We start from the raw sequence: 72,089 nt of genomic DNA on the forward strand, positions 1-72,089 counted from the left end.
CTTCTTTACTGAAGAGCGTTAGTCCGTGCAGTTTTACCGCCAATGTATCTGTAGTTTGCAGTCAGGTCACAAATGTAAGTTTACAAATTATTTGCTGTTTTAATCAAAGTTTACTAATTATTATATCAATTCTCATTTGTAATAACATTTAAGTCTTTTCTAAGATACCGTAGTATTTACATCTTAAGTGAAGTTTTTATAAGTCTCGATAAAGTTGCATAGTATTGTAACGAGTAAACACACATAATAGTTATTTGTGTATTGCATTAATGTTAAACATTTATAGTATTTTCTGTGTTTGCGGAACATGCTTTTTGGGTAATGATATATGTACTGATATTTTTCCTTTGTAATATTGTAGCTTCTTACCTACATACACAAGTACGCACGAATAAAGTTGATAGAAAAGTGCTCGTGTTTCGGGTTAACTATGCACAAGGCATTAAAGTAAGAAGATTTCGTATACCATGGCATCAAACCCTGATCCAGGAGAAACAGATACTGTACGGGAACCTGATTTGTTGGAGGAAAAGAAACCTGCTCCAGGACAAAACGAACAGCCTGATCCAGGACAAAACGAACACTCGGAACAGCCTGATCCAGGTAACGTCAAAGACCCTGATCCAGGGATAACTGAAATTCAGCAGAATCCTAATATAGGACAGTTAGACCATAAAAAAGATCAACAATCTCTTCATGAAGCAGATGAGAAAATTATCGATGCCATCCCGAAATCACTCGGAGCAAGAGCACGAACAAAAACGGCAGCAGGTAAAGGATTTTACCAAAGTCAACTTCATGATTTTCAAAAAAAGTTACAAAAACATTGGACAAAGATGGAAGATTTATTGATAAATCTGGACAGAGCTGAAGTTGGTGATTTACAGAGACTTAGGAAGATAGAAGATGAGTTGAAGAGAGTTCGTACCAAGCACAATGCTGTGTTCAAAGATTTTATGTTATTTCTTACTCGAAATAGTGACAAAGAAATGATCCGAAAAAGTGAAATTGAGTTTGAAAGAAAAGAGACTGTAGTTACCTCAGTATTAACTCGCCTTCAAGCATTGAAATTAGAAGCCGCTGAAGTTTTATCACAGAGAATTTCAGACAGTGAATCATCTAGTGCATCCTCTCAACGATCCTTTGTTAACAAAAAGGACTTAACAGAACAATATGTGTCGCAACATTTTAGTGATCCAAAACCAATTGAAGATCTCTATTTGAAAACAAAATTGAATAAAGAACAATATTGTGAATACAAAATCCCACAAGAAAAGGAACCATTTTATGCTGAATCATTATGTTTAGAAAAACCTAGAGAAAAACTGAAAGTTCAGGCAACACCAAAGCCAAATAGATTTTATGATCAGGATCCTCCTGTTCCAAACAATCCAAACTCTCAACTACACAGCACAGTACAAGACGACTCGGTTCTAGGAGGACTTGTGCAATTTCTCCTCAAGAAAGACTTACTATTAACCAGATTTTCCAAGTTCAATGATAGTCCTGAAACATTTATTGTGTGGAAAACTAGTTTTAAGAGCATTGTGAATGAACTTAATGTTTCACCATTTGAAGAAATGGACTTGCTTGTAAAGTGGCTGGGGCCAACCTCCAGCACATTTGCTGCTAGTATCTGTGCTTCCAATGTTCATGCACCTGAAAGAGGACTTCAGAGGATATGGGAACGTCTACACGACAGATACGGGCGCCCAGAGATGGTTGAAGCAACTATAAAGAAAAAGTTAGACAGCTTTCCAAAACTTTCAAGTAAAGAAATGAACAGACTTTATGATTTATTGGACATATTGTCAGAGTTAGAATCTACAAAATCTGATGTTCATTATTCGCAACTGTTGTCATATTTTGACACTTCCTCCGGGATCAATCCTATCGTCAACAAACTACCCTACGGTCTTCAGGAAAAATGGACAACTCGTGCCTCAACGTACAAGAAACAGTATAAAGTACCATTTCCACCACTGTCTGTGTTTATTGACTTCATTAGAGATATGAGTGAAGTGAAAAATGATCCAGCATTTGTGTATGACAACCCGCGTATCGCCCCAAGTTCAACACCTGCACGTGGAAATAGACGAGACAGTATTCTGAACCGGAAAACATATGTTCAACAAGAAACGATGAAACGCTGTCCTATTCATAAAGCTGAACATTCATTGTTGTGTTGTAGACAGTTTCTATCAAAGCCACTTGAAGAACGACGAAAGTTTTTGAAAGAAAAGCGCATTTGTTTCAAGTGTTGCGAATCAACAAATCATATGTCCAGAGACTGCAACGTTAAAGTGAAATGTGAAAAATGTGGCAGTAATAATCACAGAACATTGATGCATGTTGATAGATTAATGAACTCTTTTGAAAACCAACATTCAACTGTCAGAGAGAATGGCGGGGAGGATGACGCATCAGAAAATGTTGCCTCAAAATGTACCGTGTTGTGTGACAAAGCCTCTTTAGGACGTTCTTGTGGGAAAATAGTGTTAGTGAATGTGTTTCTACGTCAAAATCCTAACAAAGCCATAAAAGTCTACGCTATACTGGATGATCAAAGCAATAGAACACTCATTTCTCCTAGACTTTGCGATCGTCTGGATGTTCAGGGCCCTTCCACCCAATATTCTCTGTCATCGTGTTCAGGAACTACAACTATGACAGGAAGAAGAATCGAAGGACTGTGTGTTCAATCAGTGCATGAAGATTGTCAATATGAACTTCCAATAACTATTGAATGTGATGATATACCAAATGAAAGATCGGAAATTCCTACTCCAGATGTTGCTCGTTTTCATTATCATTTGAATTCAATTGTCAATGAGCTTCCACCAATAGAAAAAGATGTAAACATTGAACTATTGATTGGTAGAGATGTTCCAGAAGCACATCATGTGTTTCATCAGATTACTGGACCAAAGAAAACTCCATTCGCTCAAAAGCTAGGATTAGGATGGGTCATAATCGGAGATGTATGTCTCGGAAAAGTTCATCGCCCAGACCTTGTTCGTGTGATGAAAACCTCCGTTCTTAACAATGGACGTACGACACAATTCAATCCATGTGAAAATCATTTTCAAGTGAAAGAACATCAAGCTTTAGACACATATGACACTTTGTTTCAAAAGTCCCCTGATGATGACAAAATTGGTTTGTCTGTAGAAGACCGTAAATTTCTTTCACTTATGGATGAAGAATTTCAGAAGGATGAAAATGGAAAATGGATTGCTCCGCTTCCTTTTCGTTCTCCGAAACCCATGATGCCAAACAACCGATCTCAAGCATGGAGAAGAGCTCAAATTTTGGATGCTAGCTTAAAGAAAAATGAAGTGAAAAAGACTCATTTTATTGAATTTATGAAGAAAGTGTTTGATAGTGGTGCTGCAGAAATAGCTCCTGTTCTCGATCATGAAAGCAACAATGAAATGTGGTATTTACCCATTTTTGGTGTATACAATTCTAAAAAACCAAATCAAGTGAGAGGAGTGTTCGATTCGTCCGCAGTCTATGAAGGACATTCTCTGAACAAAGTGTTGATGACTGGACCTGATCTTACAAACAGTCTTATAGGAATATTATTGCGTTTTCGCCAAGATCGATATGCTGTGATTGCTGATATTGAACAGATGTTCTACCAGTTTTACGTGAAAAAAGAACACAGGGACTTTCTTCGTTTTTTCTGGTATAAAAACAATAATCCAGATCTTCCTCTTATTGAATACCGAATGTGCGTTCACGTGTTCGGAAATGCACCGTCTCCTGCCATAGCAACATATGGATTACGAAAAACTGTAGAGAATTGTGAAAACACTTATGGGTCTGATGTTAAAGACTTTGTAAATAGAAACTTTTACGTAGATGATGGTTTAGTGTCCTCACCATCCCGTGAAAAAGTTATAGATTTGATTAAAAGAACCAAAACAGTGTTTAAAGAAAATGGCAATTTACGGTTACACAAGATTGCCTCGAACGATAGAGAGATTTTGAATAGTTTCGGTGAAGAGGACTTGAACAAGAACCTTAGAGATGTACACTTTGGACAAAACTCAGTCTTACCCCTACAGCATAGTCTCGGTTTATCATGGGACTTAAATCATGACAGTTTCTTGTTTGAGATTCAAGACAGTGAAAAACCAAACACTCGGAGAGGGTTACTTTCATTCCTGAATAGCATTTTTGATCCGTTGGGCTTTTTGTCACCTATTACTTTGTCTGGGAAAATCCTTCTTCGACAATCAGTTGGTGCCGATTGGGATCAACCATTATCAACCACAATAGATCACAAATGGAAAGAGTGGAAATCATCTCTACAGTGTTTACAAGACTTGAGAATTCCTAGGATGTACTTACCTGTTTCATTAAATTGTGTTAACAACATTGAATTACATGTCTTCTGTGATGCGTCAGAAACAGCGATTGCAGCAACTGCATATTTGAAAATCACTGGTGATGACAACACAAGCCATTTGGGATTTATATTGGGAAAAGCCAAACTAGCTCCAATGAAAGGACATACAATACCGCGGTTAGAACTTTGTGGAGCCGTCCTTGCTTCAGATATTGGACAAACTGTTTTAGAACAATTGGATGTAAAACCGAATGTTGTGAAATATTACACCGACAGTAAAGTTGTCCTTGGATACATTTACAACCAATCGAAAAGATTCTATACATATGTGACAAATCGTGTGAGCAAAATCTTAAAAGTGAGTTCTACTGACCAGTGGAATTATGTACCGACCCATAAAAATCCTGCTGACTGTGCGACACGAGGAAACTTTTCGAGTGAACAGCTACAGAATAGTGAATGGTTACAAGGACCTCAATGGCTTTTAGAACAACATGAAGAAAATGAGGTTAATAAGAACTATGACTTCCCATTAATAGATCCACAGGATGACAAGGAAATTCGTCCAGATGTACAAGTCATGAAAACCACCACTAAGATGTCAAAGAACTGTATAACTGAACTTGCAGAGAAATTTTCTAAATGGAAAACCTTTATCAAATTTGTCGCCTGTTTAAGACATGTCACCAAGTCTTTCAAGCACAGAACTCATTCTTGTTCTGGATGGCATATGTGTGAAAACAGTATCAGTGTACAATCCTGTCAGGATGCTGAAAAATTTGTGTTGAAAGAAATACAGAAAGAGTGTTTTAGCAAAGAAATACTCTCTCTACAAAATGGAAAAACTGTTTCAAAGGATAGTCGGATTTCAACCCTTTCCCCATTCATTGACAGTGAAGGTTTACTTCGCGTAGGTGGGAGACTTAATAATGTGAAGAATGTGTTACCTACTGGAGAAATCAATCCTATAATATTGCCAAATAAACATCATGTTTCAACACTCCTGATTCGATTCTACCATGATTCAGTTAGACACCAAGGAAGACATTTTACCGAGGGAGCGCTTAGAAAGAATGGCCTCTGGATTATTGGTGCAAAACGTGAGGTGTCTTCATTTATTCACAATTGTGTCACGTGTAGAAAACTTCGTGGAAAATTCGAATTACAGAAAATGGCTGATTTACCCTCTGACAGAATTACTCCGGGTCCTCCATTCACCACAGTAGGAGTGGATACATTCGGTCCATGGACAGTTTTAGCAAGGAAGACACGTGGTGGAGTAATAAACAATAAACGGTGGGCAATCATGTTCAGCTGTTTAACCACACGAGCCATACATATCGAAGTAATAGAAGAAATGTCTAGTTCTTCCTTTATCAACGCCTTACGACGCTTTGAAGCAATACGTGGACCGGTCAAAGTATTTAGATCAGACAAGGGTACAAATTTTGTAGGAGCAGCAGATGAATTAGGAATACAAACTCTGAATGTTGAAGATGGTCCGATTAAAAAACATCTACGTGAAAATGGAACAGTTTGGATATTTAACTCTCCTCATTCTTCGCATATGGGTGGCTCCTGGGAGAGGATGATTGGTCTGACAAGAAGAATCCTTGATGCGATATTACTTGATCTGAATTCCAAACAATTAACACATGAAACTTTGACAACGTTTATGGCAGAAGTGTGTTCTATTATTAATTCAAGACCTTTAGTGCAGATTTCATCTGACCCGGATTCAACTTTAGTTCTTAGCCCTATGATGCTGTTAACTGGAAAAGTGAATTACTTACCTGTGATACCAGAAAGTGATAACATCAAAGATATGTACCGCGCCCAGTGGAAACATGTACAAGTTCTCTCCGAAATATTTTGGAAACACTGGAGACAAGATTACTTACAGAACCTTCAACCCAGACAGAAATGGAGAGATGATCGACCAAACTTAAAAGTCGGTGACGTTATTCTTTTAAAAGACAGTGCAGTACATCGAACAGACTGGCCTATTGGTGTTATAACAGAAACATACCAAAGCAGTGATGGTAAAGTTCGTAAAGCTCGCGTTCGCGTCCATAAAGATGGACAAAATGTGATGTACATGCGTCCTATTAGTGAAATGGTGATGCTGAATTGTTGATCGTGAAATTTGTGTTCCACAAAATTATAATGAACCTCCACATCTGATGACTGGTAACTATGTTCCATAGTGTATCTTTGATTGTGTTCCACAATGAATGATTGTTCTTAAACCATGTGAAATTTCATATGATCATTGCAAGTGTCCATAACTTAAGTTTTTAACCATGTTCCATGGTGAAGATATAAAATTTCTGCACTATCTTTGTTTGAAAGCGTTCCGCTATGAATTCTATCAGTTTATACAATTTTTTATTGGTAATATTTATTAAATATTAGGCGGGGAGTGTGCTGTTACGATAGGCAATATTGTTTTTTCCATCGGGTTCGAAATTCAATTAATTTCTAGGGTATATATATTTGACTTCTTTACTGAAGAGCGTTAGTCCGTGCAGTTTTACCGCCAATGTATCTGTAGTTTGCAGTCAGGTCACAAATGTAAGTTTACAAATTATTTGCTGTTTTAATCAAAGTTTACTAATTATTATATCAATTCTCATTTGTAATAACATTTAAGTCTTTTCTAAGATACCGTAGTATTTACATCTTAAGTGAAGTTTTTATAAGTCTCGATAAAGTTGCATAGTATTGTAACGAGTAAACACACATAATAGTTATTTGTGTATTGCATTAATGTTAAACATTTATAGTATTTTCTGTGTTTGCGGAACATGCTTTTTGGGTAATGATATATGTACTGATATTTTTCCTTTGTAATATTGTAGCTTCTTACCTACATACACAAGTACGCACGAATAAAGTTGATAGAAAAGTGCTCGTGTTTCGGGTTAACTATGCACAAGGCATTATATGAAGCATTAGGTTGAACACTTTAACCTAATATTATGAAACTTGTGGCAGTTTCCTTGAGTCATTTCTTACACATAATTGAAAACAACCATCACTGATATTTAAAATTGATCTTTTTTGGTAAATGGATGATTTGTAGCATTTTTATTCACAAAAAGTCATGTCGCCCTACATGTGATTTACTAGGATTTGGAGACTCACTCCTACTTGTAAACTGAATGAAGAAATTTTAATGCATGTAAAACCAGCTTGGTACGAAAGCCGAAAAGGATCATTCGAGATACGAGATTCGAAATACGAGATTCGAAATTCGAGATTCAATATCTAATTAACCAATCAAATCAAGGATCTGAAAACACGTATCCTAGCGACATCAAACTGTTTTAAATAAAGATTATTAGTATATGCTCTTATATACAAATAAATGCTATGTTCACTTCTCCCTAGCTAACTAAATAATTGTTTGTATTTATTTTTACACAGAATATTCAAGTAGAATAGTAATAATGCAGTGTGTTTCGCAGATCTATGTGATTTTGTTTGCCTTTGTGCATTTCCACCTGATGCGTTTGAACCCTGGGGTATTTCACCACCAATAGTTTAAACCCCGGCTTTATTCACCCTTTTTGTGTATAAATGCGGTTATGGTAGAGAGCTTCATAAGCGGAGTCAATTTTTTTTCGGTAGGGGTGTCCTAGGCCAATTTTTAATAATTTTGCTATGTATATGAAGCTTCAATTTTCCCGAGGAAAGTCCAGACCCCCTGACCCCCTCCTTTATAGACCTCCTCCGCGCATGAAGATTAGTATCTAAAATACGTTTTAATCTAAATATAAATAATCAGTCCAGGTTTCACCAATAAATATAAGCATTACTTATCGTTTTTATGTATACAGGCATACACTAGTACTATGATTATAAACTAATGCATTGAAATATTATCACATCATACGGAATTATTAATATATACAATTTTTTTCCCTTTTCCTGAGTAAACAACCTCTTAAGAGTCTTACTTTTGGCATTGTTTTCAAAATAGAAGGATACTAAAGGTAGGGATGATAGTGTGCCAATTTGTTCACATTGCCTATTTCTTGTGCAGAGAACAGTAAAATTTTAAAAATTTGATTGTGCATGAATTTTTCAAAATCTATTGTTGTAGTTTGTTATAATTCATTCATTGATATATCAACAAGAAAGAATAGAAGGTATAGACAGGCATATGTATCACACCCAAGTTGAGTGTCTCTGTAGTTTCCTACCCCCCCCCCCCCCCTCAACGCATCAAAATTGACAATAATTGCATATAAATCATACAAAAGTAACTCTCTAAAAATGTAAATAAGCACTGCAAAGATGTGTGTACTTAATATACTACTACATTACACTTAGCCAGATAAAATGTAATCAGGGTGATAGCTACAAGGGGCAAGAAGTGCAAATTTACCAATTTGTCGCCATACACACAGAACACCAAATAAAGAAACTGTGTGTGGTGTGGGGAATGCATAGAAGATGGCGGCAAATTATCTCAAATAACCAGTGCGAAAATCAACAAATAGGCTGTTATTTGTTACCTGTCCTGCAAAAACATTGATAAAAAATGTTATCGTCACATAACAAAGCCGATTAAGTTAATGTTTACATATTATGGTCAACGTACATGTAATTCTAATGTACATGGAAGCGGACGTATCAGGCGGGGATCAAGAATTTTTTTCTTCTAAAAATGATCGGTTGAATTACATTAAATGCTTTGAAAATTGTCTTAAAGTATCGCGCGGGTCACAATGCATGATAGAAGCTATGTACAGTGTAATTGGAAACTTTCATTTTATATCAATATGTAGTAATACCTATTATAACAAATGAGAGTATAGCCCAACTGCCACAAACAATACATGTCTTTTACCGGCACCACCCCCTCCCCATAAAAAAATGAAACAATTGTCGTTTTATTTGCTAAACATGTGTGTGGTTCAAGATTTTCCTAAAGGACATACCCGATTAGAGTTTAAAACTAATTTTGTCAAATTTTTTAGATTCATTTAGATTCATTTAGTTATATTTTGGTCCATTTGGGTAAATAGATGCACCAGCGCAGCTCTAATTTATATATAATCAGGCCATAAATTCGAAATATTTTCAAAAATTCATAGCTTTAAAACCAGTGGATAAAAAAATAAAAGTCGAACTCGATGAGTGCTAATACCTGTGTTGAATGAATGGTACAGTAGGATATGCGCAAAAAAGTCCCGTCTACTCTTTCCTACCCTATATTTATTGGAACATTAAATCCGATTATAAGAGTCAAATTTAATTAAGTACGGATATATTTTGCCGAGCCAAATAAAAAAAAAAAGCCTGGAAAACGAAGAGAGAACGAAGTGGGGACAGAATAACTGACAAATTAAATTAGGACTATATAGCCCCCCCCCCCCCCCGAAATTTATATACTGAAAACAGATTATTGAGTACAACATCCGCACACAATTTAAAGAAAATTCCATGGTTTTTTTTTTTATCACTTTTGCTAGCTAATGTAAGAAATCACAATTACCCCAAACCCCTCCACGGAAAAGGAAATGCTAGGTGATGAGAGAGAGAGAGAGAGAGAGAGAGAGAGAGAGAGAGAGAGAGAGAGAGTCGATGTAAATCACACGTGCGTTAACACCGTTCAAATTAAAGCTTGCTAGTTGGTCTGCCCTATCCTAGCTACCTCCTTAACTGTCTGTATATGCTTGTATCAAATCAAACAATTTCAAATTCTAAGTCAAAATTGAATATGACACTACAAAACTCTCTCTCTCTCCCTCTCTCTCTCTCTCTCTCTCTCTCTCTCTCTCTCTCATATCGACAATGACATTGATACCCTACAATACACTATTCCTATCTGGATTGTTGTCGTTGAGGTTGTAAATCATTATATCTCCTATGGTTTAAAACTTTATCATAACCTATATTTTGACATGTCGATTATTTCATTGAATTTCGTTTCATAGCTAAAACCACATTCAGTTTTAATTATTTAGATCAAACAGATCTTTTTTCGCGAGCCGATTTTTACACAGTTGGGGCGAATACACTATGGGTTAAAATGGTTCGGGGGAAAAATACATACAGGACAAACAAAATCACATAGATTCGCAAAGCCAACAGTGTTATCACTCATTTAATTGTTTATATTGTGTGGGGTTAATTCATTAATGTTAATTTAACCATTTTATAACCATTACATAAGAGCTATTAAGACATTTATTTGTAGGAAAGACCATGTACGAATGATCTTTATTTAGAACAGTTTGATGTTGCTAGGATACAGGTTTCGGATCCATGATTTGATTGGTTAATTTAGATATTGAATCTCGAATTTCAAATCTCGAATCTCGTATTTCGAATCTCGAATCTCGTATTTCGAATCTTGAATGATCCTTCTCGGCTTTCGTAGCTTGGCGCAGGTGAAAGATAAGTACAATTTTTTTTTTTTTACGTAAAATTGGTAGAGAATATAAGTACCAATCCAGTATGTGAATCGTGCTTGGGAAACCTACGGATTTACCCCAATTTTTTGTAAATCGCTTTTGATTAGTAAAAATGTGCATTGTTTTGACGATTTCGTGGAATGTTTCAACAATATCTTCCATAAACGAAATATCTTTTTCTTTCCTAAGCAAGAAAGTATATGACTTAACAAAGGATTTTTCTTATGTATGATTTAATGTCATTAATCACCTGCGCCGATGCGATTTAAATAGATCATTTGCAATATTAGGATTGGCCCGTCACGTGATTACTAAGAACATATGACGTCACAAAAATGCATCAAATATAATGTAATAAATGTAACAGATTTTAAGAAATACTCCCGATCAAATTATTTTTGCGATGATTCAAATATTATTGTTTTCCAGTCGTATTTTAGCATCGGGGCGCCTTAACATTCCTGCGGAATGAAAACGATGAAATACATCGTATAACATAAAACTAAATTCATTCCTTATAATTTAATACTTAAACAAAACTAACTTTCCGTAAAATTTTCTTGCTTTTGATTTAACCGTAAATGACATTTTAAACTACCCGCGCATTAGTACAACGTCCTTAGTAACAGGTGACCAAGATTAGAACGAAACAAGGGGTGGCGGCCATATTTTAAATTTTGTGTTTGGACGCTGGTTTGCGTCTTCACAGCTTACTTCTCAAATTTAAAGGTACAGTTGTCAAAATTTGAATTAGACATCAAGTGTGAAAGTGTGGAGATTGCAGGGGCAGACCTCTTGGGGCCGCTGATGAAGCACGCGTCAAGTTCATGTTCAGAGATCGACTCGGATACTGGGAGCGGTGAGTGAAATGACTGAGCATGCTGAAAATGGATTGTTTGTATTTTTCCGCTTTACAGTAAGTACATGTACACTAAAAGTTTCGCTCATTTGTTTTCTCTGAGCCATCGAGATTGTAACTGTTTACAGAGGATTCATATTTACAGTTTATGATTTATATCCCGACATCGATTATTTAACCTGTTAACAGTCTATAGTAATGGGGGGGGGGGGCTACCTCAATCAGATGGAAATCTGCTCGCTAAATGTATTTACGAAAAGATGCATCAGAATATTAAAATCACACCAAAATACCACGATAAACCTAGATAGCTTAAAAGTAAAGAACTCTGGAAAGAGATATATGGGTGCATTTCCCATTCTGGTTTAAAATTTAGTGTTTTGGTAATTAAGGCGCTTATTTTTACTATGGTATAAAATTTATTGATATTTGTTTATTCATCCTTTTCATACCTTGAAAAAAATTCAACTCCCCCTCAAGTGTTGTGCTCCTTTTCGTAGAAATTCAATTTTTTATTTGTCTTGAAGTTGTTTCAGTTCCATTTGTAAGATATTTTTAAATCATTTTTAATTTTCTTTAATTTGGAAAGATTGGAGCGTTTTAAAAAAATTATACATGTGTAATATGCAAAAGAAAAGAGATAAACTTTGTCCTATTCTATTTATTGATTATTATATACATATGCATGCAAGTGTACATGTTATTTTTACATGTAAAAGAGAAGTAATTCCGGATAGATGTTGTCAAGTGGATGTGTCCTCATACCAAGGTATGTTATACAATATAATACATGTCCCTCCATCTGTATCAGGAAATCAAATAAGGCGTTGCAACCAAAATTAAATTATATATATATATATATATATATATATATATATATATATATATATATAAATATATATATATATATATATATATATATATATATATATATATATATATATATATGTGTGTGTGTGTGTGTGTGTGTGTGTGTGTGTGTGTGTGTGTGTGTGTGTGTGTGTGTATTCCACCTGTGTCTCAAACGACCGTGAAGTGCGCGACCAGCGCGTTAGGTTCCGTTCGTCATCGAAAGCAAGATTTTTTGTCTTGCCTAGATGGCCGAGTGGCCAGGGGAGTGCGGTGGCCACTTACTGCTAGGAGAATGGGTTCCAGAGGTCTTGAGTTCAAGCCTCGGTCGGGGCGGAAGTGGAGCTCCAACAAAAGTGAAATTCCCTGTGCTTTATATATATCTATATCATTCACTATGGGCAGGTATATGTTAATTTGAGAGTTATTGCAAAGTTTGTGCTTATTATATATGTGTGTATATATGCAATGTGTATCGTTCCGATCCTCTCAAATTGTCGTTTAACTGTATTCCACCTGTATCTCAAGCGACTGTGTAGTGCGCGACCAGCGCGCTAGGTTCCGTTCGTCATCGAGAGCAAGATATTTGTCTTGCCTAGATGGCCGAGCGGGGAGCGCGGTGGCCGCTCACTGCTAGGAGAATGAGTTCCAGAGGCCCTGATTTCAAGCCTCGGTCGGGGCGGAGGTGGAGCTCCAACAAAAGTGAAATTCCCTGTGGTTTATATATATATATATATATATATATATATATATATATATATATATATATATATATATATATATATATATATATATAAATATATATATATAATGCCAATGCATTATAAACAAAATCTAGATTTTACACTTTGCGTGATAAATACTTCAAACAGTATATAAAACCTTATCGATTGAAGAACCAAGTTAAATGTTAATGTTCATGTTGTCCAGCTAAAATGGGATATGTATGTATTTTTTTTATGTTATGAGACATAAGTTTACACTTTTTTCCATACTTTATAAAGGACAAAACCAGTCATTCATGATTTTAAAAAAAAATTTCATCAATATCTTATTGTCTATTATCAGAAACTCAGCTGATCTTTCCCCAATCGGTAATTATCTCACACCAATATTAGACCTATAAATTCAGAGATAGTGCATGGTTGTCATGTTTTAAACTTTTAATTTACCGTGTGGTAGTACATATGTAAATAGAAATAATACTTATCTCAGTTTTAAGAATATAAAAACTCGTGGTCTATTTTGTAGTTTTAAAACCTGATTTACAAATCCTTTATGGTAGCTCTTCGAAAAGTTCAAATTAAATTGCTTACAAAATTCAGTTCATTTTTTCCAAAACACGCATGAACATTTGTGCTTAATAGGCGAGGATGTATTGAAAGGACACAGATTCCTGAAATGACAATTTCCTGCAACATTTGTTAACTTTGCTGATAAAATTAACTTTGCATATCTTAGAAATTTTACAATCAAATAATTCTGAATTTATAGCTCAGATTAACAATTGACAATTATCATACAAAAACATTGCTTTATCAATTGTCAGTAAAATATATCAACGCCGTGTGAATATTTTACTAAGACATGACACATTCTCTCCTTCATTAGCACTAAGTGCCATTTTACTTATTTTTTCTAACCAGTTCTTTAATTGACTTATCTCTGTACATTTATCAGTTAATGTCTCTATCATTCTGTTGCTTTATTTTAAACGACAAATGTAACAGCCAATCAGAAAAGGTCTACCCAAAAGGAAAGCGTGATTCATTCACTTTCGGTCTCCATTTTCTTGTTTTATCGATTTGAAAAGCAGTAGTAGGGGTATCATTTGGAGTATCATTTTTTATGAAAGGAACGGTTTGATCGAAATTCGTGTAGATGATGCGCAATTTTACACAAAACCTAGTAAGTTGCAAACAGATATAATTTTCAACGGGGTCACGTGACCCCGTCTATTAGTTTATGTCAGCCGAAGTCTTAAACCAGAAGGCACGCGTAGAACACATGAATTGAGTCTTCGCGTAAGAAAATAGTGCAGAAAGTTTTCATGCATTTCAGTAAAAATATATTATGAAAACACGCATTAAATCTTTTCAAGTCCTCTGTGTATAAACCAAATTTTATTTAGAAAATAAACAAATGGTTTTATTGATCAGAATATTCTTGCTCGTGTTCAAATGTGGAATGAGTTACGTAACTGAATGCACAACGCCGTTGACGATAAGTAAAGTTACCAAACGCAATGTGCCATTTAAGAAAATTCGTCAATTTTTTTTTGACAATCTTTCACATGAATACTACCGAACTTCATGTGCATCCCGGAGTTAAAATCAGGACGGATTATACAAAGAGGTCTTACATATTAAATAGGTGTTACATTGGCTTCCAGCCTACTTGCGGTATGACTGCTGTTCGTCTCTGAAGAAATTTTGTATATAGAAAATAAAAACAAATTTGAGTTTGCCTTCTCGTTCGTTGGCTCTTTAATTAATTAAACTGGATTTAAATTTTGAAGAATGGACTGTAAGCAAAATCTATATACATGTAGTTTATACATTTTGGGTGACCAATACATCAAATAGAATATGCAATCTTATCGATTGAAGAACCAAGTTAAATGTTAATGCTCATGTTGTCCGGTTTAGTTAGAATCAGGCTTGGGGTGAATTACATTGTAAATTAATGCACTACATTACCATTTTTCATGAATTAGGGCATTAAATTAACATTACCATTACTTCATTTTCTTGAAGTAATGCGTTACATTACCATTACATGAGTAAAGTAATGCATTACCATTAGTTTGTGAAAAGTCAATAAGTTTTTAAAAAGTAATTTAAAAGCTAAATAAAGAGTTTTTGTACATGTTTTATAAATAAAATATGCTTAAACATATTGACAGGTTCATGCTCAAAATCAGGTTCAAATTTAATGACTTATACAAGTATCCCGTTGCACTTGTAGTGCTCAAAGTAAGGTTGGTGACGTAACATTTACACGCTAATTGCGGAGTTGCCAATCTCTTTTATTTATGATTTTTAATGAACGGAGCAGTTGTATCGTAATTCGTGTTGGTGATGTTCGAGTTTACACAAAAAAGTAGTAAGTTGCGAGTGGATTTATTTTTGACTCATTAATTTTGCATTAATTTTGCATGAATCGCTGAAAGAAAATCGTGTCAGATAAGTCGGTCTAAAAAATAAAAATGGCACCGTGACAAGTTAACCTTTCTATTGTTAGAATCTTATTGTAAAAAGAAATATTTCTAACGTCAGGTGCCTGTGTTTGTACAAATATTAACTTTGTTTATTAATTCAGTAGATTGAGAGTTTTCGAGTTTTCATAAACCTTGTATAACGGATACCGTCCGACTTGTGGATATTCTCTTGGATCACACAATTGAATACATCTAATGATTTAAATACTGTTCCTTGATAGAGTTGTTTTAATTTTCCCGATTAGTAGTAATTTCTAAAATTTTTCCTTGGGGTCTTATTTTACATAAAATACCGTTGTGTCAATTTTCTACAATTATGAAGGCCGTGATTGAGTAAAAATCAGGCAAAGTACAAAGTATCAGACAATTGCAAAAAAGCCGAATTAACATAGATTGAAGTAACTTATTCCAACTCATAATTTTTGGAAGCATATTCAAATCAAGTACAATTACAAATTCAAAACTTTCAAGACCCCGTCTTTCAGTACTCTCAGCACTTTGATTACTTATTAATTTTACATGAATAGCTGCGAGAAAATCGTGTACGATCAGTCGGTCTAAAAAATCAAAATGGCGACTGTGGCAAACCTTGTTATTGTTATAGTATTTTAAATAATCTTATTGCAAAAAGAATATATCAAGTCAGGTGCCTGTGTTTGATATCGGTATACAAATATTAACTTTGTTCGGCAATTCAGCAGTATGAGAGTTTATCGGAGTTTTCATATTCCTTGTATAACGGACACCGACTTCCGGTTAGTTGTAGTTTTTTTTATATTTTTTTCCTTGGGGTCTAACGATTTAGTAAAATTGAGACAAAGTATCAGGCAAATGCAAGAAGACGTGTTTTAACATAGTTTGAAACACCTAATTCAAACTCATAATTTTTGAAAGCATATTCGAGGAAAAAGTGGACAATTACAAAATCAAACTTTCAAGATCCCGTCTTTCAGAACTCTCAGTACTTTGATTTGTTTCTAGTTTTTACTTTATACAGATGGAGGACTCAGGTGGTTGATATTGATGATGGTGATTTTATAATCGTTATTCGGGAACATTATCAGTTATAGATAAAATGTTCACATAATGCATTTATGCAGATTTAAAGAAAAAAAAACCTTTTAACGAATCCGTAACTGGGATGGTATCAAGCAGTGCATCTCCAAAAACTTTCATTTTACTTTCTTCAGTAAATTTTCCTCCGATGATGATAGAACAGTCTTCAAAATTATAATTATAGAATACTGGATCAGGTGGTAAACCTTCCATAAACCAATCTACTAAAGATCTGTGGTATTTGTAGCGCGGAAGGTAATTTACATCAGACAAAACTGAAAAGGATAAATACATTTAATAGTATGCTACAAGTAACGTCTGTTATCCCTTACCAAGCGGCTTAGATATTTCACATATTTAGCATGTACATGTACCTAGAAACCCGTTATCCTTTCTCGTCTTTTCCATAAAACCGAATATCTGTTAAAAAAAACAATGAATCTTTTTTTTATTATTATACTTTGATGTAAGAACTGAAATTCAATAAAGAAACGACATATGTAATTGACAGTGATTTAGAATATAAGTAATTTTTTACATCAAATCAAATGATACATTTTTTTAAACCCATTTATCCGTTATTATACTAGAAAAAAAATAATCCGTTCAAATCTTGTTTTTATAATCTATATTTTTATTCATCACGCATTATATATTTACATCAAAATCAGATTTCTTTGGAACAGAGTCCTCATTTAAATAAAAACACAACAACAGTTTAACAATATACTCAAGACTGGTTCTTTGAGCATCAATTTTTTTGTGAAATGAATTTGTTCAATGAATAAAAAATATTTGATAATTGTGCAAAATTGTTAGTAACGTTTCATTTTAAACATAAAAGATTATTTGTATAAAAATTTAAAAAAATAAAATGCATTTCATTTTTTATAAAAATTAATTTATACATTGTAATTATATACGCATTTACCTGATTAAAAAATATATTACTGTATGTGTCTTCACTTTCACGTGAGCTAGTTAGCTACAATTAAACAAACAGGAAGCCAAAAAAATAATATGCATTCTTTTTGTAATTATGTTTAAACATATTTATAGAATAAACTAGACTTTGACCCGTGCGTGCACGGGTTGACATTGCATTTACGAAATAGATACATCGACACACCGTATTGCTGACATTTACATAACCAAGCTTTAAGCCTACAATGAAGCTATTGATTAATTCTAACTGTGTCCCTCGACAGCCTTCACCACAGTTAAAATGCTTCCTTTATACCGGTAATGTAGCAAAAAATCGCACAATCGCTCCGAAACGATTTTGGAGAAAATTAATGAAGCTGCATTAAAAACAACACTAATATTATTTATAACAAACCATTTTGAGGCTGTAAATACATTTCATCTAAAACTTTAATTCGTATTAATGGAGAATAAAACATTTTTTCACGAACGTTTTTTTCTCGCTTTAAATTTACACATCGTCACTCTCGGGATTTTTCATATTAAATGCACAATATCTCCAGTATTTTCTTTGATGACCAGAATCTATAGCAAATATTCAATGAAAATTTACACGTATTTGTATTATCGTTCTGAGTTTATTCATGTAAATGTGATATTGTGGAAACATAAACTAAAGATCCTCCCGTGATTTAGCGTGATTGTAATGCCCATGCGCAAGATTGTAATATCCAAAATACCCAGACGATTTCCGGATTTTTAAAAGGATTTTTCGTTGATTATTAATTAGCGAAGCTTGATTGAGAAATAATAAAAACAAATCTGTAATCCTCAAGTACCAATTATGTTTAAAATTTATAAAACAAAAGACAGTACTCTTTTGATTTCTCAGTATTAAAGCCCCAAAATTCGAGTCTATTATTTAGACATAGTAGTATACATATAATTAGGATTGGAAAACATGCACAACCTATGTATCTCCTCTCCTTGTATCAGTAGATCAAGTTACAATACATGGGTATACATATTAATATTCAAGTTACAATTAATGAATATGCATTATACTGTTTATATCTATAGTTATGCATAGGTAAATACGTAATTGATAAATAATGAACTAAGTATTAATATTAATTTGTAGAGCTTTAAGAAATATTTTTCAGATATCGATATATGACTAGATACAACAAGATACAACAATGTGTTATTGTAGAAGTAAAGATTTATCTATTATCAAATTAATAAATCCATAAATAAAAGTAATTATTTAACTAGATGCTGTCATTAGACAGTAATACCCGCACCATGTGTTTGCCCCTAAATAACACTGTTTTGTACCAGTTTAATTAAAAATGAAGGCTACATGCAAACTCCGGTAACACATTTAAAAATTATGATTTTCATAACTGAAGGATGAGATCCCTGCCCATATGATAATACACATCGTGACATGAGCAGTACTTTATGTGCAATTTGGGGTAGAACTGTTTGCAGTGAATTTTCAGTTAATCAATAATCTTAACATTTTATGTCATAGGTAGTATAATGATCTATATAATTATTACAAACAAAATTAAAAATTAAATTATGCCCCCTCCCCGTGGCGGTTGCCGGTTTTAGATTTGCTTCTGTGTGCCTACATGAACATCATCGTGTGCACAGATTTAGAGAAGGGGTGGGAGTGAGGGTCCCCCCCCCATGAAAATTCGTAAATTACCAAAAATACACCTTGGACCCCAATGCTCTTATGACATGTAAACGCTCTAACCCATTGCGCTTCAATGTTAGGTAACATTATTTGGGGGGGGGGGGTAAATATTTAATCAATATTCAATATACTTTATTGTTTATCTCAATAGGAAGTATACATGTACATCACAATATGCAGGTGTCCTGCACCACCTTAAAGCTGTTATTTACCTAATAAAATAGTGCAAGTGGATTTGAAGAATAGGTCATAAAAATACATGCATGTTATTAATAACTGATCTTTGTCTGAAGTTACGTACACAACACAGGTTTGCATGTCTCATTAGCGGGTACTAGTTTTACCCAGCTCTTCGATTAGATGGGTTCACGTGTATACATACATGGCTGTTGCTAAAACGCGTAACGGAAAACGGAACGGAAGGAAAATGGAAAATCTTATCTAATGTTATTTACCTCATAGATTTGTTAAGTATGCTAAAACGATATACTTTATGTACCTTTTTAATTTTTTTTTGAAAGATTAGCAATATTAGATTATTTAATCAAGAATATTTTTTCCTCAAAATTAACAGTACATGCATTGACCACTATATTCTGTCCCAAAATATCCTCGATTCACTTTTTGCTGTATATTTATATATACCCCAGGGTTCAAGCGATTCTCTTTTAGAAGCATTAAACATTCTTTCTTTAAAACGTCCTCTCTAGCTTATCAGCTGATATAAATACACGGCTAAAAATGAAGAAGTCCACGGGGTTTTGCATTTTAACAGACCCGGATGATAGTGTTGAAAAATTGTGCAAGGTCTTCTGGGTGACTTCCAAATGGAGAAAAGATGTCAACATTTTCCATTATAAATCGTCCAAATGTGCTGCATGAATATTTTGGGATCGACAGACTATAGTCCCAATATATAACCGGAAAATCAAACCAGGCAACGTCTAGAGCTCTCTATTCGGATCATAAGTATATAGCTGCTGGAATAAACAACTGCATGCTTTGTAATGCAAACGTAAACAAATTTGCATTGCTAAAAATACCAGTTTCACAAAGTACTAGTTTCACAAATTACCGGGTATTTTAATGTTTACTGTATTTTAATTTTTAATGTCGTCAGTCCTACGGTTTCTTCTTCCATCTCAATGATACTGTATCGTCTGTATGATAAAAGATCGTCTAGAACACCGAAAATTCAATTTTGATGTAAGTATATACATGTACATCATATTTGAAAATAATAAAAAAATACTCAAAACACGCATAAAACGCTTTCACTAACTGCATACGTTACGCTAATATGCCAGCAATACCATATAAGAGAAATAAGTAAAAAGTTAATTTGCTCGTTTAATCATGTTAATGTTCCACAATTCGTATACATTTGATTTTTCCGTTTCGTACTCAACTAAAGCCGAACGAATACAATGCTATAATTGATATACATTCATATGAATATTAGTAAGATAGCAACATGTTGATAATCATTCATTAGATATAAATAAAAGATACAAAGTAAATCGTTTCTGGCCAGTCTATACCCTTTTTAAGCGATAAACGTGATGATATTTTCCATTCCGTTCCGCTTTCCGTTCCGCGTTTTAGCAACACCCATACATACATGTCTGTGTTTTCCGTATGCAGAAAAGGATTACGGTAGTTAAGATCAGCTAAAGGAATTCATTATTGTGTTTTAATTGGATTATCATTATGATGTTGATCAATTTAAGTAAGCATAATACATGTAGTAGCAGTAGCACAATATAATGAGATGCCAGCATGGGATTCCTGCCAGCATACATACACATGTAGATAAGTTCTTTTTTCACTTTCTAAATGTAATCTCCCTTTGACAGCATACTGTATCATCATCTTTTAATATTTAAATAAGCTTATCATCGTTACCTATCCTATCGCATTTGTAAAGTTTCTGTCATTTTAGTTGCAAAAGTTATTTTTTTCATTTGTCAGACTGCATGCACTTTTGAGTTGACCCCATATTGACCCTGTATAAAGAATTTCTTATTAAATTTGTGTATTACATATGTAAGTAAGTGTAGACACTTATATTTTTATATGAGTTATAATAGGAAGTAAGGAGTATTTCTTTCTTAATGTATTATAATGCATCAAATACAATGACCTTATGGGACTGTTCTGACCCCACGAAACAGGAAAATACAAAATATCTTCTAAAGTCATTATGATGCATCAACTGGTGTAAAGTACATTAATGACCCCCAGGTGTTGTCTTTACCCCCCCCCCCCCCCGCCTTTATGAAATAGAAAAATGATATGATACACTGTATATTCTGTTAACTTCTGAGATCTGAGATCTGAGATCCTCATCCCTAAACCGTTCAATTTATTTTTGCTCTTTGTGTCTGCCCGTAAAATTGTATTGTAAAATTATGCCCCCTTGGAGACACCCTGACATTTTAGAACTAGAAACAATCATGTATTTTATCTTCTTCATATGTTATACAGTAGTGTTTGATCCATGTGGGTAATTCCTAGCCTAATGATGTCACTGCTTTGTTTAGGAGACTTTACAATTATTGCCCCAAATAGGTGAATACACATGGCAGTGATGCATATAACATTTTGTTTATAAATCTTAAAAATTGAATTAAGCAATTTCCAAAATGTTAATGTGAATCACGAGAGAAAAAGCAATCAAGAAATGATTTAAAATTTGCTACTGTACACATGTAAGAATGTATTAAGAAGACTGAATCTTTATAAGCAGGTTAGATTGGGGGGGGGATGAATGTGGAGTATAAACATTTATAATTTGAATCATTTATTGTTATTAAATAATTTTAACTTGTCAATGAATACTACTTATTGATCCCATTGTAGAAATATGACCTCTGATTGTATCTCAATAGATCATTTGTCAATTATGCAAGGTGTAATGTAATTTTTTTTAAGAATAACATTTTTTACCAGTTTATAAAAGTTTTTAGACACCCAAATTATATTTTGATTTTAATAGATCATTCGACAAGGGAGGGGCGGGGGGGGGGGGGAGAGAGAGAACAGTTTATATTTTAATTTGTTTGGGAGTGGGGGTTCCAAGTCATATATTTGACAATTTTTTAATGTAATTTAAAATAAGACTAAGCCATACTACAGTCATGAACATGAATAGTATAGAACAAAACACAAACTAATAAATGTACATGTATATATACATAGGACATATTACAAAACAGATGATTGATCTATATCTGTGTTCTTAAATTGAATCATATATCATGTACATATTATATTATTGTTTCTTTGTTCAATGCATTTAAGATTGTATGTAGGTCATGATCCCAAGTGCTCTTCCTGAAATTATCAAATATCATAAAAACCATTGAGATCCCCACCTTAATCCAAAGATATTATTCCTCCTTAGGTTATGCAGGCGCGTCAGATCATTATGGCATGTAAGTCATGTCCCTAAGGGGTCATCCTGACCCCCTTATAATCAGAAATTGTCAATTATCTTTAAATTATTGATGTTTGATGATCCTATCTCTATTTAATCTTTATTAATTATTAAGTCTCCTGAATAAAGTTTGGAGACTTATTGTTTTTGTACGGTTCTTAATACATGTATTATTATTCTTCATCTTCTTTTTCTTCTTCCCCGCTCTGAACTTGTTTCTCAGAGATGGCTGAACATAATAGTACACAACTCTGGGATATGATAGGCCTGCAAATCTAGTTGTGCACCCTGGTTTGATTTTTCTCATTTTGAGTTAGACAACCACTTTTCGGGGGGGGGGGGGGTGGGGGTGTCAAAAGGGTGTGGGGTCTAACATTGAACCGTGTAGGAAGAATCGTAGACTCTATTGTAAATGTTAACTTGAAAACGGACAAAGATAATACTATAGGGTTTTCATAATCATATATTGGCTGTTACTGGCAATATATAGGGTTTATTAGATCTGACCCCTGGGGTCATCCCCACCCCTCAGGAATTTGAAATTACCATTTATCTCAGAAACTGTTATAATCATGACCCCTAAACCATATATATTCATGTTTCTGATGTCAAGGGGCATCAAATGTTATGTAGGTCATGGGCCCTGTGAGTGGTCCTGACCCCCTCAAACAGCAAGTCCCTTAATATCTTCAAAACAGTTGAGATCCCCACCCTTAAACCATTTATATTCTTGTTCCTTGTGTCAAGGGGCATCAAACGGTATGTAGGTCATGGGCCCCGGGGGTGGTCATGACCCCCCTTGAACAGGAAGTGCACGAATATTTCGAAAACAGTTGAGATCCCCACCCCTTAACCGTATATATTCTTGATCCTTAAAGGGCATCAAAAGGTATGTACCGGTAGGTAATGGGCCTCAGGGTTAAATTTAATTTTTCAAAACCGTAATGCACATCTATGGAACAGTTCCTATCATATCCCAAGATATGATGTGTCTATCCATTTAATCATAAAAGGAGTTGTAGGATCTATGTTTTTTTTTAAGTGATAAACGTCATTTTTCTGCTACTTTTTGACTCCCTGAATGAAATTTAACTTTTTAAACTTAACTGCACATCTATAGAACAGTTCCTATCATATCCCAAGATATGATTGTCTATCCATTAAATCATAAAAGGAGTTGTAGGATCTATGTTTTTTTTTAAGTGATAAACGTCATTTTTCTGCTACTTTTTGACTCCCTGAATGAAATTTAACTTTTTAAACTTAACTGCACATCTATAGAACAGTTCCTATCATATCCCAAGATATGATTGTCTATCCATTAAATCATAAGAGGAGCTCTTGGATCTATGTTTTTTTTAGTGATAAACGTCAATTTTCTGCTACTTATTGACTCCCTGGATGAAATTTAAATGTTTAAAACCTTATTGCACATCTATAGGACAGCCCCAACTATATCCCAAGAGGTGACGTAGCTACTCCAAAAGTTGTAAGAGGAGTTCTGGGAACCATATTTTTTTTTGCAAAAAAACGTCATTTTTTGTTGCCCACTGATCCCCTTAATAAAAAAAAATTCTGGAACCTGATCACGCCTTTATATGACACCCCCAATCATATTCTTGAAGATCATTTGGCTACTGCCAAAAAAAAAGACGTTTTTGAAACCATTTTTTTGGTAAAAAAAACCGTCATTTTTCAGCCATTAAATGACCCCTAGGACAAAATTGAAAATTCTGGAACCTTATTGCGCATCTATAGGATACCCTAAAACATATTCCAAAAGATGATTTGTCTACTGTTGAAAATGTAGGAGGAGTTCGAAGAAGAAGGTTTTTTGTGAAAAAACGTCATTTTTTACTAATTATTTGACCCCCAGGACTAACAGAGCATTTTTGAAACCTTTTTACAAAACAACATGATACCCCAAATCAAACTTCAAGAGTTCAGTTTGCTGGTTTATAAGATGTAAGAGCAGTTTGAGAAAGTAAAACGTGACAGACGGACGGACGGACGGACGGACAGACGGACGGACGGACGGACGGAACAGGGTAACAACAATATACCCGAACTTTCTTTAGAAAGTGCGGGTATAATTAATAGTTAAATTAATATCATTATGTGGTAACTATTATACAAGTAAATTTAAATAGTAATTTTAAAGTATCTTATCAAATCGTTGATAAACTTAATACTCCGGTCATTATCAGTTATACAGAATAGGCAGCTATTTTGACCATGAAATACATTGGGTGAAAGATACCGTAATTAAGGTTCTGGATCCTTTTTGAAATAAAACCTAAAAAAGTGTTAGAACCGTTTGTCAGAAGTTTATATGTCTACAGATATTCAATTTGATTTGTTTGTGTTCCTTGATTTTATTGGTTAATTGAGATTTTCCTGTAAATTGTCGGACTTTTTTAAAAATAATTCTTTGATCCATCAAAGTGAGTGGTTTACATATTTAAAGCTGATTTTTTTACTTATGACAAACCTTACCTCTTGGTAAGTAAATAATACTAAATCTAATATTTTAATATAATAGTTCAATATTTCAGTAATAGTGAATTCTTCATTTTTGCTAAATTAAAACAATAGCTCATGCACAGTAAGAGTGACAGAATTTGTGGGACAGTTACGTTTTAATAGATTAGACTATTATGAATATATTCAATGTTTTATCCCTTTATATTGTGAACATTCCTAAAAATTTATTCATGTAAACTTTATGATTATTTGTAGGTAATTTACAATAAATTTACAAAATAACAGTGTACTGTATACTGTTTTTAAGGAATTTTGCTGTTGAAATCCTAGCAATCGTCATAAGGTCTAATACAAATATAATAGGCTTTCAAAAAGCTGGAATGATTCAGAGTATAAAGATTATACAACATGCAGATGACTGTACTCTCCCTTTAAAAGACAAATCTTCATTGAAAAATTCCTTAGAGATGATACAAAGTTTTAGTAAAGTATCAGGTATGAAATTAAATATGTCTAAAACAGAATGTCTCTTAACAGGTCCCTGGAAAAATGTTTTACAAGAAATAGAAAATGTAAGAGTAAACAAAACATGTATAAAAACTCTTGGAATCTTTATAGGTCAAAACAAAGAGATGTGTTACAATAAAAATTGGACAAAAATTGTTGACGATTTAGAAAAACTATTTGAGTAATGGAAAACAAGAAAATTAACAATATTGGTAAAGTTTGTGTAATAAATAGTTTGGCAATACCAAAATTCTTATACACTGGATCAATTTTAAACCTCCCAGATGAAGGTATACTGAAAAAAAATACAGAGTCTTTTATATAATTTTATTTGGAATAAAAAAGACAAGATCAAAAGAAATACTCAGATAGGAAAAATTCAAGATGGAGGCATAGGTATTGTTGATATACTGATGAAACTTAAATCAATAAAAGTGTCCTGGATAAATCACATTTCCAGAAAAAACAGTTCATTATCAATTTTTGTAGACAGTCTGTGTAAAGAAATGTTTTTTGACTTTGAGTAACTCTGTAAAACCAATGTAACATGTTTACATGATTATCAAATGATGAAACATTTTCCCCTGTTTTACAAAGAAATATTTGTCTTTTTTAACGAATGTAAAAAATTTAAATCAGACATCAGTCTAAACGCACTATTAAAAAAACCGCTATGGTGTAATAAAATTTTTGCGTTAAAAACAAACCAGTATTTTTTAAAGAGTGGTTAAAAAGTGGCATTAAGTACTTAAACGATATTGTAAACGAAAATGGTTTGAAACCTGCAGAATGGTTTAGTGACCAACTTGTCTGTAAAAGAAACTGGATATGTGAATATGTAAGTATAAAAACGATCTTTTCAAAATGTTTTCAAAAATATGATTTGTCAGATATTCAATATGAAAACATTGTATTCGGAAAAACGTCTTTTGAACTGTGTTTTAAAAACCATGTATACATCTGTGATATTAACTCAAAGCTAGTTTATGACATTTTTTGTCAAAAACAATTTGTAGCACCATTACATCAATTTTACTATAAAAATGTTTTTGATTCCAAGGAATCATGGAAATCTATTTATGAACAAAAAATCTTAGCCATTAAAGACAAAAATATATCTGACTTTAATTACAGACTACTAAATAAATTTATTATGTGATAGAGAAATGATGAAAAGATGGAAAATTGTTGAAAATGATATGTGTGTCTTTTGTAAAGATGTAAAGGAAAACAACGAGCATCTCATTCTGAGATGTAAGAATGTAAGTCAAATATGGGACATTGTTCAAAAATGTTTAAATGTTAATGTATCATGGAAAACAGTAGTAATAGGTTTTTATTTTGAAAAGAATGAGAAAACACTATTTCTTAACAGTTTGATTTCTTTGATTGCCTGTAAGATATATAACTATAAAATGTATTGTAGAATTGAAAACAAAGAGGAAAAACCTCAAGAAATATGTAATCATATAAAATATGTACTAACTTTTTTCTCTGAGGTCTACAAATCGTTGTCACAAAGGAGTTTTGCAATCCTTTTAAAACGTATTAGAAGCAGTTTATAGTTCATATAATAGGTAAATTGATACATAACTTATTTTTATTTTATATATATTTATATATCTTTTCTATATCTGTTGTGTTATATAATTAGGTGCCAACAGGTCAACATACCAGGTGTGGTCGCTGTTTTGCTAACATGGGGCATAAGAGACTTGTAGTTAGTAGATTGTGGCCCTTCATGTTAGCATAGGCAATATCTTGCTGGACTAAAAGTGAAATATACATGTGTGTTTGAACAATTCTGAAACCTTTTTTCATTACCTTTTTGTCAATCTTTTTTTTATGTTGTTTTTTTTTTCAAATATTTTTTTTACTTATAAGATTTATGTCGAATACTCTGTATGAAAATGTGCATGTCTACTTATATTTAAAGATCCTATACATCTTTGTTGAAAAATTATGTAGTGAGTACTTTTGCTATTGTATTTAGAACAAATGTCAATAATAAAAAAACAACAAAAAACAAAAAACAAGGTTAGCTGTAAACATTTTTCGGGGATGTTTACTTTCTAAGCAAATCAGTGCATAATTCAAAAGCCTATCGTGTGAATAGCTGGATCGTCTGCTGGGGAGATTTTATGTTGAACTTCGAAATAACAAAGGGGAGATGTAAAAAAACCCACTCTTTTTGTCAGGTAATCATATTGTCAGGGTATGCAGAGATTTTTGCAATCTATTCGACCAGACGTTGACATTATCAAGGATCCATTATTCCGAGATTCAAATTTTTCAAAGGTAAGACTTCCGATTTCATAAAATTAATACTATCAGCTTATGTTAATTTCACGAATTATCTAGTCATTGAGCATACTCGTTTCAATATTTGATTATTAGATATATATATACAGAGGATTTAAATTTTTTATAATTTTTAAACAACAGATATAGGGATGACAATGGAGTTAAAGAGGCAGGGGCAGGCCAACATTGACCATTACCCTCCAATATCTGATGCTGACTTGAAAAAAATGTATGACTACCTTTCAAGCACTGACTCGGCCGAAGTGTTGCAACATAAGGTAAATTTTAAAACTGATATCAGCAAATGGTCATATGATAGATCACAAGCATTTATTATATAGATACTTTTTGACATATGATAGGTCTTTGTGGACATCATGGTTTGTACAACTTAGTATTAACACCGAGTAGTCTATAATTGCATAGTAATATCATACATTTTAGCATTGTAGTTCTTGAAAAGAAATTTTGAGTCCTCCTCCATTTAAACATCTATATATTGAATTTTGAACCAACACTTGAACCCTGGTAATCAAACTTTATAATTGTTATTATTATACTTCCATGTTAAATACTGAAATCTGTTTGGTTTAAACGCAGTTGATAATCCGTTTTATTCCCCTCAGCGTTAGAAACCACTTGACAGAAGTATTTAGAACAAATATAAATAGTGCCTGTTTGGGAGGGTAACAGTTGAAATAGACACCCCAAGGAAACCATTGTCAACCGACGCGAAGCGGAGGTTGACAATGGTTTTCGAGGGGTGTCAATCATCTGTTACATTGTATCCTCCCAAACAGGCACTATTTATTTTATTTTGTTAAACTTTCATGTTAAATACTGAAATCTGATTGGTTAAGACGCAGTTAATAATATTTACTATTACCCTCAGCGTTAGCAACGCACTTGGCAACGGGTAACATTAAAAAATGTTACATGCGCGAAAATTATGCGCGTACGATTCGCTGTAGAATTCACGTTATTCCTATATAAAAGCAGTAAAATTTTCTTAAAAATTTTAAAAAAGACATTCAGTATAACAAAATAAATAGTGCCTGTTTGGGAGGATAACAGTTGAAATTGACACCCCTCGAAAACCATTGTCAACCTCCGCTTCGCGTCAGTTGACAATGGTTTTCTCGGGGTGTCAATTTCAACTGTTACCCTCCCAAACAGGCACTATTTATATAATACTGAATGTCTTAATTTTAGAGAATTTTTTTTATAGCCATTGATTTTATATAGAAACGACGTGAATTCTACGGCGAACCGTACGCGCATAATTTTCGCGCATGTAACAATTCATTGTGTTACCCGTTGCTAAGTGTGTTGCTAACGCTGAGGGTAATAAAACGGATTAATAAAGTCAGTAAAAAATTATTAAACATAGAATCATCGGAAATACATACAGCGCAAAATAAAAACAACAACATTAGGCATCTTTAAAGTGTCGGACCTGATATGTAGATATTATTGTTATACTTTCATGTTAAATACTGAAATCTGATTGGTTAAGACGCAGTTAATAATATTTTGTATTACCCTCAGCGTTAGCAACGCACTTAGCAATGGGTAACATTAAAAAATGTTACATGCGCGAAAATTATGCGCGTACGGTTCGCTGTAGAATTCACGTTATTCCTATCTAAAAGCAGTAAAATTTTCTTAAAAATTAAGACATTCAGTATAACAAAATAAATAGTGCCTGTTTGGGAGGATAACTGTTAAAATTGACAGCCCTCAAAAACCATTGTCAACCTCCACTTCGCGTCGGTTGACAATGGTTTTCTCGGGGTGTCTATTTCAACTGTTACCCTCCCAAACAGGCACTATTTATATAATATAAGTCCCTTCTTCAGGACAAAAAATATTATATGACATGGAATAGAAAGAAAAGAAAAACAAATCTAGAACTAAAATTACATGTACTGCTACAACAGAACTATTAAACACTAATATATCATAAAGAATTTAGTATTGCGCCGTTTTTGAAAGCGTTGGCTTTGATAGCTCAGAGGTTATCAATGATACAATTTCAATTGTTCGTGTCGTTTGCAATTTTTAGTTACCTACATTTGATTTTTTAACATAAAATGAACTAGGTTTTCTGTTTTTCAATAATAGACGGATTTCATTTTTCAAAAATCATTTTAAATTTAGATCATATATTTTATAATGTCATACATACAAATATACATATGTAAACATATTTCGAGGAAACCAAATAGCACATAAAAACCAATGAAAAATTATACATACATAGGATTCATCAGTGGTCCTTGAAGGTGATTCCTATAAATAATAATATTATAGTTAGGTGAAACAACGGTATAAGAATTAACATCAATAAATTAAATACTTTAATTTTACAGAATTCCTAGGTTATTAAAAAAATCAGTATGCGGAATGCCAAACAACCCATGCTGCATTTCCTGTATATCTTGTTTTACATAAGATCTGGTCTGCTTGGCAACCAAATGCTGATTTTGTAAATACGTTATCAAATCAAAATATAATTAAGTTTAAACAAAACATGGATGACCAAAAATCTCTTAACGGTGAATTTCCATGATTTTATCTGGTCTATTACATTGCTTTGGGGTCAATTATCAGATAAACATTTGCTTGAATATGTTACAATTTGTCTGATTAATGAATTATTCTACATGTTGCACCGTTAATTTGGAATATTATCATTTATATCGAACTATAGCTTCCAACAGCTCATTAAAAATCTTTATATCCACAATTTATTATCGAGTGTGTAGAAATTCAAGATATATATAGCTTTTAAACATTGACGAGCAAGACAAGGATCTGTAATCAACACTCATTTTCTAAAAGAGAGAATAAGAATGAAAAACTAGAGCAAAGCTCGTTGCAAAGCAACGAGTGGGTCTTCCGGTGGTGTTGAGAGTAAAGATAGAAGCTCCTGGACTTAATAGTCCTTCTGGTCCCTAATTTGAGGGGTCAGCCCTTTTTTTTTATATCAAATAAAAAGTCTTGCTAATATAAACATATTTTGTTCTATAAATGTTAACGAATGGTTAACCGTTATAGAGATATCTAAACAACTGTATTTTAGGGGCCGACCCTTTAACTCTTTACCGGGGCCACTAATAACAACATTTATGGTATCATATTGTTCAGAACATGATTTTGTTCTACATTGCTTTTAAAAAATATTTCTGCTTTTTCAGATATTTTAAAATGATCAAAGTTTTGAACTTCTGGCCCCTTGAAACCCCTAATTACGTAATATATGACTAAGGTATGATACTGTATAGATAAACAATTGTACAATGAACATTTTTGCTTCTATAATTAATAACAAATTATTGTTCAGTAAACAGTTCTTGTAAGAAGATTTAAGACCCCTCTTGACCCCTAATTGGAGGGGCCAGCCCCTTTTTCTTGATATCAAATGAAAGGTCTTGCAAATATAAACATATTTTGTTCAACAAGTGTTCACGAAATGTTTACCCTTCTTAGGATATCTTTACAAATGTGCTTTAGGGGCCGGCCCTTTATCTCCTAAATGGAGTCATGAACAAAAAAATTTAAGGTAGCATATTGTACAGAACATTATTTTAAGCAACTTTTGTTCTACAATGCTTTTCAAAATATTTCTCCTTTTTCAGATATTAATGATCGAAATTTTGAAATTCTGGCCCCTTGAACCCCTTATTACGTAACATATGACTTAGGTATGGTACTGTATAGATAAACAGCCGAACAATGAACATTTTTGCTTCTATAATTAATAACAAATTATTATTCAGTAAAGAGTTATTGTAAGAAGACTTTACAGCCCTCTTTGCCCCTAATTTGAGGGGCCAGCCCCTATTTTTTGATATCAAACGAAAGCCCGTGTAATTTGAAACAACTCTTGCATTACATCTTATAACAAAATATTTATACATCAAAAGATATCACAGAAAATGTGCAAAAATTTCGTGAAAAAATTTGGTGCCAATTTTCAGGTTCAGGCGAGCTTGGAGGCCTTTAGCAATTTTCATCATTGGAAGCATGGGGGTACATCTACATACATTCATCTACAATCCCTGAAAATTTCAAGCTTCTATCTTGATTAGTTTCGGAGGAGATGCGTGGACAAAATGACCCTAAAAAATTTACAAAATCGTCAATATTTGAAACCGGAAGTGACGTCATCATTTAAAAATTTGATTAAATGTAGCGCCGATCATGCTTTATTTTTCCTGAAAATTTTGTGCGAATCGGTTGGATAGTTTTTGAGAAATAGCGCTCCAAAAAAGTCAGAAAAAGAAAAAAAAGAATAACTAGAGCAAAGCTCGTTGCAACGAGTGGGTCTTCCGTTAATGTCGGAAGTGAAGCTGGAAGTTCCTGTAAGAAGCAGAGCTCTTGAGCCAATAACAAGGCTAACTAAAATAAAAAGATGAAAAAATCGACTTAACAAAATCCGAATGATTTTAAGTACGACTTAACAAAACCCTTCCTTATTTAAAAAAAAAACGAATGTGTTTAAGTACGACTTAACAATTTTTTTTGGTACGAGTTAACTTTACTTTGAACATAACGCTATTTTTTAAACCAAGGACGCGGAATAAAAATTTCCGGAAAAATTAATTTTTAAACCCTGATATCTCTTTAATGCATTGTCCGATTTTAAAATGGATTTCAGTGTTAGATTCAGCTTGATAAGTTCTATAAAACACATATTCATTTTCGATTTGATCAGAAAATTCATTTTTTCGAAAAATTTGTTTCACTTCCGGTTTCGACCGGAAGTGACAGATATTTATTTCCAGCCTTATTGCACATGTTAATTGCCAAATTCATAACCACAAAAAATTTCAAGACTCTATCTGAAAGCGTTTTTGAGAAATGTCGGGACAAAATGACTTTTTTTAAAGTTTAAAAATGACGTAGCGTCAAAACGGAAGTGATGTTGTAATGGAAACTTTAACATCTTTGAGACATTATAATTGCACATAATCCCTGAAAGTTTCCTTTAAATAAGTTGAATACTCTTTGAGTTATGAAGCCGAAAAGGAGTCAGAAAAAAAAGAAAAAGAAAAAAAATAATAATAACTAGAGCAAAGCTCGTTGCAAAGCAACGAGTGGGTCTTCCGTTAATGTCGAAAGTAAAGCTTGAAGTTCCTGTAAGAAGCAGAGCTCTTAAAACAATAACAAGAGTAACTAAAATAAAAAGATGAAAAAAATCGAATATTCCTGGTACGACTTGACAAAATACGAATGATTTTAAGTACGACTTTACAAAAACCTTTCCGATTTTAAGAACGACTGAACCAAAAAAAAATCCGAATGTGTTCAGGTACGACTTAACAATTATTTTTGGTACGAGTTAATTTTACTTTGAACATTACGCTATTTTTCAAACCAAGGACGCGGAATCAAAATTTCCGGAAAAATCAATTTTTAAACCCCGATATCTCTGTAATGCATCGTCCGATTTTCAAACGGATTTCAGTTTTGTATTCAGCATGACCAACTCTACAAACCTCATAAACATTTGAAATTGAAACGAAAAATTCGAAAATTCGAAAATTTTAAAATACTTCCGGTTTGGACCAGAAGTGACGGAAACTTAATTCCAGCCTTATGTCTAAATAAAAACGATCAATGCTTCAACACAGAAAATTCCAAGTCTCTATCTTAAAGTGTTTTTGAAAAACGCCCTGGACAAAATCACTTTTTTTAAATTTAAAAATTGACGTAACGTAAAAACGGAAGTGACGTTGTAGTTAGAAATTTAACATCTTTAAGGGACGATGATGTTTCATAATCCCTGAAAGTTTCACGTAAATCCGTTGAAAACTTTTTGAGATATTAAGCTTTAAAAAAGTCAGAAAAATAAAGAAAAAGAATAATAATAATAACTAGAGCAAAGCTCGTTGCAAAGCAACGAGTGGGTCTTCCGTTAGCGTCGAGAGTAAAGCTAGAAGTTTCTGTAAGAAGCAGAGTTCTAAAACCAACTACAAGGGAAAATTAAAAAAAATATTTTAAAAATATCGAATAATTCTTAGTACGACTTAACTATATCTGAATGATTTCAAGAACGAATTAACAAAATCCTTTACAATTTCTAGAACTACTTAATAAAAAAAATCCCAAATGTGTTCAAGAACGAATTAACAATTTCCGAATTATTTTAGGTACGAGTTAATTCTACTTTGAACATAACACTATTTTCTTAACCAAGAACGTGGAATCAAAATTTCCGGAAAGCCCTTCTGGCCCCTACTTTGAGGGATCAGCCCCTTTTTCTTGATATCAAATAAAAGGTCTCGCTAATATAAACATATTCTCCTCTACAAGTAATCATGAATTTTAAACCATTATCGAGATATCTAAACAACTGTGTTTTAGGGGCCGACCCTATAACCCCTTACCGGGGCCACCAGGAACAAAATATTTGGCATCATATTGTTTAGAACATTATTTTGAACAACTTTTGTTCTACATTGTTTTTCAAAATATTTCTCCTTTTTCGAATATTAATGATCAAAGTTTTGAATTCTGGCCCCTTGAAACCCCTAATTACGTAATATATGACTTAGGTATTGTAATATATAGATGAACAGACGTACAATGAACATTTTTGCATCTATAATTAATAAATTATTTATCAGTAAAGAGTTATTATAAGAAGATTTTAGACCCCTATTGACCCCTGATTTGAGGGGCCAGCCCCTTTTTCTTGATATCAAATTAAAGGTCTCGCAAATATAAACATATTTTGTTCAACAAATGTTCACGAAATGTTAACCGTTCTTAAGATATCTGTACAAATGTGTTTTAGGGGCCGGCCCTTTATCTTCTAAATGGGGTCATAAACAAAAAAAATTTAAGGTAGCATATTGTACAGAACATTATTTTGAGCAACTTTTGTTCTACAATGCTTTTCAAAATATTTCTCCTTTTTCAGATATTAATCATCAAAGTTCTGAACTTCTGGCCCCTTGAAACCCCTAATTACGTAACATATGACTTCAGTATTGTACTGTATAGATAAACAGCTGTACAATAAACATTTTTGCTTCTATAATTAATAACAAATTATTATTCAGTAAAGCGTTACGGTAAGAAGACTTTACAACCCCCTTGGCCCCTAATTTGAGGGGCCAGCCCCTTTTTCTTGATATCAAATGAAAGCTCGTGAAAATTAAAACAACTCTTGCATTACATGTATTAACAAAATATTTATACATCAAAAGGTATAACGGAAAATGTGCAAAAATTTCGTGAACAAATTTGATGCTAATTTTCAGGTTCAGGCGAGCTTTACGGCCTTGAGCAATTTTCATAATTGAAAGCATGGGGGTACATCTTCAGACATTCATCTACAATCCATGAAAATTTCAAGCTTCTATCTTGAATAGTTTCGGAGGAGATGCGTGGACAAAATGACCCTTAAAAATTATAAAATCGTCAATATCTGAAACCAGAAGTGACGTCAACAAAACATTTAACTAAAAACATTTATCCCCTCCGATGTCCTATAATTCCGGAAAATTTCGTGCAAATCGGACGAATAGTGTTCGATAAATAAAGCTTTAAAGAAGGCAGAAAAAGAATGTTAAGAATAATAATAATAGAAAGAAACAGTAGAAAAACAAGAGGGTCTTCCGTTGGAAACGGAAGACCCTAATAATAATAAAAAGAAACAATAGAATAACAAGAGGGTCTTCCGTTGGAAACGGAAGACCCTAAAAAGAAACCGAAGAAAAACAAGAGGGTCTTCCGTTGAAAACGGAAGACCCTAATAAAGAAAAAGAAACCGTAGAATAACTAGACACGATCTCGTTGCGAGCAACGAGGAGGTCTTCCGTGCGATTTTTTGAAGGTTATATGACCTTGACTTTGATATTTGACCCTTTATCTCCTTATCGGGGCAACAAAAAAAAATTATGGTTGAATTTTGTTAGGACCATCATTCTCAGCATTTTATTCTATATTGATTTTCATACTTTTTAAAATATTTGTTCTGTTTGAGGTATGTTATCAACGTTTTGTACTTCTGGCCCCTTGAAACCCATTAAAAACCCCTTAATACGGAACACATGATAAAATAATTATAATATATTGTTAAATAAATGTGAGATGAACATTATTGCTTCCTAAACATATTACAAAATAATTTTCAGTAAAGTGCTATGGAAGAAAGACTTTAGAGCCTTTTGGTCCCTAAATTGAAGGGCCAGCCCCTTTTTCTTGGCATCATACGAAAGTTCTTTTGATATGAAACATATTTTGTTCAACAAGTGTTTAGAAATTCTTTGCCGTTTTTGAGCTATCTGGGATATGACATTTTAGGGGCCGACCCCTAATCTCCTTATTGGGGCCAGATAACGAATCTTTTATGATTGAATATTGCTTAAAACATCATTCAAAGCATCTTTTATTCTATATTGCTTTTCAAAATATTTGTCCTTTTTGAGATATATTCGATCGAAGTTTTGGACTTCTGGCCCCTTGAAACCCCTAATTACGTAACGCATGATGACAATTTTATAATGTATAGGTTTATTAGTGAAAGATGAACATTTTTGCTTCTTAAACATATTACAAAATATTTCTCAGTAAAGTGCTATAGAAGAAAGACTTTTGAGCCCTTTTGGCCCCTAAATTGAAGGGCCAGCCCATTTTTCTTGGCTTCATACGAAAGTTCTTTTGATATTAAACATATTTTGTTCAACAAGTGTTTAGAAATTCTTTGGCGATTTAGAGCTATCTGGGATATGACATTTTAGGGGCCGACCCCTAATCTCCTTATTGGGGCCAGATAACGAATCTTTTATGATTGAATATTGTTTAAAACATCATTCTAAGCATCTTTTATTCTATATTGCTTTTCAAAATATTTGTCCTTTTTGAGATATATTCGATCGAAGTTTTGGACTTCTGGCCCCTTAAAACCCCTAATTACGTAACGCATAATAAAAATTTTATAATGTATAGGTTTATTAGTGAAAGATGAACATTTTTGCTTCTTAAACATATTACAAAATATTTCTCAGTAAAGTGCTATGGAAGAAAGACTTTAGAGCCCTGTTGGCCCCTAATTTGAGGGACCAGCCCCTTTTTCTTGTATTCAAACGAAAGCTCTTGTAAATATTAATTTTATTTGCTTTATATGTTATGGTAAAATATTTTCAGGAAAGGAGATAAAGAACGAAACTATTAAAAATTACGTCGTTTTTTCAAACTCGATTTTCGGGTCCAGGCGAGCTTCGACGCCTTTGAAGCCAGACAACCATAAATGCCTTTAAACACATCTACAATCTTTTGTCTACAATCCCTAAAAATTTAAATTCAATATCTTTTTTCGTTTAGGAGGAGATAGCCGGACAAAATGACCCTCTAAAAATCACTAAAACGTCAATATCTCCCGAACGGAAATGACGTCATTAAAATAAAAAATTATATATAAGGTTTTTATCAATATCTACAAGATCTGAAATTTTCACGAAAATCGGTCAAGTCGTTTTCAAAAAATCGCTTGTACAAAAAAGCGTAAGAAAAAAAAAATAAAAGGGAAAAAGAAACAAAGCAATAACAATAAGGTCTTCCGTTGGAAACGGAAGACCTTAACAAGAGGGTCTTCCGTTTGAAACGGAAGACCCTTAAAAATTAACACGACTACGTTTTATTCAAGCAGATTTTAACAAATATTCTGAACAGGTAAGGATCATATATTTTTTCAGACAATAGTAATCAATGATAAGACAGTCAGAATGAGCATTTTACATTTGTATTCATATATAGAACTATGTATACATTCACGGAAACTTTAGCATTGATTTGTGGTCACTTTGTTCTATTGTCATAATAATGTGTTAACAAAGTAATTTTGTTTATTCCTGATTCGTTTTACAATGTCATATTGTGACCTAAGCAAAAACTATCTTACATGAAAGAAACACATTTTTTGTTGATCAAACACTACATGATAATACAAAAAAATGTAAATACTTACATGAAGACTTGTACGTTTAGCATACTCTGATATCTGGAAAATTTAATGAATTAATTTTTTTAATTGTCGGATAGAATACACACATTTTATATTTGCAAAACGTATATATTATTCCACATCTAGATTAGAATCAAATAATGTTATAAAACTATAAATACGACAACCATTCAACACCCAGATTATTTTCTGTAATACAATTTAGTGTGCTTTAACAATGAAATGCAAAAAATGAAACAAAACATCACCCTACAAGGATTTCTATGAAACTTTACCAACAATAACGGTTTTTATAGCTTTATCTTATTTTCATCTTTGAAAAACATATCGCTCACCCTTGCAACGAAAGTCAAATCAGCTTTAAGGAGTTGTATAAAAAATATCTTGAAATTTAGTAGCGTATCATGATTTAAAATATTTTTCAATTTTATCCACATATTATATTGTTTCAGTGATTATAAGTATTAAAATATAACGACTGGTGACTAGAAAAAAATGAACTAGGTTTTCTGTTTTTCAATAATAGACGGATTTCATTTTTCAAAAATCATTTTAAATTTAGATCATATATTTTATAATGTCATCATACAAATATACATATGTAAACATATTTCGAGGAAACCAAATAGCACATAAAAACCAATGAAAAATTATACATACATAGGATTCATCAATGGTCCTTGAAGATGATTCCTATAAATAATAATATTATAGTTAGGTGAAACAACGGTATAAGAATAAACATCAATAAATTAAATACTTTAATTTTACAGAAGTCCTAGGTTATTAAAAAAATCCGTATGCGGAATGCCAAACAACCCATGCTGCATTTCCTGTATATCTTGTTTTACATAAGATCTGGTCTGCTTGGCAACCAAATGCTGATTTTGTAAATACGTTATCAAATCAAAATATAATTAAGTTTAAACAAACCATTGATGACCAAAAGTCTCTTTACGGTGATTTTCCATGATTTTATCTGGTCTATTACATTGCTTTTGGGTCAATTATCAGATAAACATTTGCTTGAATATGTTACAATTTGTCTGATTAATGAATTATTCTACATGTTGCACCGTTAATTTGGAATATTATCATTTATATCGAACTATAGCTTCCAACAGCTCATTAAAAATCTTTATATCCACAATTTATTATCGAGTGTGTAGAAATTCAAGATATATATAGCTTTTAAACATTGACGAACAAGACTAGGATCTGTAATCAACACTCATTTTCTAAAAGAGAGAATAAGAATGAAAAAAAAATTAACATGACTACGTTTTATTCAAGCAGATTTTAACAAATATTCTGAACAGGTAAGGATCATATATTTTTTCAGACAATAGTAATCAATGATAAGACAGTCAGAATGAGCAATTTATTATGTAATAGAGAAATGATGAAAAGATGGAAAATTGTTGAAAATGATATGTGTGTCTTTTGTAAAGATGTAAAGGAAAACAACGAGAATCTCATTCTGAGATGTAAGAATGTAAGTCAAATATGGGACATTGTTCAAAAATGTTTAAATGTTAATGTATCATGGAAAACAGTAGTAATAGGTTTTTATTTTGAAAAGAATGAGAAAACACTATTTCTTAACAGTTTGATTTCTTTGATTGCCTGTAAGATATATAACTATAAAATGTATTGTAGAATTGAAAACAAAGAGGAAAAACCTCAAGAAATATGTAATCATATAAAATATGTACTAACTTTTTTCTCTGAGGTCTACAAATCGCTGTCACAAAGGAGCTTTGCAATCCTTTTAAAACGTATTAGAAGCAGTTTATAGTTCATATAATAGGTAAATTGATACATAACTTATTTTTATTTTATATATATTTATATATCTTTTCTATATCTGTTGTGTTATATAAATAGGTGCCAACAGGTCAACATACCAAGTGTGGTCGCTGTTTTGCTAACATGGGGCATAAGAGACTTGTAGTTAGTAGATTGTGGCCCTTCATGTTAGCATAGGCAATATCTTGCTGGACTAAAAGTGAAATATACATGTGTGTTTGAACAATTCTGAAACCTTTTTTCATTACCTTTTTGTCAACCTTTTTTTTATGTTGTTTTTTTTCAAATATTTTTTTTACTTATAAGATTTATGTCGAATACTCTGTATGAAAATGTGCATGTCTACTTATATTTAAAGATCCTATACATCTTTGTTGAAAAATTATGTAGTGAGTACTTTTGTTATTGTATTTAGAACAAATGTCAATAATAAAAAAACAACAAAAAACAAAAAACAAAGTTAGCTGTAAACATTTTTCGGGGATGTTTACTTTCTAAGCAAATCAGTGCATAATTCAAAAGCCTATCGTGTGAAGAGCTGGCTCGTCTGCTGGGGAGATTTTATGTTGAACTTCGAAATAACAAAGGGGAGATGTAAAAAAAAAACCACTCTGATATCATATCGACAGGGTATGCAGAGATTTTTGCAATCTATTCGACCAGACGTTGACATTATTAAGGATCCATTATTCCGAGATTCAAATTTTTCAAAGGTAAGACTTCCGATTTCATAAAATTAATACTATCAGCTTATGTTAATTTCACGAATTATCTAGTCATTGAGCATACTCGTTTCAATATTTGATTATTAGATATATATATACAGAGGATTTAATTTTTTTTATAATTTTTAAACAACAAATATAGGGATGACAATGGAGTTAAAGAGGCAGAGGCAGGCCAACATTGACCATTACCCTCCAATATCTGATGCTGACTTGAAAAAAATGTATGACTATCTTTCAAGCACTGACTCGGCCGAAGTGTTGCAACATAAGGTAAATTTTAAAACTGATATCAGCAAATGGTCATATTATAGATCACAAACATTTATTATATAGATACTTTTTGACATATGATAGGTCTTTGTGGACATCATGGTTTGTACAACTTAGTATTAACACCGAGTAGTCTATAATTTCATAGTAATATCATACATTTTAGCATTGTAGTTCTTGAAAAGAAATTTTGAGTCCTCCTCCATTTAAACATCTATATATTGAATTTTGAACCAACACTTGAGCCCTGGTAATCAAACTTTATAATTGTTATTATTATACTTCCATGTTAAATACTGAAATCTGTTTGGTTTAAACGCAGTTGATAATCCGTTTTATTCCCCTCAGCGTTAGAAACCACTTGACAGAAGGGTTACACTATATAAATAGTGCCTGTTTGGGAGGGTAACAGTTGAAATTGACACCCCAAGGAAACCATTGTCAACCGACGCGAAGCGGAGGTTGACAATGGTTTTCGAGGGGTGTCAATTTCAACTGTTACATTGTATCCTCCCAAACAGGCACTATTTATTTTATTATACTGAATGTCTTAATTTTAGAGAATTTTTTTTATAGCCATTGATTTTATATAGAAACGACGTGAATTCTACGGCGAACCGTACGCGCATAATATCGCGCATGTAACAATTCATTGTGTTACCCGTTGCTAAGTGTGTTGCTAACGCTGAGGGTAATAAAACGGATTAATAAAGTCAGTAAAAAATTATTAAACATAGAATCATCGGAAATACATACAGCGCAAAATAAAAACAACAACATTAGGCATCTTTAAAGTGTCGGACCTGATATGTAGATATTAATATAAGTCCCTTCTTCAGGACTAAAAATATTATATGACATGGAATAGAAAGAAAAAAAAAACAAATCTAGAACTAAAATTACATGTACTGCTACAACAGAACTATTAAACACTAATATATCATGAAGAATTTTGTATCGCGCCGTTTTTGAAAGCGTTGGCTTTGATAGCTCAGAGGTTATCAATGATACAATTTCAATTGTTCGTGTCGTTTGCAATTTTTAGTTATCTACATTTGATTTTTTAACATAAAATGAACTAGGTTTTCTGTTTTTCAATAATAGACGGATTTCATTTTTCAAAAATCATTCTAAAGTTAGATCATATATTTTATAATGTCATACATACAAATATACATATGTAAACATATTTCGAGGAAACCAAATAGCACATAAAAACCAATGAAAAATTATACATACATAGGATTCATCAGTGGTCCTTGAAGGTGATTCCTATAAATAATAATATTATAGTTAGGTGAAACAACGGTATAAGAATTAACATCAATAAATTAAATACTTTAATTTTACAGAAGTCCTAGGTTATTAAAAAAATCCGTATGCGGAATGCCAAACAACCCATGCTGCATTTCCTGTATATCTTGTTTTACATAAGATCTGGTCTGCTTGGCAACCAAATGCTGATTTTGTAAATACGTTATCAAATCAAAATATAATTAAGTTTAAACAAAACATGGATGACCAAAAGTCTCTTTACGGTGAATTTCCATGATTTTATCTGGTCTATTACATTGCTTTTGGGTCAATTATCAGATAAACATTTGCTTGAATATGTTACAATTTGTCTGATTAATGAATTATTCTACATGTTGCACAGTTAATTTGGAATATTATTATTTATATCGAACTATAGCTTCCAACAGCTCATTAAAAATCTTTATATCCACAATTTATTATCGAGTGTGTAGAAATTCAAGATATATATAGCTTTTAAACATTGACGAACAAGACTAGGATCTGTAATCAACACTCATTTTCTAAAAGAGAGAATAAGAATGAAAAAAAAATTAACATGACTACGTTTTATTCAAGCAGATTTTAACAAATATTCTGAACAGGTAAGGATCATATATTTTTTCAGACAATAGTAATCAATGATAAGACAGTCAGAATGAGCATTTTACATTTGTATTCATATATAGAACTATGTATACATTCACGGAAACTTTAGCATTGATTTGTGGTCACTTTGTTCTATTGTCATAATAATGTGTTAACAAAGTAATTTTGTTTATTCCTGATTCGTTTTACAATGTCATATTGTGACCTAAGCAAAAACTATCTTACATGAAAGAAACACATTTTTTGTTGATCAAACACTACATGATAATACAAAAAAATGTAAATACTTACATGAAGACTTGTACGTTTAGCATACTCTGATATCTGGAAAATTTAATGAATTAATTTTTTTAATTGTCGGATAGAATACACACATTTTATATTTGCAAAACGTATATATTATTCCACATCTAGATTAGAATCAAATAATGTTATAAAACTATAAATACGACAACCATTCAACACCCAGATTATTTTCTGTAATACAATTTAGTGTGCTTTAACAATGAAATGCAAAAAATGAAACAAAACATCACCCTACAAGGATTTCTATGAAACTTTACCAACAATAACGGTTTTTATAGCTTTATCTTATTTTCATCTTTGAAAAACTTACAAACAGAAGGTCAAGGGGACATATCGCTCACCCTTGCAACGAAAGTCAAATCAGCTTTAAGGAGTTGTATAAAAAATATCTTGAAATTTAGGAGCGTATCATGATTTAAAATATTTTTCAATTTTATCCACATATTATATTGTTTCAGTGATTATAAGTATTAAAATATAACGACTGGTGACTAGAAAATGACATACTGAATATTTAAAAATCATATTTTTTTATTTAAAGATTTACTTACATGTGATGTCTTTGGTCGCATTAATTTCTACGAAAGAACAGTTTTAATCAAAGGGCATTTTCAAACGTAAAACGATTTCTCTACTGTTTAAATTGTGATAAATGATTTTTTAAAATTTCAGTCGTTGTTTTTACCATTATAGCTATAGCACATACCAAACAAGCGCCGCCCATTTTCTGTAAGGCACCTAAAATGACAATTTCTAAATTAATATTAATCACAAATAACAGTCCAATACTGCAAACTAGACTCTATTTGTCCCTGTTGATATGCAAATGATATTGTCGTGTTTTACCTCGGACTGAAATGTCAGTTTCTTTGGTTCAAACATGACATGTGACTATCTATAACTATATCTCTACGTCCGTCTGGTGAAGAAATATGGCCGACGCTTCGCCACCTCGACACTTCATAATTTGATACACAAATCGCCTTCCGTAAGTTCCTAAAATATTTGGAGTAGCTGCCCTTTGAAATTTCTTTTAAATAAGTGAAGTTGCTATTTGAATTGACGTCATATTGTTGTGTCTGGAGCAGAATAAAATGGCATCTTCGAGATCAGCTCAAATCGACCTCTTTGAAGAAAAAGGGAGAAAACGTTTACATTTAAGTAGGAACAAAACATTGTACGTGACAAGGGTGCAGCGACTATTTGAAAGGTGAGAAAGAGAATTTTGTAAATGTTGACTGTGTTATAATTGACGATATATAAGACCACTTTAATCCTGAATATTGAAGATCATCGCTTGTTTTGAAATAAATCTTACTTGACAGTCCTCGTGAAAACAAAACATGAAGTTTGTTACTGACTGACTACGGAAATATATCGCCTCGCCGTCTATGAGATTGTTCAACCCGATATATTTCCGTAATCAGTCAGTTACAAACCTAATAAGTAATAATAGTTAGCAATGTTGAAAATAATTTTAAAACTGATTTAATTTGTAAATCAATATTACTGTATTCAAACTCTTAAGATTCTTTCCACATACACTTATTTCTTTCCAAACTTTATTTTGACTATTACTTTGAGAAGAGAAGAAACCAAAGTCAATAAGTATTTAAAAAATAATAGTATAATTTTAAAAACTCATTAACGTATTTTGGAGTTTTTTAAAAAGAAAATGGTGAAGGTAATAAGTGACCTGTGTTAGTATGATTCTAAATTTATTTTGAGTATTTGTTTGTTTTTTTAATCTAAAGAGTATCGGAAAAAAGTAAAAACAATTTGCTGTCCTTTAAAAAAGGACTACAATACGTGGACCCTTTGCATGTGTTTCCATCGAAAACGTGAAAGCCTTAATATTATCAGAGATTCCACCGACTCTATCCCTCTGGTTTTAACCACTAAATTTGTATGTTGTATTAAGTTTACATGTATGTATAGCCCTGACTTTTTATCTCAGAATTTAAAGGGTTCACACTAAAATAATTATGATCTATCTTTGAATGAAGTTTGCATGTATAGTATCAGGCATTCGGTGAATTCTACTATTTGCGCACACATTACGATTCGCACTTCTTTGTTAACTATGCAGTGACAGCTTTGTGTAAATTAAAAATTTCAAATTTTGATGCAATTTTCTTGAGATTTAAACTTTTATACAGTGCAATAATTATTAAATCATACTTAAATGCTAAAAAAAAATTAATCGGAAAGTTCTCTAGCCTCGCCTAATATAAAAGTAAAGTTACGTTACATGTGTATTTGATGTATGTTGTAGTTTCGGCATAACATTAACTTATTTTATAATACTGATAGTTCATATCACATGCCAATCATTTCTTTAAAAGGAATATTTTGTTTTTGTACTGTTTACCAACAACTTTACAATTAAAGCGCCTTTGAACTTATGTGTGCATATGGCACGGAATCCCGATCCCGATTCAGATAAACGTGTGCTAGCCTGGTTCCCTGAGCTACCCATTACGCACAGGAACCAGGTTAGCTCATGCACAGGCTGAATTTTCCCCCATAGCATCCGGTTTAACCTCGCTTATATATTTTCTGCGTGGACCTCAGGGTCCACGCAAAAAATCAGCGGTTTATTTATCGGCCGATTTTCTGAAATTAAATTTAAGTAAAAGGAGATGTGCATTTCCAGACCAAAACAAATAAAAACATTTTTAAAAAATATTCGCCAATATTCTGTTTAAATGAATGTTTCTGACCATTTAGCCATAAAGGTTTTGTCAATAAATGCAGGAAAGAAATTATCAACAATAAAACTAATGAATTATCAGAATTAGTGGGCCTTCGAGGGAATAAACTTTGAAGTTTCAGGCCTTTGGACTACTGGCCCTTTGGATTACTTGACCGTGACCATATCATACCAGTTGTCAATTATTGCAAAAGTTATATGAAATCGATATTGGTTAGATAATTCATTAAGTTTACATATATCTAATTATAATATCTTTATTCTTTACATCGAGTAAACACTCAATCCCTGGTTAGAAGCAACAATGTCTTTATAATGAGGGTTTCTACGAGTCAGGTATATAAATACAGTGACTTTTTCTTCTAAGACCAACCGCCAGCAAAGGCTAGGTCGAAATGCATTGTGGACACTACCCGCCTGAATAAGGAAAATTTAGTTTTTATCTGGAGGTACGTGTATTTTGTTTGTTGCAAGACAGACCATAAATTGTGATTTCCCCCTACGTATGGGAAGGACCATATTTTTTATTTGTTACCAAAATCAAAGAGATTTTACTGTTTATTACAGTTTAGATATTTTTGTCTATTTTGTATGTGTATTCAGTTTTTTTTCGTAACTATTGAAACCGATCTACTGAACTACATGTCATTATACTGTAATATATTAGACCGCCGGTCAAAAGACTGCGCTCTATTGGACCGGCAACGTATTTCGGAAAAAAACCTGATATAGGTTTGGAATTTATATATATTATTGCACAGACGTCAGTGGTAAACAATGGCAGCGAGATTTCCTGTGTTAAAAAAAGGAGATTTAACCGAGCCTCTGGATATCAAAGACTCTCGCCTACCGCTTTTCTTCTAATTACGTCTGTGTTAGATAGCCATTTTGGAAGTCATTGTTGTCAAAAAATCTTATCGGGTTTGAAATTAGTACGTGACTTTGAATCGGAGGCATACAAACGTTTTTATTAAGTTGGGGGAATGATAAGTTTTCAAGCGTGTGTATTACATTGAACGATGACAGAAGCCACTTCCAGCGTTTACATTAGTTACATGACATGCCAAATATATCCTCGCCAAGGATAAAGAGGCTTTGCAATTTAACTCGTGGAATTAACAATGCCTGAATATATCTTTTAACTTGGCCATAACAGTAAATTTGACTTCCAGTTTATTGCAACACTGCTTTATTTGTGATATTTAAAGCATGTAAACATCGTTTTTGATATTGAAAAAGAAAGTACTATTTCTTACAAGTTGTTACTTCTCTTATGTGTTAGGATTAACCTATTTTTACCGAACAAACTAAGTCAATTGTTAATGTTTGCACTCAAAGATTTTTTCCACATAAAAATAAGCTTAATCAATTTGATGGTAAATTCATGCATGTGTTGATATTTCTTAATTTTAAAAGTCTTTTATATTGTATTTGATATCGTAAGTTACTTATCAGAAACCTTTACATCTTAGGTAGTATATAAAAATATGTGCTTTGAAATATACACGAACATGATCACGCACAATGCTACCGCTATTTGGTTCGAAATCTACTTTTTTTCACCACTGGAAATTAACATGCATGTATTAACCCACTGGTGTAGGTAACACCTTAAGTAGTTTTGAAGCCCGCATATGTTGGCATCAAGCAATAGAAAACAATGACTTGTTCCCTGCACCTCGTGAAAAATATTCTGAACTATTTACTGCTCAGCCATTATGAAATTCTATAAAATTGTATAATATTTTTATCATGCTGTCGCTTTTCACTAAAATAGTTATGTTGCAATGTGTATACATACGTATAAGAGTAACCCATGATTGATTGTGATACTTACCATATAGTACTTATCAACGCCACAACATGGCCATCTTGTAACACAATGTATTGGGAAAAACAACAGTGTTTTTTTTGAATTAGTTATTCTATCATAACGCTAGTTGTGTAATCCACCCATGTTGTCAATAGAATCGGGGTTTAATAAACTTCCCACTGATTTCAGATTAAAGTTTAAAAAGAAAATATATTTTTTCATAATGAAATTTTGCCTTGGATCAAATAAAAAAAATACATTTAATTATTATATCAGGAAAGTTAAATCACTTATCAGATATCTATATTTTCTAAGTGTAAACACAGTCTTTGATCGGATTCAACAATAATTGCCATAATATATACCATACCCTACGTTATATTTTAAGCAACATACCTTAATATTCTCCTAAATGCCTGTAAATTCATTCGTTGATATTAAGTATTTAAAGATGACATTAAGCAATTGCCTAAAAAGTCTATTGAATAAAATAACAACGTGTGTTCTGAATCGATGGGGATAATCGGTTGAAATTGAAAGGAAGTTATGAAACAACCTCAAAAAAGCTGTTGCGTGAACAAAGTATCTTTTTTTTAATGAATCAGTAATTTGTTCTGTGCTAGAAAAAAACAGTGTAATAAAGCAATGTGACCTGCGAGGTTTGTCACAGGACACATACAGATGGACATTTTAAAGGTGCCTTCTTTGGTGATTTTACGGGATATGAAAGTGGCGACATTGCAGACAAAATACATAACCTGCGTTAGTGACTTTTTTCTGCAATGATCGCTACTTTCATAACCCGCATAAATCATCAAAAAAGGCAATTTATTGTTTATATTTACATTTTCTCTTAATAAAATAATTGTAAAAAATAAGTAAAAATCACTAATTTACTGTTAATGTACATGTACATTAGTACGTTAGCTAAAATCGTCTCTTGTGGGAATTTGAGTCAGTCATCAGTATGATTATTTCGTGAATTCCGTGATTTTTCTTATGTCGCTGAACGTTTCGACCAATCGATAAACGGGGCGTGAAGATTTTACGAGTGTGTAAGCGACATTGTAGAAACCAAAAAATTAGGTAGTCCACCAACTAAGAAACCCATAGATCCTCATCATCCGCCAGTGTTGCAAGTTTTAAGCACTGTTGAACGTATGAAAAATAATCGTTTTTTCAAAAATAGCAGCTTTATACGCCCACTTGCAGACTTAGGAAATAGGAGTCGATTGATTGTTTTGAGTCGATGGAAATAATCGGTTGCAATTGAAAGGAAGTTAACAAAACAATCTCTAAAAAGCTGTTGCGTGAACAAAGTATCTTCTTTCAATGACTCATGTTGTTCTGTGCTAGACACAATATGATGTAAAAATGCAATGTGACCTGCGAGTTTTTCACAGGACACATAAAAAGAGGATTTTTTAAAGGTGACAAAAACGTATTGAAAAAAAAGGAAATAGCTTAGCGAGCCACTAGTGTAGTCGCCCGTGACGCAAATAAGTAGGTTTCTGCTTACATTATGTATGGTAGTATTCAGGATATCCTAGAAAAACGCTTTGAAATTCGTAATTTGAAAGGTCGATATATCTTCCTTATCGAAATGTATCAGCTTTAAGCAGATTAAGTCTGCTTTTAAGTGCAAAGTACTTAATGTATTTTCGAAATTCTAATAAGTTTTGCAACATTCTTAAGCGAGCCTTGCACAACGAATAAAAATCTCATCCTTCACGCTCTTCATATGTGATTGGTCCATCGTCATTTACCCATCTAAACCAGTTTAAACCCGATAATCCAGTGCAATATGGAGTACCGTATTGTTGTTACCATTAAAATAAATATTACGGGAGACAGCAATTAATGCTTAAAATATTGTCAGGTTTTCAGTTATTTAACAATTATTCATATAGCCATGTGCATTTTGAACCTCTTTTAAGATCAAGATCTAGTAAATGAAAGGTACCTACAGGTTTATAAAATTTAAGACATAAATTATTTTAATGATGCTTCATAACAGTAGATTAGTTTGATAGGGTGTACCGGGGCTAAAATATTTGGTAAACAAAATGAAAAATCATGTTTTTACCGTCATTTTCAATAATATAGATAGTTTAAAACATGATTTTTCATTGTGTTTACCAAGTTTTTAGCCCCGGTACACCCTATCAACTGTTGTGCAAGGCTTGCTTAAGAATGTTGTAAAACTTAATTAGAATTTCGAAAAGAAAGAAGGAAATAAGGAACACATTTCTGAGTGTTGTCCATATCTAAATAATTACTTATATCTAAAATAATTACAGTCTTTCCTAAAACTGAATGAAGCAAGCTTTTGACTTCCTCTTTAAAATGATGTCAAATTGAATTTTGGTACCGGGAAAACTTTTCCCATTATTTAACATAAAATATAAAGACATTTTTTAATTTTCTACATATTTCCTTTAGAGCCGTAAAGTACGGGAAAACGATTCTTCAAATCACTTATGACGTCATAATGGTTCTATCAATAAAAAGACACTCTGGAATCATTGACTAGATTTTGGCCTTAAAACCCAAGAAATAAAACCTTGTGACAAAAATATATATAATATCTATCAAGCAGTCAATCAATCGTCCTTCCATCTATTCATCTTTCTCTCAATCCATCCATCCATCCATCCATTTAAGTAAATATTTAAAAAAATATGAGCATATAAATTATAATTGATACAATTAAAGGTCAGCGTTTGTAGTGTTGTGAAGTCATCAGGCGATGCAAAAAAGAAATGAAGAAATGTTTCCAGTGACACACACACACAAAAAGATCTGCTCGCAAGGAATCCAGATCAATCAAACTTTAATTAAAACAGTTGAGTTCACGGACCAATTGCAATCAAAGTAATAAAGTACTGAAAGCCGGCCTCTTTTGGAGTGTCTTTATGCATATAATTGTGTGGTAAAGACTAAATCTCTCTCTCTCTCTCTCTCTCTCTCTCTCTCATAATTATGCTTTTAATGTCGGCAAAGCGTCAGAGGGCGATCAAATTTTGTAAGCGGCTACAAACAAAAATATATATGTCTAGTAGAAAAAAGTTCAACAGTTGCTGCCTTGAATTTTTCAACAAGCGTTATGTATTCAATCCCCATTTCTTCAACGCGCGGCAAAGTAGTTCATAAAAAATCATGCGCATTGTATGTATCCAAAATGCATAGTCTTGTTTTAAAATAAGTTATTAAAAAGAAAACTAAAAAAGATAGACAATTCTCTCGAAATTAGAATAAAAGAAACAAAATGTCAACACTTTTGACAAAACGTGGCTCTTTGTGTAACTATTTTGTATAGCGGAAGCTTTTACTTTGACGCTGTTAGGTTTTTTGTTTACTTTTGAAGTTGTGCTATTTATAGTAACATTGGCGATTTGCCTGCCTCCAGCCAGGACTCTGCTTTCAGCAGAGCCCGGTTAAAAAAAATATTCAACCGTTCGAATATTAACTCCCGGTCTTAAAAAAACTCGGTTGGAAGACATCCAAATGTTTTCAGACCGGAGCCTGTAGACCTGCAGCTAGTCAGATATCAGCTTTTTTAGTTGTGAATGTTACTGTATCAGATAAACTATTCTGTTCACATATGTTGAGATGCTAGAGATTATTTGGGTGTTCTCAGAAGTTTTCAAAATGTTTGGGTCAGCGACCGAGAGAAGCAATGAGAAACATCTTTATATTTTGCCAGGATATTGACAGGTTGTCGGCTATTGGTGTCTCCATGTCCCCAGGATTTTCCATACAAAGCTACACAGTTGGGATGACCACTTGAACTCTGAATTGCTTAAAAAGACTTGGACACGATTTGAGCTCAAAATTTTAAATTTTATTTTTCCCATTTTTAATGTTTAGAATGGGTGATATGGGCATTTTTAATGCTTTGTCAAAATTTAAAAGTCAGATATTGAGTAATAAGCAAGATGCAGAGTTTGGAATTCTTTGTTTTGTAAACAAAGCTCGAGCCTTTTTATTGTTTAAATATGTGTTTTATTGGTTTAATTTTCAATCAAATGTTGCTTCTTCTATTAATAATATATTTTAAACACATTGAATAGGTTTGCCTTGTTTCCCACGAGTAAAAGAAATGGTAATTCCATACTTTACATGTACATTATTTGTAATCAAATATAAGACTCGAGTTCTTACCTCTGTATCTCCCTTAACTTAAATTCTAACATTCAAATTTTGTTCAATCATTCACAATGTTCAAGTAAACCATTTTATATATAAAAAATAAAAACAAAAATTTTGTTCTAAAATCGTATCCAAGTCCCTTTAAAATCAGAAGAAAGTTGAAATGTGGTAAAAATAACCAAAATATCATTTAATAGGGGACAACTGGGAAAAAACTTAGTATCTATCTTATCGAACATCGTATCTGAAAACTCACTTTATCTATTTAAAATAATATGTGTTGTCGTCATATGGTAAATCGTGTTTTTGCAGTCAATAGAAAATTTCTGGCCACAGAATGAACGAGACGGGAAACGGAGACTGGGGCCCACCTATACTATCGACTGACTATTTAAAACTCGCCTGATAAATAAAATTACGCAAATTATACTGTTTTATACTATACTGTATACTTATTTACTTTAAAAGGTTGATGTTCTTAAAATTACACATCTTATATGCTTCTCAAAAGTTTATCTTTGGTTCTCGCGAGAAACCATTGGTACTTTGTATTGTGGGTCAAAATTTACTTACGCCGAAAACATTGTGACGTCACTCAATTATTTTTGAATGAGAGTGTACTGAGGTGAACTTTATAGGTAACAGTGAGTGTATGTCGTATACGTCGTCATTGTTTTTATTGTCTTGCTGATTCTCGTGAGAGTGTAAAGTGATAAAAATTACCATGATTACAGGGAACTACTGGGACGATTAAAACAATACATTACTGGTCCGATTTACTGACGCCAATAATAAAATCCATTGAATGAATGTGCAACTAGCCCGAATTTTCTATTTACACACGCATTGCCGGTAGAGCTCGCTTCGATATAATGATCGATTCTAAATTTTATAGCCTAACACGACTCGTAAAAGGAAGTGTCCGCCTAGTAATATTTTTCTTTTTTAACGACTATCTCGACAACCCTTTAATCCTCGTGGTCTTATCAGTGTTTAGTATTTTGTTGTACAGAGTTTAACAAGAGTAAATAATAAATAAAATGTATGCATTTTTTTCCAAAGCAAGAAAAATAAAATAATCGTATCACATTTTCGTAAAGTAATGATTAAATTTTAAAAGGTTTATGATGTAATTATTAGTAGTATTTCGTTTTTGTTCCATTTTCCACAGAAAAACTCGGTGTTTGATTGCACATATATCTGAATTAAAGGCTAATATTGTATAGAAAATATGGTTTAGAAATAACAAACCGTCAGTACAATATCGTAGTAAATTTATTTGGTTAACATAATAAATTTTCAACGGTTAATCAATTTAAAAGTAAAATTCTTTGAAACGTGGTGTTAATGTAGTGTAATTAAAACCTGTTTGAACAATATTTTGTGGCAAATATTTTAATAACATGAAATAATTTAATTTTAATTTTCTGAAGATGAGTTTTGTTTTCCAAATCTTAATTGCGTACACATATTCAGATACACTGAAATATCATTGGCTTGAGTGTTGAAAAAATCACTTTCAATAGAAATGACAACAAAAAAAGTGAACAGTTAATTCCAAAATAACAAATAAAATAACTTACATTTAAAGTTTTCTGTTGCTTCAATTTAACAAAAACATATCTATTAGTTTAATGCAAATTTTATGTCACAATATACTAACAACTCGATATTTAGAAATGGAAATGTATGTAATTGTCAATAAAGTATTGTACCCCATTTACTATTCTACCAATTATTTTATTATCTTACCATACAAAGTCTTTCATCATAGAATTACACCAGTTGCCCAATCTCTTGCAGATACATCCATTGAAGAAGATATCTATATATTTTAACATGAATGCGTTACAAAATCGTGTTATATAACATGAACACATTGATGTGAAGTTCATAGCATCTAAACAGAACAAATAACTAACTCAATAGCACGCCTTACAACAAAATGTTGACTTCTCTTTTAATTTTAATCTAATATGCTTTGGAATTGATACCATTTGACATTAATTCAATCATAGTGCAAAGAATATTTTTTTGGCCAAATAATTTTGAAAAGATTGAAACATACCCACTTTGGATATTTTTTGTCGTTAATAAATCATCAATTTATTCATGGAAAAGAGAAAATAATGCCCAGAATATTAACCAACAGTTTTTTAGATCTTCAGATGCCAACACTCTTACAATCAATCAAAATCAAAATAAAGTCTCCAAGCAATAATAAGCTGTTAATGGTAGAGTTCTAAATGTTTATTTGTGACATCAAAACTCAGGCAAGCAAGATGAAAATAATTCCACTGAAATTAAATAGGCAAAATACGTAACTTATAAAAGCAATTTGATTTAACAGTTTATACAAAGTTTCCTTAAAATGAAAGGTTTGTAAATAAAGAGAGGAAATTTTTGTCTAAAAAGCTATAAAATCAAAAAACTATACAACGAAGGTATCGTGAAAAGCTACAAAAAACAAGGACTTGATTTGTTCAAATTAAACGACGAAAATAAATATAAGGAAACATATGAGGAAATTATATGTAATTTGCAAAAGGGTACTTTTTTAAAATTAACTTTAAGTATTTAAAAAAACTACAAAAACAAGGACATGATAAGATCAAATTAAACGACGAAAATGAATATAGGGAAACATATACGGAAATTATATGTAATTTGCAAAAGAGTATTTTTTTTATTTTTTTTCAAATTAACTTAAGGTATTTTAAAAAACTACAAAAACAATGACATGATAAGATCAAATTAAACGAATAACATAAATAAAGGGTAAAGATGAGAAAAGAAATATATACTTTGCTAAAAAGGATAATGTTTTAGCTTTTTCAAATTAACTTAAGGTTCTAAACTTAAGGACAGGAAATGTTTACACTCGTAACAAATTTTCGAGAAGAATATTATCTCGTTGATTGCCGATATTGATTTGAGGAATATTTGAGGAATATGTCATCGTTTGAATTGAAAGGATTGAATTGTACACGTCAGAACCAGCATAAGTTTTTATAAAAAAAAGTTTACGAAACGTGTGCTTTTTTAAATTTAATTATAAATAAAAACACAAGTAATCAATTAGGATTTGTTTGAGCTTATCTATGTAGTAAATATATTCCATATCGTATTTTCAGCAAATAAATAGTTATATATTTTTTTATACATCAAATGCAGTACCTGGTATTGCATTTCGATTGAAAATAAAATGAAATGAAATTTTATTGAAATGATGAATTAAAAACAAACAATGGAGAACAGAAATTTTAGACTTTGAAGATTTTGCTAAAGAAAATACGAATGATCTATTTCATTTAATCCTTACCGTTGCAATTTCTGAATTCAATATCTTGCACTCTATATTAGTTGTATGAGAAGGAAAAGTATATTCATATAAAATTAGATAAACTATGAAAATATATGAGATACTGGTACAGATATTTTCTCATCTAGATTGTATAAATATATTAAATACTATTGATTAGGGATGAAAACATTACTCGGAGGCTAGTCGATTAATCAAAGGCTTTAGTCGAGCAATATTACTGAAAATAAACGTTTTAAAAAACAACGAATTAGTATCCACAATTACATATTTTTTTCAGAAGTACTCATGTTCTAAACCATAATCTAATAAACAAAATCAAACCAATATATTAGCAGCTTAAGATATACATCTTGATCACTGATGAAGAAGCTTTATACTAGTATAAGGACAAATAATGCCGAGAAAAGAAAGCTGTTATTTTCATTCGTAGCTAAACCACTGCTACGATATAAAAAAAAGATGTTTCGAATTTCATTCACGATAACAATCGATGAGACCGAGCGATAGTCGAATACTCGTTGACCTTTTTAATATAAATATATAATTCTTACCAGATGTGTTGATAACGGTTCAGTATTTGATATGCTCTAATATAGTTGGCTCGTCTATTTGTATGATGACATCCAACACAGATGAACAAGAGCAAGTAGAATGTGTTTATGATAGGTTGGTTATATATATGCCGCCTGTTGCTATTTATATTATGTAAATGTATTGTAGCAAACAACCTTTTGATGTTTTTTGTTACTGTGTATTTAAACAACCGCTTTTAATAAATGAATTCTAGGTTTTTTTAACAACCGTTGTTGAAGAAAAAAACTTTTATTAGGTTTTTTTCACTCAACCTTACTTTTATTTTATTTTTAATGCTTTTTTTTCAAATCATGTCACTTAAATTGTCCATTGGTGTGTCATATATTGAGACACCAAATTTAAGTCGTTCAATCAAATTTAAAGTATGTTAAATGAACTGTTTAATAAAAATGACAATAACAAACTGTCGACCATCTCAAAAATCCATAAAGCGAAGTACGAATTTAAAGCAGAGCAACACGGACCCCTAAACAGATAGAGGTGGGATCAGTTGTCTGTTCAACACTGCAATATAATGAAAGCATTTTGAAAAACATTAGACATATAGATTTGTAATATCATTTGTATATCTCGTAATGTAATTATATTTCTAAAATTTTCAATCTAGAAAATTGGAAAACCCAAAAATATAAATCACAGTTATTTAGATTGACCCTTATGTATTTTTGGCTAAGTTGAACTGAATGTTAAGTGAGCTCCTCTGATCACATATTCTTTGTCGTCCGTCCGTCTATTTCTCTGTATGTCCGTCCGTCAATATCCGAAAAGTATGTAAACCTTTCATTATTTTACTTCTACTAACGACCTACAGAGCAAAAAATAACCACTTTAAGCAAATTTTTAGAACAATGATTCTAAAGATAAATTTCTATATCTAAGTTCTTTAAAGGGTGATTATCACAAATCTTAAAAACCAACGCTTCAAAACTGTCAATATTTATGCAAAAGTTTGAATATTGCAGAAAGTCTTATTTATGACATGCGATGATAACGAACAGTTTTCAAATTCAAATGCCAAAGAAAAATTACATTACAGGAGCAGAGCAAACACGGACTTCTTTAAAAGAGTGTCATCGACGAGAGAGCATACGTTCATATTTAAATATTTTACTTAAAAAGACATGAAAGGTAACCTTACAGCAAACTTTTATGATTAACGGGATGACTTCAATTTCCTTACTGATGAAGCAATATACCTTCATCAACTGCATATGTATTTTTATCTCGCAATGGGATGTTCATTATTATTATGACTTCGTATCTCAAATTAATGACTTAGTATTTCGCACGTTTGACGTATTATCTCGTTACAACGATTTTTATATCCGACGCACAACATATTATCTCATACTTATCACATATCATCTAGTAATAACGACTGAGTATACCGTACGTATCGTATGTATGAATTAAACACAACTTTATTGTTGATGTTAGAAAACTATTCACGTTAACAGTTGATTTAATCCTATGTATTATAAAGTTTAGATAATCTTGGTGTTAAAGTGGTTATATTTATGTAAACTGATACTCATTTTCGAAAGTCTAGGGAAATGTTATTTAAAGACTTTTTAATGTCATTCTGGTTTTGTTTAAATAGAAAATTACCCCCCCCCCCCCCAAAAAAAAAAAACAAAACAAAAACAAGAACAAACAATCTTATTCAAGCAGTTGATTAAATTGCGGCAATGGCAGTATGATAGCAAGACGTTATCCATCAAATACTTGATTTAAGAATGTTTGTGTTTTGTAAAAGAAACAAAGATTGATGAAATAGACAGTTGTCTATATCAGATTTTTTGTATAAGGGTTGTCCATACAGATACACTATAATGATTTTCTTGCCGATTTCTAACTAGAGGTGTTCATTATTGTTTGTTACATTCGAAATATTTATTTTCCTTTTTTTCTTTTACAGGTCACTCTGTCAGGTTAAGATAACAGTTAAATTTGATAAAAATTGTACGTTAACAAATGCATGAAAAAAAAAATTCAAAACAATTGTCGACATAAACAAGCACTGTATTTAATCATAGGTTTTTCTCCTAATAATTTGTTTAAATTGTAAGTTTGTAAGTTTTAAAGATAAAATGTAAATTATTTTGAGTTTTGTGAAACACCACTTTTGATTTATTGACTTTTTGAAATAGAAATTTGGCAATTCGAAAAAGCCATACATATTGCCAAGAAGATAATTGTGTTGTTTTGTAAACATACAGCTTGGGTATCATGAAGTGAATGTTGATTATTTTGACTGCGTTATGAACAAAGTGCACGTTTTGTAATTCCTATTAAACACTTGAATAGTTACAAGGCACTAGTGTTGAAAGATAACATGCGATAATTGTTGCCGTCAACAGTTTCCTAAAAGAATCCTAATTGGTACTCTTAAAATATTATGGCGGTGTAATGAAGAATAATGACCCCCGTAGAATAATGACCGGGGGTCATTTTTCGACGTAGAATAATGACCCCCCGGTCATTATTCTACGCAGAAAAATGACCCCCCGGTCATTATTCTACGTAGAAAAATGACCCCTTTGCCTAAAGAATAAGTGTCATTTTCATAAAAATGAGCACACTCCACATGAAGAAAAGTGACCCCTGTAGAATAATGACCCCCTTGTAGATTAAAGTTTTTTCGGTATATTTTTTAGTATTTGTGAAATAGTCTTTACACTATTGTAATTGTAACTGCTGCAGCTTACAGAAAGTAACAGAAATTATAATTCATATTCAAATAAACTTAAAGTGAAAGAAGGGGTATAGCTTAGAAATTAAAAATCCTTCCGTAATAACAAGACATTGACGTATTGCATCGGGGTATGGTTGTCATCTTAAACGGGCATGGTCACGAGTTTAGTCAAACAAAAATTTCCGATCTTAATGTTCACAATGCTTTAGTAAGGCATTTTTAATAGGCAACCAAAATTTGAGTGTCATTCGTTACATTTTGAATGTTGAAGTGAAAATTCTAATTTTAGACCTAATGAATGTGTTAAACGTAAGGAACTGTTTATTTATGCTTAAAATGAATAAGAAGATAGACAAATCAGCTTGAAAAAGATTTTTTACTGGTATATTGAACCTATGTAAACAACAACAGGGCACGAGCCTTGTTTACATGACAAAGAATTGTGAGCCCTGTATCTTGCTTATAACTTTACAACTGATCCTCAAATTTCATTTGATCAGTAGAAATGCTTTCCTTAATCATTGTAAATAATGAAAACAGAAAAATAGAATTTGACCAAAATCGTGACCATGCCCCTTTAGCAATTACATTTACATATATCTATGGTGTTCCGATAGGGCAGCTCCGACCTTAATATAGGGCGAAGATGCGAAGTTGCAAAGGCGATAGTGCGAAGGCGAAGGAGCAAAAGTGCGAAGATGCGACGACGAAGTGCGAAGATGTGATGCCTAAAGTGCGAAGGCGAAGGAGCGATACTTCGCACTCTGGCCTTCGCTTCTTCGCACTTTCGCCTTCGCCTTTTTTATTGAATTCAGCAAGTCTCGGTCGATTACATAGAATTTAATGCAGGCACCATACTCGCCAAGGTTTTTAGATTAATCCAGGCTATTATTGGTACGCATGCGCTAGGCCATCGCGCGTACTATGAATGTTTATAAATATTTTAATGTGTTCATGTGACATATATGTTTATCAGTGCTGGTTATGCCTAATCATTATATACTCTATACAAAATTTAATGTCCACCATAATGTGTACATTCATATATGCACTTTCAGACTCCTATCACTTACCAGCCGTCTGTTTACCGTGGACCAAACATAGTAACATTCTAATGTCATTATGCGACACTCCTTGCTCATGCATGGATCTAAAGGGGGAGAGGGGGTCAGTCCCCCGGGAAAATTCAATATTAATAATTTCACGCAGTAAAAGGGGAGAGAGGGTCCGGACCCTATCCCCCTGAATAATTTCTCGGAACCCTTAAACGATAGAGAGCTCTGATTCAGCATCCATGCCTGTCAGGTGCATCTGTATCATAAGACTCACCATCCATTCAGGTTAGGTGAAGTAGTAATAGCTTAAATACAGGACCTGCACCAAAAACTTAAACCAGCTCCGGACGCCAACGCCGGGAGTATAGCATAAGCTCCCCTTGACTTCGTCTCGGTGAGCTAAAAAGGCGAAAGCGCGAAGATTCGAAGTCGAGAGTGCGAAGTTGCAAAGGCAAAGAAGCGATAGTAGTATCACTTCTTCGCCTTCGCAACTTGGCACTTTCGTCTTAGCATCTTCGCGCTTCGCCGTAGCATCTTTTATATTCTTCCTATTGTTCATGAATTATACTTGCATTGAGGATTTCCACTATTACATAATGCTGGGTATGCAAGTGCATCACGCGGAATTAATGAAACCAAAATTATGAAAGGTTTACTCCACTGTTAGGCATTATAACCAAGCTGAAGTTAGTAGGCACTGACAGCAGCCATTACGCCAGTAGAGGTTACCGGTTAACGACCAATAAGGAAAATCGTCAAAGTACTGAGAGTACTCGTACAGAAAATATATTTTACTTTATTGTCGGCATACTTTAGTAAGTTTAGTTAATATCAAGATGATTAATGCATCCATAGTTTGTATGAGCATTGGTAACTTTGGAAACAATAAAGATTGTGTGATCAAAATCAAGGGGGATATAAACCCCTAACATGGACCCTAACCTCTTATCAACGCTTTTAGAAACAATCTTTTCTTATTATAATCGATCAGTGTTTATTATGTATTAAGATTTACTATAGTCAGGTACTCTTCACACATTTGCTCTAAAAGAATAAAGTCTATTCATGATCACAAATACAACATTATAACAAATGTTTAGAATATTGATGTTCATGTATCACGTAGAAGAAAACAAAACTAACACGAAATGATTTTTTAAAAATCACTTTCCTCAAGAAATGTAAATAAGAAGAATTCATATTCCTACGTTACTTGTCCCCTTAGTCTTTTTCCAAAAAGATATATACATGTATCATTCTAAGATTGACAATTCATTCACCAGTGAATATTGCTTATATAGTGAAGGTATGTATTTATAACATGCACAGTGCCCAGTTAGTGAATAACTCACCAGGCTGAGTTGTATTGATCGCAGTGTCGGCGTGAACGTCCGTCTGTAATCAGGGTATGTGTACAACTGTCGATTTCGCGCACCTGATCAGCTGATTGTTATTGAACCCCGAACCCGATGTAAATAAAGCACTACACTTATATTATTACAACAATTATTCTTTCATGATTATTGTTCGTTAATTATCACACAATATCCTCATTGTGTATGAATCTGTCTTTATTTTCGTCATTTCCCGCCGTATGTCGATGAGAGAAGTGACGTAACTGTTAACAATCAATCTGTGGCAATATAAGAGTGTTTTGTGTGTGCCTCCTATGGTTATGAAAAACTGTCTACAGCGATTTATTTACAAATTCGGTGTTTATAACTTCAAAATCAGTTGAACAGAGTGAAAAATTAAGTAAATTTCAAAGTCATATCTTGGATACAGTGTAACCAATTTCTATTCATGTTTACGGGAGGGGGGGGGTCATTTTTCTATTGGGGTCATTTTTCTTCATGTTAAACATGAAGAAAAATAATCCCTGGGTCTTTTTTCTTCAGAAAAATCCAATTATTCTTCAGCGAAGGGGGGTCATTATTCTACGTCGAAAAATGACCCCCTTTTAGCTCATTTGAACTGAAGTAAAATGTTAACAAAAAGAAATACTTTAATTTGTTTATAATTATGTGATCAATGAGTAAATAATAAAGTTTATGGATCATGTCTCTTACGTGAGTAGCAGTTCTAATTTAAGATTTTGTATCTTTTCCAATGGATGAAAAAAAAGTTTCCACATACCAGGAACCTTATGGAAACTCTGCGGAAAACTAAGAAATATTTCGGTTGACGCAAGGTTTCCAAGTAGAAACTTGAAGTTTACATGAATGTACGCACGGCATAAAATTGGGCGGTCACCCTTTCCATGTAATTTACGCAGCAGACACTTGCTGAAACATGAAATTAAATAACTAATCATTTCAGCAGTGCAGAAAACATCAATAAACTCAATGCATAAAATAAAATGGGATGTGTTGCCTCATTTCTCTGCAAAGTTTCCGTTTTCATGATACTGGACATTTCATCCGGTTATTCTTCATACTGGTTTTTTAAATCTGAACTCAGAATTGGAGAAACAATAAGGTAATGAAAAAATATAACATTATAAGTGTTACAAAAGAGAGATTACATAGTAATATTATGACACATCGGTATCTATAAGAAAAGTAAGAACATTTTGTTTTGTAAATGGATTTTGTACCTTATTACTCAAAACTGTTGGTAAAGTGCATATGCATTTTTATACTATGTCATAGGAAAGTAACGAGGAATATAATATAAGCGAGGTTAAACCGGATGCTATGGGGATACTTCAGTTTTCAGATGAACTAGAAATATTCCTGCACAATATTATTGGTCACTCAGTTTGCACATGAACTAGAAATGTTCCTGCACAATATTATTGGTAACTCGGGGAACCAGGCTAGCACAAATCGCAGCTTCTCAAACCTCTCCGACAGTGCTCGGAAAAACACCTCAAATGTATTTACGTTACTGGATGTTAGAGTTTTATACAGAATGGAGTCGCTAGACAGCTTTGTATGTCACTTCTGTGGTATATTTAAGGGTATATCAATGACTTTATTGAAATTAAGCTTACATCTCAACAGATCGTAAAATATATATATATATATATATATATATATATATATATATATATATATATATATATATATATATATATATATATATAAATATATATATATATAAAGATTTGTAAAAAGGTGGTTGTCCTGGACGTCTATGTAATACATTCTAAACGTTTTTACGAGCCTGCCGGAAAGGCCCAAGAAGTTGCGATTGAGTCTAGCATACGTTTTTCTAATCTGGATCTGAATTCGATACTTATGCACTTGTTTACGGGCGCTTTAATTGTAAAGTTGTCGGTAAAGCGTACATAAAAAGTACTCCTGTTAAAGAAAAAAGTCGACATGTGATATGAGCTGTCAGCATCATGGAATTAGTCATTAGTCAATAGGCATTGTTATACAACGCACGTTAAAAAATTACGCAATTTGAAAAAAAAATCAAAATGCATTAATTTTGGGACCATGTCAACGCACTTTGAAAAAAATAATTCAAAGTGCGTTGATATCGTCGATATTTTTTATATACAATAAATGTTTAGCTCAAAGGAATATATTTATCAAAAGAACCCAGGCATTCTCAGCAATCTTGATGAATGGTTCTCCATTAAAATTTTATAATTATATCATAAGCTCACGTAGTTTGGTAATATTCGCACATAAAAAACAACTGGAGAGATTTGAATTATACAAATATGACATAAACTACATCACTTAGCAGTTGCCTTTTCCTTTTTCGTGTATGCAACACATTTAACGTTTATTTGGCAGGTACGTAGCATCCGGGGGGGGGGGGGGGGAGGGGGGGCAGGGGGACCTGGCCCCCTACTTTTTTGCGCAAAGATTTTTTCTTAAATCTACATACAAAAAATTGAATGAACATCGAGTTGAAACACCACTTTTTTGGGTCAATGTAAAACATTGAATTGAAAATAAGGAAAGAACGGTGATATTGAATTTAAAGAAATACATGCACTTGCTTATAATATTTTAATATAGAGTTCAATAATGTATATGTATAAAAATCAGAGCAATGTACATTTTTATATTGGAGCTATCATTTTATACACAATGCCTATACAGGCCGCACGGCCCAGTCCGACGTTGAGTTATAACGTCGTTTCTATTACGTCGTGGTTCTTGGTTTACCCGAGAGTTATATGCAGCATTCACCGACTGGCCAGAGGGCACAATCGCATGCTTCATAAAAAAATCGCTCGTGTCACTTGTACACAAGTAGACTTGAACTATTTCGATGTTTTTCTGTGTCCTCCATCATTTGTTTCGTTTGTATCGGTGTTTTACCTCAGTACAAATGGAATTTTATGATGGCGCACTGTTCGCTTTCTTTTGCGGTTTTAAAAACATGATCTTGCCGTAATATCATTTAAAAGTCCTCTGCTAGTTTGAACACGGCTTCAAATGACGTATGACAATAACGTAAACCATACAGACTGCATCATGATAGAAGCTTATGAAATTTTGACATGTTTTATAGAAACTGTAAATATCTATATCTAAAAACTCAATGACAACGTTTAAACAATTTTTACACTGAGGCGTGTGTTTTTTACGCGACCCTTTGATACATTTTAAAATTTTTAGTTTAATTTAATGGAAAACATTTAAAACTATTTTAGTTTGATTAGAGATTTTATGACAAACATTTCGATATACAATATGTATAATTATATAAACCTATTTAAAAATGACAGAAACGCGATTGTCCACGAACTTTTTGGACAACCCTCGTACATGTAATGTTTGTCAGTGTAATGTTTTCTTATACTAGTAAAAAAGTGATTTGGTGATCAGATTTTGAAAAAAAGTTAACGTTAAAATTCTTACAGATTCTTTAGCATACAATTGGAGAAATTATTGTTTGGACAGTTTGTTTTACCAAAATCAATGTACTTAATTTGCAACAAAGCATTTTTCTTTTAATTTCCATTTTTAAGGTTTACTCCAGGTTGCTGAATATCATATGTTTTGGAATGAAAAATTCCTGTAATCAATTAAATGATCTAATGGTAATCGACCTGTATCTTTGGTTAGCCCCCACCCTGTCCCCATCCCCATTCTTAAAAACGGTAAATTAGATTATTTAGTGTTAACAAATCATCATACTATAGACAAATCCAGAATTTGTGATTTATACATATTTTTTCAAAATGCATTAGGTGTCTCGATACAAACAAATGTTAATGTACCGCACTTCGACGTAACGCAAAACAATGGAGTGGGTTTACTTGGTCCAAAATTTAATGCACTTTTAAAAACATTAAAGTGCGTTGATTTGGTTCAAAATTAAACGCACTTTGAACATTTTGTTCAAAGTGCGCAATTTTGTTCAAAGTGCGTTGCCACAAGGCATATTGTCATCCTGAAAGAGTTAGATGACTCTCGCGTGCAAATGGTCTGCATTAAAATTTAAAAAAAATTCTATTTTAAAGAGCCATTCGCTAAGCAAACATTACGTTACAATATTCAAATAGCCATGAAAACGTGTATTAATCACTAGATAATTCAACTGATTAGAAAAATCCCTAACAGAAAAGACCTAGATAGTTATGTCACAACCTGCATTCTATCATCTCTGGGTAAATAGTCTATTATGCAACCCTCAAAGCCATTAAAAATGTATAAAATTGACCCACCATAATAGATTAATATATGACTTTCCAAAAATCATATTAATAGGATACATGTATACCCATCATTTCAATTGAAATGAAAATTTGTCCCAGTGACGAAAAAGAAGACATTTGCTTAAAGATCACGTCATTATAGGCAATAAGTACCTTCTTGGCAATATGAGTTAATTTCTGGCAATGCCAAATTTTAATATCAAAAAGTCAACAAATCAAAAATGGTGTTTCACAAAACTCAAAATAATTTACATTTTATCTTTAACACTTTCAAACTTACAAATATAACAAATTATAAGGAGAAAAACGTATGATTAAATACAGTGCTTGCTTATGTCTATAATTGTTTTGATTTTTGTTTTCATGAATTTGTTAACATATCTTTATTTAAACTAAACTGGTATCTTCACCTGACAGAGTGACTTGTAAAAGAAAATTAAAAAAAAATAAACATTTCGAATAATACAACCAATAATGAACAACTCTAATTAGAAATCATTATAGTGTATTTGTATTAACAACCCTTATACAAAAAAAAACTGCCATAGACAGCAGTCTATTTCATCAATTTCTGTTTCTTTTACAAAACACAAACATTATTAAATCAATCATTTGATGGACAATGTCTATCTGTCATACAATGTACTACCATTGCCGTAATATACTCACCTGCTTGAATACGATTTTTTGTTGTTATTTTTGAGATATTTTTCCATCTAAACAAAACCAGGTTGCTATTAAACAGTCTATAAATCACATTTCCTTAGGCTTTCGAAAAATGATTTGTAAAATAACCTCGATTATAAACAATGAATCAACAAATCATATTCCTCTGCAATCAATCAGAGCTGATTAAGAATGTTTATTTGTTTTATATTTAGTGTAAATCGTTCTAATTTTTGAAAATTGACTCTTATTCAAACAGATATTATATCACCCTAAATATTCTATTTTTCTTTCATTTTGTATACAGGAAAGAGGGTAGTCACGAACGCCTTCTGTGATCGCGTAAAATAAACGGTCTTAAGGAGATTTGTTGAACAATATCCGTCGTTTGCAGAACAAAGGGGAGCGGGAATGGTGCGAAAAGGACACGAAACAATGATTAAGGTACGCTATGGGCCGTAAGGTATAAACTAAGGGTAGGTGTGCCGTATTCTCAATGGTCAACTAAATGCAATTCTGGAGAGAAAAAAGTAATGAAGGATTCCTTATTGCCAATTTTTAAAAGTGGACAATGTCGTTAAAGAAAGGGACACAGGCAAAAGTGACCGACAGTGCGTCTGGCTTGCGAACTAAAGATTGACTAATAGAAGAATCCTAACAATGACTCCTAATACAAGGATCTATGCGATTGCGCATAGTTGTGCAATGTTGTTTTAAGATATAAAGGATGTTTTTTTAGTAATCACAGAGGAAGTCAGCAAATTTCAATCGCTTATTAACGTTTTAAACATTAAATTGTTAAGTTGCTGAGAAAAACAAATGTTGCATTTAGAAAGTAAAGTCCAAAATAAAGTTATTTATAAAACAATAAAGCTTGAACTGTGATTCTATGAAATACATACAAAGTTATTGGAAATACCCAAACAAGTGCTGTTAAAAACAAAAATGGGAAATGGTTTTGCTTATCAAATGCCTACATAGATAGGCATCATGATTGAACAACATTTTCAAGGAAAATCAAAACATATCATAACGAAACAAAAATAGAATTAAGCGACAAGAGTAGTTAAGTATAGTTATAAAGCAATTCTTCAATACTTTAACTTTTAATGATAACAGGTAAGATCTTGCTTACATTTGTCAAACACAAACTTTATAATCTGCAACCAAGTAAAAACCCTCAACTATTTCTCACTATTACACAAGCAAGACTCTAGTCACACACTTGGCTTGGAATATTTTATCAAGAGGGTGTTTTAACAAAACGACCAATCACAGAGTGTGTCTTTAAGTTAGAAAGCCCACGTTACGTTAGCGGATGGATAGATATCATCAAAACGGTCTCTACCCTCTGGGTCCCGTCGCAATATCCGAGATATCTAACCCGGTGGCGACATTCAAAATTATTCTTTCACAATACGTCAAATGTATTTATATTACTTGGAGAGCTTGTTTATTCCAAATGAAGAGCCAAACCATCATGTTGTGTATGATACGTATTAAATACTATCACCTGTATATTTTAGAGGTTTTTTTTAAATTTAGCTCTACTTCTAACAAAAAGGGGTTTTTACATGTTTTGAAAAATGTGATTGGTATTGAGTCTAACAAATATATTCTTGGTTGCTATTTGTCTGATAAAAAAGCGCTCAACAACTGGCAATGGAACACATTTTGCAAGTCAAAATATACAACATATACACGTTCGGTTTGTCGGTTCGTTTTCCTGACTTTTTGAAGAAACAAAGAGATAATAATGCGACGATATCAAATGCGAAATGACTGTACAAATAAAAACGTGTCTGAAGCCTGTCATATAATTACCATTACAAGTTTAAATGTTGTATTATTAACAGGTATATCAAGTTAGCTTCACGGTTATTTAAAATTTAGATGTATCCAGACATTGCCTATAAATCTTTGTTATCAAGTGATTTGCGTATTGCAAAACAAAACTATTCCATGGCGCCATTCATGAATTTGACAGTAAACACTGTGCCGGATAATTATGCCAGTGCCAAGGTGGCATTTTTGCACCCGCTTAAAGGTCATATTAAACGATATCCTGACCATATTGGGTTATATACGGGAATGAGTTCATAAGTGCCTATCTAATAAGACTGACATTGTTTTTTTGATATTTTATGCAAAATGTGAGCGCCACAGTCGATCAAAATTACTAAATCGGGAAAAGGAACATTGACTTACGCGGCTTACCTCCCTTGCTTATGACCTCAGTAAGACCCAATCGCCTTTTAAAGCTATGTTGTGAATACAAATATCCATGTCATTTTGAAGCATTTTAAAAGAAAAAAATACTATTTTATATAAAAACATGTATAATTATACAATAATAAACCACGTCAGTATTTTTTCTCTCAAGAAATGAAATCGTGTGCGTTTTTATTTACATGTAATAGCGTGTACATAATGATATTCAGTTTCGAGACTGCAGGGAGAATAAATGATTTTCTTCATAGATCCACATGCAAGTATAATATAATTTTAATATAAGCATATTTATATGTTTTATTTTGATCTTTTTAATGAAATTGACAAATTCAAAAATAAGTCTGATCGTTTTTTCCCATTTGCACGTTCATGCAATTCATTAAGATTTTTTTTCTAAACTCATTGTGCCTCATTCGCTTCACGATTATATTGTTTGATTCACTTTCAAATTCACAAATATGTTACCATTTAATTATTTTTAGTCTAAGAGAAATTTCTTCAAATGTTTTGTTTTTGAAACGTGTAGTTGAATGTGCGGTGTTTTGATTTTAAAACGTGTATGTGCGGTGTTTACTCACAGATCCCTTTTATCTCACTTTCTTCCGCAATGTTTTCTTTCGTTTTTTTTATCATTATTGATGCTTGTTCTTAATAAAATCTGTTGATTATCTTCACATTCGTTCACAACTATTTTTATCAAACAACCGATTTATTTTACCGATACATTTCTAAATCCTTAAATGCCATATTTCCGCGATCTAATTTAATAAAACATTAATACACATGTACACAAAGTATTTTCTAAAGATATTGCTACATGTATATACCAATAAGTCAGAAATTTATATTATTTCGAAATAAAATTTAAGAATAATTTTGCGGCATTTTATAGCAGCTCTTGAATACAAACTATGTACACAATGCCTTAAACATTTTCATTGGCCTGCCTTATATACTTTTTTATGTGACAAAATAAATCAAATCAATTTAAATGCTTTAATTCCCTTTAAATGTAGCTCAGTCATTAAACGTACCGAAGAAGAAAAGGATGTTTCTATTTCAAAAGGATAAGGATAATTCATTAATCAGCTGTAAATGTTGGAGCATTTCTTTCGTTAAATTTCCACTCCAGTACGGGATCTTCATCATGATTTTACTTTTGTGAGAAGCTGATATTAGATTTATTCATTAACGACCAATTAAAACTAAGTCACCTGTAGGCTACTACGAAATCAAATGATCTCATTTGAAAAGAAAGACACGTTCATATATGCAAAAATTACTAAAATTTAATCGATAAACTACTGTAAAATTACACTAGTTTTAATGCATTGTTTACATCGGTGGGTCTTTGTGACGTCATAAATCCACAAAATCAAGAACGATAAGCGGGCAAGAATTTTTTCAGGTGCTCAGTTTTCACGGTTATTTCTCAGTAATGCAAAGGCAAAAAAATCTTACATCATGTATTTTAACATTTGTTTATACCAAGCTTTATATTCATGAAAGAAAATCATAGTGCTAAAAATCGTTTCATATGACCTTTAAGATGCAGTTTCGGAAAAATCCATACATACCAAATGATAGACCATTGTCTAGAGAGTATATAACCACTTTTGTTTTTAGTGTGTTTCACCTGACAGGTGATATATTTACCTTTAAAAATTAATATCCCATAGGAAAATGATAATTCCCAAAGGGGAATTAATTCTCCTTCAGGAAATATTGACAATCCTATAGGATTTTTAAAAAGTCCTAAAGGAATTAGATTTCCTATATGAGAATGGTATTTCCGGTAGTAATCTGATTCAGACATGTAGTTTTCCTACAGGATATTGAGTTTTCCTATCGGATTTTATCAAATCATATCGGAATTGAAATTCCTAAAGGAAGTTCTTGTATTCCGATAGGAAATTTCAAATTAACTATAGGAATATTGTTTTTCCTATAAAAAAAAAATTTTCCTAGGAATTTATTTTTGAAAGGTAAATATTTCTCCTGACAGGTGAGATACAATGATAACAAAGGTGGTTGTTAACTATTTAAGCAATTGTCTATCATATGGCATATTTGAATTTTTTTATATATGCAGCTTAGACGGGTGCAAAAATGCCACCTTGGCACTGGCATAATTATCCGACACAGTGTTAGTACACAAAATGCAAAATTAATATCATGAATTCTAAAATGATCTAAGAAAAATACACGATTCGTTTGTATACCATTTTGTGTTATTTTTGTATAACAAACATTTGTAGACTATATTTTTGGTTAACATTGTTTAGCCTCCTATGACAGTAGTACATTGTAGTAAATATTCCTTTTAAATATAGATATTGGTCTTTTGATAGCTAAAAATAAGACATCCTTAAATAAAATAATGTCTTCTGTGTTTAGTTATAAGATAATACGTTAAGATGGTCACGAGTCACGTGACAGAAGAAACAGATTTTTGTATGGCTTTTTAAGACTCTAAAAGGCCGACGCTCTGTATAACTTGGTTTACTTTGGAGATAGCAGCGGGGAGGTAATGAGCTATATGGGTTAGAAGTATAGGTCTCATTTGCGGTATCTCAAATAAATGTAGACGGACCGTTTGAAATTTGCATATTCTTGGTTGTTGTACAAGTAATACAAAGCCAGGAGGGTGATTTCAGACTACACGGTCTCGGTGGCTTTGGTTCAGCACAATTGTTGATACGTAGAGTTTCAGAGACGTTAGGTCTTAAACACCAAGGATAAGAAAAAAAATTTTTTAATATCATTTAGTCATATTTGTGATCAAAGTGATTTTAGTTATTAATTTTTTTTAATCAAACGTAAAGTAAGGTTAAGAAAAATTGGTATTATTCGTGGTTAGAACCAACAAAACAAATAGATATTTTTGCCTTACGTGTCGGGTCGGGCAATATTTCGTCATTTGGAATCTAACATTAGCAATGCTGTCCTTTACTTCAGTCAGTTTCGTATAACAGTGAATGTAAAAAACACCCGTGTCTTTTGATATTATGTTTACTAGATTTTGAAACTTTTTTTTAAAATTTTTTACTGAACTTTGTTGATTTTATATTCCAAACATCAAATTTTGTCATCTTTTGAATGTCAGTCCATTAGGGGATTGACTCTTTCTATAAAACAGTTCCTCCTACATCATAAATATTGATTTTATTACAAATATTCTATTATTATTTAATCTCATTGGATTGACTAGAAAGACCCATGTTTCTTATTCATTCTTGCACAGAAATAATAGCTACTTTAATACAAAATAGCAAAAATATGAAGGAAGTTAACTTTATGGAGAAGAAAATAAGATTACGCATTATCAACATTCATTTCTAGCAGACGAGTCCACGGAATCTTTAGACGTCATTCTACAAACATAAACTTAGATGATCTTCTCATTTTTTTAAAATTTCAATATGAAGTCAATACATTATCTTGGTTTTATAAACATTTTTCTACATAAATCAAATATTCTTACAATATAAAATAATCTAAATAATTCAATTAACTTAAATTTTAGGAGCAAGATATACAAGTACATTGTCAATTAATAATTTTTAGAAAAAATTGCGGATCCTAATTATTTGCGGTACATGTAAGTAAAATTTTGGTAAATGGATAAATAATTGATAAATCATACATTACAGTATATAAACAATCAAAACGAAAGACATATTTAATTTGATTGTACATTGCAAAGAGACAATTTGCATTTTAGATATTTACCTATACATAAAAATTATTGAGGGTACAAAATGTTGTCTAAAAGTATAAAATTAAATGAACAATATATATGCGCTTGGGTGCATTTGAGTACAATTATATTCATTTGCAAAGAATGATAGACGTTTGTGACGTTTACATCATTTTAAAATTAATTAACATTTAATTTCCATTCAAATAGACAATACACTGATTTAAACATTTTAAGGTACTTTTCGTGAATCATATATTCTAAACTGATATAATGTTCAACCGAGTTTTTTGGAATTGCCCAAAGTCTGTAACAGAAACAATCAAAACACACACGAAAAGAAGAGAAAAATTATCAAACAAGTTTCTAAAAGAGGGAGCCGACTC

General features: G+C 32.3%; 1 protein-coding gene across 1 annotated transcript; it reads left to right on the plus strand.

The window, feature by feature from the left end:
• Window positions 1-467: 467 nt before the first annotated feature.
• LOC128182322 (uncharacterized) lies at window positions 468-6,681 on the plus strand. The gene has a single exon (XM_052850906.1). The coding sequence runs from the start codon at window positions 468-470 to the stop codon at window positions 6,492-6,494; it is 6,027 nt and encodes a 2,008-aa protein (XP_052706866.1). The 3' UTR covers window positions 6,495-6,681.
• Window positions 6,682-72,089: the final 65,408 nt, after the last annotated feature.

This window comes from Crassostrea angulata, chromosome 4 (genome assembly GCF_025612915.1).
Source record: "Crassostrea angulata isolate pt1a10 chromosome 4, ASM2561291v2, whole genome shotgun sequence".
Lineage (NCBI taxonomy): Eukaryota > Metazoa > Mollusca > Bivalvia > Ostreida > Ostreidae > Magallana > Magallana angulata.

Coding starts and splice junctions, on each gene's coding strand:
- LOC128182322 (XM_052850906.1), top strand. CDS start 468: ATGGCATCAAACCCTGATCCAGGAGAAACAGATACTGTACGGGAACCT.